The 72,089-nt window shown below is 43.1% G+C and overlaps 1 pseudogene; it reads right to left on the reverse strand.

Annotated features, from left to right (window-relative positions):
- Nucleotides 1-6,269: 6,269 nt before the first annotated feature.
- LOC142698198 (Fanconi anemia core complex-associated protein 100-like) lies at nt 6,270-18,016 on the reverse strand (annotated as a pseudogene).
- Between the last annotated feature and the right edge of the window lie 54,073 nt (nt 18,017-72,089).

The raw sequence follows: 72,089 nt of genomic DNA on the forward strand, positions 1-72,089 counted from the left end.
TCAAATCTGACATGTGTCACTTTATGTGGTAATAACTCCGGAATGCTTATACCTATCCAAGCGATTCTGAGTTTGTTTTCTCGTGACATGTTGTACTTTATGTTAGTGAAAAAATGTTGTCGATAATTTTGGTATTTATTTCTGAAAAACACCACAATTTAGAAAAAAATTGCAAAAATTAGCATTTTTCAAAATGTAAACGTATCTGCTTGTAAAACAGATAGTAATACCACACAAAATAGTTACTAGTTAACATTTCCTATATGTCTACTTTATGTTTGCATTGTTTTTTGAACGTCCTTTTATTTTTCTAGGACGTTACAAGGCTTAGAACTTTAGCAGCAATTTCTCATATTTTAAAGAAAATTTCAAAAGGCTATTTTTTTCAGGGACCAGTTCAGTTCTGAGGTGGCTTTGAGGGCCTTATATATTAGAAAATGCCCAGAAGTCACCCCATTTTGAAAACTGCACCCCTCAAGGTATTCGAATCAGCATTCACAAAGTGTTTTAACCCTTTAGGTGTTTCACAGGAATTAAAGCAAAGTAGAGGTGAAATTTACACATTTTATTTTTTTGGCCGAAATTCATTTCTAATGCATTTTTTTTTTTCTGTAACACAGAAGTTTTTACCAGAGAAATACAACTCAATATTTATTGCCCAGATTCCGCAGTTTTTAGAAATATCCCACATGTGGCCCTCGTATGATAATGGACTGAAGCACCGGCCTCAGAAGCAAAGGAGCAACTAGTGGATTTTGGGCCTCCTTTTTTTTAGAAAATATTTTAGGCACCTTGTCAGGTTTGAAGAGGTCTTGAGGTGCCAAAACAGTGGAAACCCCCCAAAAGTTACCCCATTTTGGAAACTACACCCCTCAAGGAATTTATCTAGGTGTATAGTTAGCATTTTGACCGCACAGGTTTTTCGCTAAATTTATTAGAATTAGTCTGTAAAAATGAAAATCGACTTTTTTCTGAAAAAACATAGAAATGTTAAATTTTTACAAGGAATAAAGTAAAAAAAGAGCCACAACACTTGTAAAGCATTTTCTCCTGATTACAGCAATACCCCATATGTGGTAATAAACTGCTGATTGGACCCATGGCAGCGCTCAGAAGGGAAGTAGCGCCATTTGGATTTTGGAGCACGGATTTTGCTGGATTGTTTTTCGGTGCCATGTCGCAATGCCCTGGAGGGACCAAAACAGTGGAAGCCCCCCAAGTTACCCCATTTTGGAAACACCCCTCAAGGAATTTTTCTAGGGGTATAGTGAGCATTTAGACTCCACGGGTCTTTTGCAGAATTTTTATAGAATTAGGCGGAGAAAATTAATATCCCAATTTTTTTCCACTAAAATGTTGAATTTTCTCATTTTCACAAGGGATAAAGGAGAAATAAACAACCAATTTATGTAAAGCAATTTCTCCCGGGTACGGAAATACCCCACATGTGGTCATACATTTTTTTTTTCATTAGAAATGAATTAACCCTTTCAGGACTGATCCATTTTTTGCTTTCTTATTTTCGTTTTTCACTACCCGCCTTCCAAGAGCCATGACTTTTTTCTTTTTCCGTCAGTAGAGCGGTGTCAGGGCTTATTTCTTGCGGGAGGAATTGTAGTTTCTATTGATACCATTTAAAGTGCCATAAAAAGTTCTGGGAAACTGAAAAAAAATAGGAAAATATAGGAATATAGGAAAAAAATCTGATTCCATTTTTTGGGGTTTTCGTTTTTCCAGCTTTCGCCGTGCGGTGGTAACGAAAACTACAGCGATTTTGGCAGTTTAAATTATTTACGTTTTTTACGGTGTTCACCGTGCGAGTTAAATGATGCTATATTGTAATAGTTCAGCCTTTTACGGACGTAGCGATATCAATTCTGTTTATTTTTTTACATTACTTTTGAAGAAAAATGGGAAAAGGTTTTTTTTTTTTAACTTGAAACTTTTTTCTTTCTCACTACTAATAACTTGAATTCTTCTACACATTTTATTAGTCCCCTTAGGGGACTTGTACCAGCGATCATTGGATCCGCGAGTACAATATGCTGCGATACTAATGTATTGCAGTATATTGTTATTTTTACAGACTCCTGTAACAGCGCGATCGCTGTACCTGTCCGTTAGTCCCGGGTGTCAGCTGTAATACACAGCTGACACCCGCAGCGTATGGAGTGGGCTCAGCACGTGACCCCCGCACCATACATCACCCCCGCACCATGACGTGCTATTAAGTCATAGTGCGCAAAGGGGTTGATGCACAGCGGATGGTGTGAATATTGCAATTTCCCACTGATATGCCATTTTAGTGCATAATATGTTGTGCCCAGTTTGTGCCACTGAAGACAAATACCTGATAAAGCCTTAAGCGCGTTCTCCCGGGTATGGCGATGCCATATATGTGGGCACAAACTGCTGTTTGGGCACGCTGCAGGGCTCAGAAGGGAGGGAGCGCCATTTTGCTTTTGGAGCGCAGATTTTGCTTGGTAGTTTTTCTGTTTTGGGTTTCGCTGGTATTTCAGTTTATACTGTGGGGGCGCATGTAATCTGTGCGGAGAACATCAGGGCATAATAATGCGGTAAATAAATAATACTTCATAGATGTGTGGCCGGTGTCGCACTGATAAATGGTGTCGGATGTTACCCGCTTTTAGAAAACACTGCACATTTTGCCAGAACGTCTTTATTTTTTCACCACCGGAGCTGCGTGAGGGCTTATTTGTTGCGGGACAATCTGTACTTTTCATTGGTACCATTTTGGGGTACATGCCATTTTTTTGATCACTTTTTATTAAATTTTTTTGCAAGCCGGGTGACCAAAAACAAGCAATTCTGACAATGTTTTTTAGTTTATTTTTTGCGGCGTTCACCGTGCACTATAAATGACCATGGGCAAACACTCAGAAGGGGTGAGAGCAGGGCACAATCTAGCAGCAACATATTGTGTGTCACGTACAAGACAAGAGAGATGCCAGACCAGTACCCATGTACCTGTATGAGGTACCAGTGCAGAGACCCCCAAACCAGACTGCATCCTGGACTACAATAGGTACATGGGAGGGGTGGACTTGTCAGATCAAGTCCTGAAGCCCTACAGCGCCATGCGGTGTGGTATAAGAAGCTGGCCGGGCACCTCATACAGATGGCATTATACAATGTGTACGTGCTACGTCGATGTGCAGGCCAGACGGGAACTTTCCTGGAATTTCAAGAGGTGGTTATCAAGAAACTAATTTTTAGGGACCAAGAAGGGGGGGCACCCAGTACTTCTGGAAGCGGGACCACACGCATCGTACCAGGGCGGCAACACTTTCCAGGAGAAGTTCCCCAAACTGTCAAGAAGGGAAAAAGTCAAAAGAGGTGCAAAGTCTGCTATAAGAGGGGGATAAGGGAGGACACAATATATCAATGTAACACGTGTCCCGAAAAACCAGAGCTCTGTATGAAAGTGTTTTAAAATTTATCATCCATCCCTTGGTTTTTAATCTACCCGTTTTACTTACCCTGACGCACTCCGCACAGCTTATCCCCCCTTGTCTTTCCCTTCTGAGCCCTGCTATGCCCAGGCAGCTGATAACAGCCACATTGAGGGTATTGCTGTACCCGGGAGAACCCACATTACAGTTTATGGGGTGTATGTCTTCGGTCAAAATGCTCACTACACCTCTAGATGAATGCCTTAAGGGGTGTCGTTTTTAAAACGGGGTCACTTCTTTGGGGTTTCAACTGTACTGGTACCTCAGGGGCTTCTGCATACATGACTTCGCACCATAAAATCCCCAAATGGTGGTCCTTTCCTTCTGAGCCCTCCCATGGGCCCGAACGGCAGTTTATAACCACAAATTGGGCATTGCCGCACTCAGGACAAATTGGGCAACAAAATGGGGTATTTTATTTCTTGTGAAAATAAGACATTTTCAGCCAAAATTTTGTTTGAATTCCCAGCCCAATTCAAATAAGTTATGTGAAAAAACTATGGGGTCAAAATGGTCACAACACAAATAAATTAATTCCTTGAGGGGTGTAGTTTCCAAAATGGGGTCACTTCTGGTGGGTTTCCATTGCTCTGATACCTCTGGGGCTCTGCAAATGCGACATGGCACCCGAAAACCAATCCAGCAAAATCTGCACTCTAAAGAACATGTAGCGTCCATGGCCGCGGGCCGTCGGGTTTACTCACCTCCCGATGCCCGCAGTCATGGATTCGTGAGCGCTGGCCCCTGTCTCCTTCCTAGGAGATGCCAGCGCTCACTTCCGCTCCGTCCTGCTGTGTCCCGTAGTGTCTTAAAGGGCCAGCGCGCGCACAAAAGGATCGTCATCATCATGAACTGCCATGACTTCCTGGTCTATAAGAAGGCCCCAGGCCTTCTGATCCTTGCCTGAGCGTTGTTAGTCTATCCCAGTCTGTCTCGCAAATGGTCCCTTAGTGTTTCCCCGTTCCAGTTGTTACCCGTGCCCTGTTACCCGTTCCTGTATTAAGTATTGTTCTAGTTCCTATGCCTACCAGCGTTGGAGTCGTGTCTACTGCACCTGCTGTCGTTTGCCACGTCCAGTGTCTTCTGCCACGTCCAGTGTCTTCTGCTACATCGGATACTGCCCGGCAACGTCTGGCGCCACTTGCCGCACCAGCCTCCATCCGTGCTGAAGCCACAGCCACCGTCTGGACTATTGCAGGTACCCAAGCATTACTGTCTGCCATTGACTTTCGCTTAGACTGTGACCTGGTCAGCTGCCCCCCACTACGGCGGAGCAGCCTAGTGGGTCCACATACCCTTTGCCCGTGACAGAACACACAGCGCTCCTTCCCTTCTGAGGCCTCCCATGGGCTCAAACGGCAGTTTATCGCCACAAATGGGGTATTGCTGCACTCAGGACAAATTGGGCAACAAAATGGGGTATTTTGTTCCCTGTGAAAATAAGACATTTTTATCAAAAATGACATCTTATTGGAAAAAATGTCATTTTTTAAATTTCACAGCCCAATTCAAATAGGTGCTGTGAAAAAACAGTGCGTTAAAAATGGTAATAACAACCATAAATGAATTTCTTGAGGGGTCTAGTTTCCAAAATGGGGTCATTTCTGGTGGATTTCCATTGCTTTGATACCTCTGGGGCTCTGCAAATACGACATGGCACCCGAAAACCAATTCAGCAAAATCTGCTCTCCAAAGAACACACAGCGCTCCTTCCCTTCTGAGGCCACCCATGGGCCCAAACGGCAGTTTATCACCACAAATGGGGTATTGCTGCACTCAGGACAAATTGGGCAACAAAATGGGGTATTTTGTTCCCTGTGAAAATACGACATTTTTATCAAAAATGACATCTTATTGGAATAAATGTCATTTTTTTTATTTCACAGCCCAATTCAAATACGTGTTGTGTAAAAACTGTGGGTCAAAATTGTAATAACAACCATAAATTAATAATACGTTTCGGAAATGGGGTCACTTTTGTGAAATTTCTACTGCTTTGGCACCTCAACACCTCTTCAAACCTGGCATGCTGCCTAAAATATATTCTAATAAAAAAGAGGCCTCAGAATGTACTAGGTGCTTCTTTACTTCTGGGGCTTGTGTTTTGGTCCACGAGAACACTAGAGCCACATGTGGGACATTTGTAAAAACTGCAGAATCTGGACAATACATATTTAGCAGTGATTCTCTGGTAAAACCTTCCGTGTTACAGAAAAAAAATAACCGTCTGTTTCACAAGCAGATGCATTTAAATTCTGAAAAATGCTATTTTTTATAAATTTTCTCTCAATTTTGCTCTGTCCTCTCTACCGCCTGACAGATACATAGTGATATATTCTGCAGATCATTACACCACGGACCTCTATAGAGATCTGCAGAACATTGCTCTGTCCTCTCTACCTCGTGACAGATACATAGTGATACATTCTGCAGATTATTACACCACTGACCTCTATAGAGATCTGCAGAACATTGCTCTGTCCTCTCTACCTCCTGACAGATACATAGTGATATATTCTGCAGATCATTACACCACTGACCTCTCTAGATCTGCAGATCATTGCTCTGTCCTCTCTACCTCCTGACAGATACACAGTGATATATTCTGCAGATTATTACACCACGGACCTCTATAGAGATCTGCAGAACATTGCTCTGTCCTCTCTAACTCCTGACAGATACAGTGATATATTCTGCAGATTATTACACCTATGACTTTTCTACACCCTTATGATCCCCGTAGAAGAAAGGTTCCCTGGATAAATTCTCCAATATAAAAATAAAAGCACAAAAATGTGTAAAACAAATATATTTATTGTAGAATGTGGTAGAGTTGCTGCGATGTCTTCTGTGGCTCCGGCCCCTTAACAAGCGGTGATTGGTGAGATGAAGAGGGGGAGGGTCCGTCTTCACATGTGGATATGGCCGTCAGTCCACCTTTACACAGCTCAGTCCTGGATCAGAAGAGACCGGGACGTTTTTCATGTTTCTCACATTTTTCATAGTCGAATCCTAGAAAAGAAAAATCCAATAAGCAAAAAACATTCACAAAACCTTCACCAGCAGAAGATGAAGACGGAGCAGAGGACGTCAGACTTACCGGATCTCGCTTCTGTTCTGCTCGTCACTGCTTCTCAGCACTGGAGGAGTCTTCATGGGAAATTCAGATGGTTTAGGTGGTAAAGGCCACGATGTTGGGGTGACAACTGCAAAATAAAAATCAGAAATTGAGTGCCCAGGCGGCTGTAGAAGAGATGTGAGGGGAGAAGATCATCAGTGGACGGCACTTACCTCACCTAAAGATGGTGAATGGGCCCTAAGTAAAGGATGGAATTAAGATGGCCGCTTTCTCTCCCGGGAGTTTCGGGGCCCTGATGGTAAATGGGCCCCAAGCGACAGATGGAATTAAGATGGCCGCTTTCTCTCCCGGGGGTTTGGGGCCCTGATGGTAAATGGGCCCCGAGTGGCAGATGGTACTAAAATGGCCGCTTTCTCTTCCGGGGGTTTGAGGCCCTGATGATAACCGTAGCCCCCGAAAGGTCCTCCATCTCCACATCATCAGGAAATTGGCGTCCGCCAACCTCCATTTTCTCTACAGTACTCATCTTGGGAAACGTCTTCACCAACATCCTCTTCTTACGCGACACCTCCATGATGAGAGCCAGCAAGAGAAACTGACACCGTGGTCAATGTGTGACCCCAATTTATAAACTTTCTGATGTCATAACTGGTTGGCCATTATGTGGAAACGGAACACGTCCAGATTACAGGCCACGCCCCTCATGACATCACGCTCAGGTTCTTCACAGTGCAGAGAAATAGAATCTGCCCACATTCTGGATGACATCACAAGATGCGTATCCCAGTGAACCGTTACACCCGAGCGGCCATATAAAATGTAATATGGTACAAGAATACAGGCAGGAGGGTCACACTACACCCTCTGGGGAGGTTTCTATCACCTCAAAGAATTCACAAATCAATGTGGTCAATTCCACAGACTTTCTAAAATGTAGAATCGCACCCATAAAACATACAACACAGGCATTTACATACGGGTTCATGGACTCTCACCCAAAATTGCGTTTATGCCAAGGCCAATGGTGTAATATATGACCCCAGAGAAGAATCGCTCAATGTTTTCACAGCTAATGTAATCGCCACATGGGAAACACCCTCCACCATGGGTTATGGGTGCCAAGTGGAGAGGTGTCACATGGTCGCAGCTATGTCATGAGACGTGTCATCATCAAATTTAACAGAATGGGGTCAGATATCAAAAACATGCCCTGGGAGTTGTAGTTTTGCAACAGCTGAAGACTACTGATGTGCTGAACCGTGTCTGAATCCTAGATGAGGACATCACTGGAAGTTTCAGTATCGGCAGGGGCCCAAAAGGACCCACCAGCAGAGTGTATCAGAGCGTCGCCCTGTCTGCGGCCTCTAAACAATAATATGGCGCAACATACAGCACACAATACTGCACAACATGGGGCACAATACAGCTTCATATCACACACTAATCGCGGATATTGATTGTATACACCACAAATGCTTGATTAGAGGAGCCTGACTGCAGGTATAACCACTAATCATGAAAATGGGGGTGTCTGATCCCCCACTGTACACATTAGAGCCGATAGTTAAAAACCAGATAGCTGGCTGCACTTCACTCTCTATTATAGTCTATGGGAAGTATGGAGTGAGCGTGCTCATGTATAGTCTATGGGAGGTATGGTGTGAGCGTGCTCCTATATAGTCTATGGGAGGTATGGTGTGAGCGTGCTTCTGTATAGTCTTTGGCAGGTATGGAGTGAGCATGCTCCTGTATAGTCTATGGGAGGTATGGTGTGAGCGTGCTCCTATATAGTCTATGGGAGGTATGGTGTGAGCGTGCTTCTGTATAGTCTATGGGAGGTATGTAGTGAGAATGCTCCTGTATAGTCTATGGGAGGTATGGATTGGGCGTGCTCCTGTATAGTCTATGGGAGGTATGGAGTGAGCGTGCTCCTGTATAGTCTTTGGGAGGTATGTAGTGTGCGTGTTCCTATATAGTCTATGGGAGGTATGGATTGGGTGTGCTCCTGTATAGTCTTTGAGAGGTATGTAGTGTGCGTGCTCCATGTACTTCATAGGATGTCCCAGAATGAGAGAACTCGGGTAAAAAGTAAGACCCCTAAATTATTCAGACCTCCCAAATTAATCAGACTCCAAACCAGACCCTAGAAAAAGTACAGACCCCAGCTTAGACCCATGCTATGACCACCGGAGGCCTAACAATGGCCCCCTGGTCTACTATGTACGGTAGCCTACAAGGCCCTGCCAGAGGCACAATGCAGTGTATTATACCAGCGATCAAAACGCTAGACAACACTGAGGACAAGGACGGGCGCGTTTCTTCAATAAGAAGCTGCTTGTCTTTTTATTACATTGTCATATTTAATAGAAACGTCTCCATACTGTCAGGCGGCGCTCATGTTTGTAGACTGGAATTCTCATCTAACCTCAGGACGGAACCTGATTTCGATCAGCCGTTTGAAGGGGCCGCAGCAGTACGGTGAGCGCCGCCTCCCCTTCATTGTTTACCAGGCACAGCGGCGTACTTTTATTAGCGGCTGTGCCTGGTATTACGGATCACTACAGCTCCATCACATTCAAGTAAACGGGACAGATGTAATCCCAGGCACAGTCGCCTCTAAAAATACAGAGCAGTGTAAACAATGAAGGGGGTGTAGCACTCACCGGAGCACTGCAGACCCTTCATACAGCTGATAGAGAATCCGACGCCTACCAATCTTATTATGATGGCTTATCCGAAGATGAGACCAATTTAACAAAAATTGAAAAAACCTTTAAAGGGTATGTTCACACTAATCAGATCGGCTGAGGAAAATTCTGCAGCAAATCCGATCCAGACTTAGCAGGGAATTCCGTAGGAAAGTCTGCACTAAATCGTGTTTCATTTGGTGCAAATTTTTGCCTGGAATTACCGCTGCGGAGAACAGCAGAGAGATGAAAAAGAAAACCATGATGACGACAAAACTCCCCCCTCTGGCGCTGCAGCCATTGACGACACCCTACTTCCCCGGCCGGTCTCCATGCAGCCATTGACGACACCCTACTCCCCCCTCTGGCGCTGCAGCCATTGACGACACCCTACTCCCCCGGCCGGTCTCCATGCAGCCATTGACGACACCCTACTCCCCCGGCCGGTCTCCATGCAGCCATTGACGACACCCTACTCCCCCGGCCGCTCTCCATGCAGCCATTGATGACACCCTACTCCCCCGGCCGGTCTCCATGCAGCCATTGACGACACCCTACTCCCCCGGCCGGTCTCCATGCAGCCATTGATGACACCCTACTCCTCCGGCCGGTCTCCATGCAGCCATTGATGACACCCTACTCCCCCGGCCGGTCTCCATGCAGCCATTGATGACACCCTCCTCCCCCGGCCGCTCTCCATGCAGCCATTGACGACACCCTACTCCCCCGGCCGCTCTCCATGCAGCCATTGATGACACCCTCCTCCCCCGGCCGCTCTCCATGCAGCCATGACACCCTACTCCCCCGGCCGCTCTCCATGCAGCCATTGATGACACCCTACTCCTCCGGCCGGTCTCCATGCAGCCATTGATGACACCCTACTCCCCCGGCCGGTCTCCATGCAGCCATTGATGACACCCTCCTCCCCCGGCCGCTCTCCATGCAGCCATTGAAGACACCCTACTCCCCCGGCCGCTCTCCATGCAGCCATTGATGACACCCTACACCCCCGGCCGGTCTCCATGCAGCCGGCCTCCTGGTATAATGTTTCGTCCCATGTGATCTGCAGCCCGGGGAGGTGGATTTTTTTAAGTGGAAATGGGGTTGTTGTTTTTTTTCTCTACTTTTTGTTGCCTGTACCCAACACTTGGTGTTTGTTGCAGATATTCATTTCTCCATTGAACTCAATCAGGAAAATCTGCAACAATCACGTAACCATTCTGCAGCATAAGTTGACATGTTGTGAATTTCAAAATCCGCACTGCAAGTCAATCACTGCAAATCCTGTAAAATCTGCAGCAAATCCGCTACGTGTGAACGTAGCCTAAAGCTGCCGCGGAATGTTACAGCGCTATGAAGGTAATGTCACTGAATCCTGGGATGTACATGAAGATCTGATCACCTACTTATCAGGTACTTGGGTAAAAAGCTGCATCTGACAAGTAATTGGGGACTCCTCTATGCCGAGCCCCCACCTATATAGACATTGTTTCTTACATGAAAAGAGGTGACCCCCCCCCCCACTATTATCTATGTTTATTTTACACGCATTGGGGTATACGCTGATTATTCCAGATACATTTCTTTACACTTTATTTTTACCCTCAATGATCTGCCTTATGTTATATGTTTCATTTAAATGTCATGAATTTGATATAAATTTACAGCCTTAAAACCGCAACAAAGAGCGAATGACTTACCTCATGAGCGCTGAACAGCGGCTGAATCTTCCCCAAACTCAAATCAGGGGAACGACTGTCGGTGTTCGGATTATTTTGTTGCAGTAAAATCTAGGAAACAAAATGAGATAAAATGAGGGTGGAAGAAGAATGAGACATTGTGCACAGAAACATTTTCCTTCTGGTAAGATGTAAGAACTGAGCATGTGCAGCGCTGCCGGTTACATCTATAGCATCTGTCATCATGATGTTCCTGACCATTCATCTCAGACACCACGTCTGCATAAAGTCACTGACTGAGTGTGAGCGCCCCCTGTAGGATTGATTAGTCAGGTCTGCTCTGATATAAACAGGATTCCCTGGATGTCTCCCATTCATTGGACAGGAGACTGGTAACTGGATCGTGCAGCGAGCACATGTAGACAAGTGATGGCTCCTCGCACCAGAGATCGCCATTTAGGAAGATACACTGAACAGCCACCGATCCTTACACCATTGGAGCTTCCCTGTATGGAAATTAGACACGTGACCCCGGAGTGAACGCTTTCTGTGGATCAGTTTCAGTGTGAATCCACATTCAAATGGGAAAATCAAGTGATCTGAGCGACTTCGAACAAAGAATGGTCATCGGTGTTAGACTAGCCTGGACCAGTGATTTAACAACGGACGACCTTGTGCGGTTTTCTCATGCAACGGTGTGGAGAGTTTACAGATAATGGTGTGATCTAGGAAAACATCCAGCGACAGTGGATCCGGTGAACGTCAACAAGTTGTCGACAAAAGGGGTCAGAGGAGGATGTCAGGAATCGTTCTGAAGAACAGAAAGACGTGTCCGAACACACAACTCATGGTTCCTCAGCACGGAGGAGTTATAACAGCAGACAACCAGTTCTGGTGCCATTGCTCTCTAAGGGAAACACAATGACAAGACTCTAGTGGGCAAAAGACGGCACAAATTGTACCACTGAGCAGTGGCAGAACATCGCCGGGTCAGATGATCCAGATTCTGGTTGCTCCGTGCAGAGGAGAGGTTCAGAATTTGGCTAAAGCAGCATGAATGGATGAACCCGTCCTGTCAGGTGTGAACAGGTCAGGCTGGTGGAGTAATATTGCCGTTTCTTTGGCACACCCCGAGTCCTCTGTGGCTTGAACAGTACGGCTTACATAAGCTTTGTGATGACCAAATCCATCCCTTCATGGCAGTGTTCACCCTATGGCAGGACACTTTAGCGATAACTGTGAGAAGCGATCCTGTCCGCATCGCCCAATATTCCTGCAGAACGATTCCAACACCAAGTGACATTTATTACACAAGGAATTGCTGCGGTTCTGAAGGCCAAAGGAGGTCCAACCCGCTACTAGACGGGTCTCTCTAATGACGTGGCCAGTCAGTGAATATTAGTGGCAATGCCATACACAATAACATTGTCTCCTATTGGAGTATAAATAATTATGTGTGGCGTTATTACAATGTTACCTTGTAACGGCTGATAACTGCGAGATGTAGAGAAGCCACAACATGTAAGTGGGAGCTCAGGATCTGCATCTCCACAGCTGGGATGGATCCATGGGAGGAACGTTCCTCCACAGACACCTAAAGGAAGAAGGAGCACATATATAAGAGGACCTATGTCTGGCCTGGATTTGGCTGTAGAAAATAAAGAATCCTCTGTCTTTAGATCTGATACTTGGGTGATAATAGGGGAGTAACCGGTAACACAAACATTTCTACACATCAGGTGATTTACATCACAAACGTCAGCGCAGTGAACACAATCCATGACGATTTCCAACATAAAAGTGATGGCTGAACATCCGTAAAATAGGAAGACGATCTCTCAATACTAAATCCAAGTTACACTGGATCTGGTCTTTGTTTTCATTCTAAAGGATGGACAATTAGTTATTCAATACTTTCTTACTACCGATGAGAATGTCACAAGGACAACACTTGTGGCGAGGATTTGTTGAATTGTCCGGCTCATAGAACGTTCAGCCATAACAATAAAACCACTAACAGTGGAAGTGAATGACATTGATGATCTGGTTACAATGGCGTCTGACAAGGGTGGGATATTTTAGGCTGGATTCACACGAGCATGTTCGGTCCGTAATGGACGGAACGTATTTCGGCCGCAAGTCCCGGACCGAACACACTGCAGGGAGCCGGGCTCCTAGCATCATAGTTATGTACGACGCTAGGAGTCCCTGCCTCGCTGCCGGACACTGTCCCGTACTGTAATCATGTTTTCAGTAGTTCCACGGCGAGGCAGGGACTCCTAGCATCATAGTTATGTAGGACGCTAGCAGTCCCTGCCTCGCTGCCGGACACTGTCCCGTACTGTAATCATGTTTTCAATATGGGACAGTAGTTCCACGGAGAGGCAGGGACTCCTAGCATCATAGTGATGTAGGACGCTAGGAGTCCCTGCCTCGCTGCCGGACACTGTCCCGTACTGTAATCATGTTTTCAATACGGGACAGTAGTTCCACGGCGAGGCAGGGACTCCTAGCATCATAGTTATGTACGACGCTAGGAGTCCCTGCCTCGCTGCCGGACACTGTCCCGTACTGTAATCATGTTTTCAGTAGTTCCACGGAGAGGCAGGGACTCCTAGCATCATAGTTATGTAGGACGCTAGGAGTCCCTGCCTCGCTGCCGGACACTGTCCCGTACTGTAATCATGTTTTCAATACGGGACAGTAGTTCCACGGCGAGGCAGGGACTCCTAGCATCATAGTTATGTACGACGCTAGGAGTCCCTGCCTCGCTGCCGGACACTGTCCCGTACTGTAATCATGTTTTCAGTAGTTCCACGGCGAGGCAGGGACTCCTAGCGTCGTACATAACTATGATGCTAGGAGCCCGGCTCCCTGCAGAGTGTTTGGTCCGGGACTTGCGGCCGAAATACGTTCCGTCCTTTACGGACCGAACATGCTCTTGTGAATCCAGCCTTAGGCAGTGAGTGATCAGTCAGGTCTTGAAGTTGATGTTGGAAGCAGGAAAAATGGACTAGAGTAAGGAGCTGAGCGAATTTGACAAGGGCCAAATTGGACCTCCTTTGGCCTTCAGAACCGCAGTAATTCGTTGTGTAATAAATGTCACTTGGTATTGGACTCGTTCTGCAGGAATATTGGCCGATGCGGACAGGATCGCTTCTCACAGTTATCACTAAAGTGTATACAGAATGACTGACCTCTAGAAGCCGAATACAAAGCTCCTTTCCATCTGGGGTCACACCTTGCACCTCCTGTACATCCTCCTGGTTTACCAGCACCTCTGGCAGCAGCCAGTGCAGCACAGCAGAGCAGAGGGAAAAAGACAGAAACATATCCTACATATTCATCATAAAACTAAGTCTTTTATACCCTGTTCACACGCTCAGGAAAAGATCTGCACCGAATAATGAACACGCTGCAGATTATAAAATCCACAGAATGTGCTCAAAATTGCTGCAATGGACTATTTTATAGGAAGCCATCAGTATGTGGGAGGAAAGCAGAATATCTGGAGCAAACCCACCCAAATACAGGGGGGACATACAAACACCTTGTCCTTGGTCGGATTTGAACCCAGGACCACGGAGCGGCAAGGTAAGTGCTGACCACTGAGCCACCCTGTGCACCAGAGGAAGACTAAGAGGGATATTTATGGGAAGATGTGCATTGGAAAAGTGGAGTCGTTGACCTTGACAACCAATCAGGCTGCTGCTTTCATTTTCCAAAGGGCCTCTGAAAAAGGAAAGTTGGATTCTGATTGGTTTGCGATGGGAAACTACTCCCCTTTACCTTTGCACTGGTTTTCATAAATCTCCCCCTGAATGTGCGTAATACAGATATAATACACAGCAGTCGCTCACCTGATTGTTTATTCTGTAAGGAACAATCCAACAGCACGGCCGACAATCGAACTGAAGCTTTAAAAGGCGTTGTAGAATGAAGTCTCTGGTTACAAACAGTCGCAGAGGATTTCCCCCATTGGTCACTTTCCGGAGATGTTTTCCAAATCGCTCTCACTGCGTCCTCAGGCAGAGTATGTGATGCTGCAGAGCAATAGGCAGCCCGGGGGATTGTACGCAGGCATTGCAATATGTCAATGATGTGCTCCTGTAGAGGTCGGCAGACCCCATGATTGTGTGAGGAAGACACGGAGGGCTCTGAAGAGTCACCACCGTCTGCAGAAAACCCATTTACACTGTCAAATAAGGAGCACCACATCTTATAGGGAAATCCAGGCTGTTACATCCAAGTCCAGGTAATGGGAATGCAAATTCCTTGGTCTCCCCAGGAAAAGAATAAGAGGTGATTGGGTCAGTACTTATGAGGAGACATAAGGTCCATCCATGTTCCAAGATGTAGTCGCTCTGGTTTTCCAAATTGCAGTATACGGTCATATAGGCTTCCTGAAGAATGTGGGTCCAGGACACCCTGATGGCACATCTGACGGGACAGATCGTCCCCTGCCCGGACAGCAGCTCCCGGCTCAATGACATCACTTGGTTGAGTCTTGTTAAGGACCTGCTCTTCTCATCCGCTACAGTCTTCAATGCAGAGAAGCTAAAAAATAGAGGGAAAAGTAACACGCATGGATATAGCGTTACACTATGTATGTATTGAGTAGCAAATCTACAATTCAAGGGGTTGTCCAGCTTAGAAAAACCCTATTCATGCACCCTATTATTAGAGGGGGGTCCTGTGTTCAGGAGCCTCATCTCTTGGCCAGAGTGGGGAGCGGTAATGAAGATCGTCTCTCGCATGACTCCCACCAATCAGCTGTTTTGAAGGGGCAGTGGCGCTTGTACTGTGAATCACCAACACACGTAGCGGTGGTTCACAGTAGTGCAGCCTTCTCCCATTCATTTGCGGCCCCTTCAAGATAGTTGATTGTCGGGGGTGCTGAGAGTTGGACCCCTAACTGATCTGGTATTGATGGGCTGTCCTGAGGATAGGCCAGCAATTTCTTAGGACTGGAAAACCACATTCTCTACGGGTCCCTCACAGATTACACAGGCGCTGCATCATCCCAGTCAGCCAATCACAAAGCCTCTATCATTGTGTGAGAGCCGATAATGCAGATTCTGTATACCGGAGCCGTCTACAGCCACAGATGGAGTAGAAAGAGGAGGGAATCTCACAGGGTTCAGTACACGGAGTTAACCCTTCACTACCCCTAGCCCACTAGGGAACTTCTCATCAACCCCATTCACTGCACCAGCCCACCAGGGATGTTACCCATCATTGTAGAGGAAATCAAGAGACGACCTGAACATCTTCCAGAGATTTATTTTCTTATACAATCGTTTATTTTAAAAATATAAGAAGATGCAGGTTTGATGGTGAAATGGGGCCCCCCCCCCCATGCTGCATTGCACAGGGCCCTCTGTCATCTGTGGACACTCTTTATACAAAACACATAACATTACAATGAAGTGCCCCCGTGCTAAACAAAGAAGAACTGTGTATCGTGGGCATGATTGCAGATGGCTGTGATATAAAACGCCATCCACGTCCATACTGTGAATTGTGTGCTCAGAAAATACTATTCTGAACTTCTTCAATGCAGCCACATTCATTGGTGTCTCTCAGCAGTACACATTACACACAGCAGGGGGCGGAATAGTCACGACTGACAACTTCCATCCAATTCCACACAAGGAGAATCTATAGGCATTTCTACGTTCCCCTCGGTTACAGCGGGTTCTCTCCATGCTCTGGTACTTTACTAGTTAAATGTCTTCCCAGAGAAGAGAGAATAAATGTGAGTGATTCTCTATGGATGATTCATGAGGATGAGAGGAGAGTGAATCGTCTGTGCTGTCTCCACTATATAGGACAGCACAGCGGGCAGTGGGGGTAGAGGAAATGTTCCCGCAGCCATTCCGAGTATTACAATTGGGAGACATGACTCTTCATAAACGTCCCATTTTCTTCTCTTGGCTTCGCAGCCGTCTAGTAGTTTTGCTTAGAGACAGAAATGACTAAAGAGGAGACTTGTTTTATCCACGGCAGCAATAGTGGCTGTAACTCCACGACAGGCAGAACTCGTGACCCTAGAAATCTGAATGGCACCTACTAATATTGTATCTGACATTAAAGTCAAACTCCACACCATAATATTACATGAAGTTAAATTCCCTAAACCCAGAGTCCTAGGCTGGCCATACTCTTACCATAGCGGACGGCCGACAGCTTTCCTATGGCGCGGCCGAGTGTCCACGTCTTGTCAATAGGGAGAAAGCTGCTGCGAGACTTCTCTGGAAGCGGCTGATCTGCTACCAGCACAAAGGTTCGGGGAGGTTGAAATTCAACGTGCCTGACCCTTCTCTCCCCCGACATCTGCCGTCAGGGGTGGTTCGGGACGCTGCCATGCACATTAGATGGTCGGCCGATCCTGCTGAAATCGGCGGGTTAAGCCGACGTACATCTAATGTGTATGACCTGCTTTCTACTTACCTGGGCTCGATAGACAGACAGACAGACGACGGCCACTCATTAGTGCCCCAAGCAACAAGGGAGAGGGAACCCAACAGCAGAACCAGGAGACACTTTACAGGGAATGTTTGTTTTTGGCCATCTCTATGGGCAGCGGAGGGGACGTATTTAGCAGTAAATTCAGAGTAAACAGTTAGGAGGGGAGAATGGGAAAGGAAAGAAGCCGGATTCTCCAATCTGATATATGACAAGATTATTATATTCACTTGTACTATCCATTTATACAATGTTTGGTGAAAAGTGAGTGACCACTGAAGCCTAAACTTGCAGCAAATATTATACAAATACACCGATCATTTAACACTTTTATTTTCCCATTAAAAGTCTTGATCTTTTTCCCACCTTTCTGACACGGAGCCAATTCCAGACAACATCTCTTTGATCCTCTGTCCGGCGATCACGCAGCTCAATCCATGCCGCTGATCTTTGCTTTCCTTCTGATGTAACTTGCAGAGCACAAGACGTCCCCTCTTAGACAAGGCAACGAGCCGAGTAGCTTTACAGAAAATACCAAAAATAAATAAATACCTGATCTTAAAAAGAGATTGACACTGTGGAAAGTGGACGTGCACCTTCATAGATGTCACCTGCACTGGTCACCGTCATCGTAGACCATGACGTCATATTATCTGGGAGTCTCCCACTACACACAACGCTGGATGACGTGAACATCACAGACACAAAAAGGGCAATTTATTAAGACTGCCGTAAACCTGTCCCCCCCTAGTATCGGGATTCTCTGGGACTTCAGTCTGATCCTGAAGAGCTGCTCTTGCTGCTTGCAGCTTCTCTATGTCAGGGCTGGATGAACTCGATGAATTAATGCCCCCACAAAACTACAACTGGCTGCCAAATGGTTTATTCTATTAAAGTCTATAAAATACAAGATATGCCATAAATGTCTGATGGATGGGCGTCCAGACTCTGGGACCCGCACCCATCTCACCCACAAGCACCAACACCACCCCAGTTATTCTCCACCTGAATGCCACAATCGGGGGACGCTGCTTCACCAGCTGGGACATGGAGGAATCTCTGTTTTTTTCATTTTCTAACCCACAAATATTTTTTTCCCGTTTCTTATTACATTATATGTCAAAATAAATAGTGATACGAAAAACGACAACTCGTCCCGAAAAAATCAAGCCCTCATAGGACTATATAGACGGAAACATAAAGGCGTTATGGCTTCTGGAATGTGGGGAGCAAAAAACGAAAATGAAAATCTGAAAGTTGTTTACGACGGGAAGGGGTTAATCTTTTCTGACATCTGACAGAGGCGTTTGCATTAGAAAGTGTTGCAGACCTCTCTGAAAGCGAATGGAAGAGGATAAAACCCCCATCATCCCTCTATATACCTGCCATCATCCCTGTTACTATATATACCAGCCATCATCCCTGTTACTATATATACCAGCCATCATCCCTGTTACTATATATACCAGTCATCATCCCTGTTACTATATATACCAGCCATCATCCCTGTTACTATATATACCAGCCATCATCCCTGTTACTATATATACCAGCCATCATCCCTGTTACTATATATACCTGCCATCATCCCTGTTACTATATATACCAGCCATCATCCCTGTTACTATATATACCAGCCATCATCGCTGTTACTATATATACCAGCCATCATCCCTGTTACTATATATACCAGCCATCATCCCTGTTACTATATATACCAGCCATCATCCCTGTTACTATATATACCAGCCATCATCCCTGTTACTATATATACCTGCCATCATCCCTGTTACTATATATACCAGCCATCATCCCTGTTACTATATATACCAGCCATCATCCCTGTTACTATATATACCAGACATCATCCCTGTTACTATATATACACCTGCCATCATCCCTGTTACTATATATACCTGCCATCATCCCTGTTACTATATATACCAGCCATCATCCCTGTTACTATATATATCAGCCATCATCCCTGTTACTATATATACCAGCCATCATCCCTGTTACTATATATACATGTCATCATCCCTGTTACTATATATACCTGCCATCATCCCCGTTACTATATATACCAGCCATCATCCCTGTTACTATATATACCTGCCATCATCCCTGTTACTATATATACCTGCCATCATCCGTTACTATATATACCAGCCATCATCCCTGTTACTATATATACCAGCCATCATCCCTGTTACTATATATACCTGCCATCATCCCTGTTACTATATATACCTGCCATCATCCGTTACTATATATACCAGCCATCATCCCTGTTACTATATATACCTGCCATCATCCCTGTTACTATATATACCTGCCATCATCCCTGTTACTATATATACCAGCCATCATCCCTGTTACTATATACACCAGTCATCATCCCTGTTACTATATATACCTGCCATCATCCCTGTTACTATATATACCAGCCATCATCCCTGTTACTATATACACCAGACATCATCCCCGTTACTATATATACATGCCATCATCCCTGTTACTATATATACCAGCCATCATCCCTGTTACTATATATACCAGCCATCATCCCTGTTACTATATATACACCTGCCATCATCCCTGTTACTATATATACCTGCCATCATCCCTGTTACTATATATACCAGCCATCATCCCTGTTACTATATATACCAGCCATCATCCCTGTTACTATATATACCAGCCATCATCCCTGTTACTATATATACCTGCCATCATCCCTGTTACTATATATACCTGCCATCATCCGTTACTATATATACCAGCCATCATCCCTGTTACTATATATACCTGCCATCATCCCTGTTACTATATATACCTGCCATCATCCCTGTTACTATATATACCAGCCATCATCCCTGTTACTATATATACCAGCCATCATCCCTGTTACTATATATACCAGCCATCATCCCTGTTACTATATATACCAGCCATCATCCCTGTTACTATATATACCTGCCATCATCCCTGTTACTATATATACCAGCCATCATCCCTGTTACTATATATACCAGCCATCATCCCTGTTACTATATATACCAGCCATCATCCCTGTTACTATATATACCTGCCATCATCCCTGTTACTATATATACCTGCCATCATCCCTGTTACTATATATACCAGCCATCATCCCTGTTACTATATATACCAGCCATCATCCCTGTTACTATATATACCAGCCATCATCCCTGTTACTATATATACCTGCCATCATCCCTGTTACTATATATACCTGCCATCATCCCTGTTACTATATATACCAGCCATCATCCCTGTTACTATATATACCAGCCATCATCCCTGTTACTATATATACCAGCCATCATCCCTGTTACTATATATACCTGCCATCATCCCTGTTACTATATATACCAGCCATCATCCCTGTTACTATATATACCAGCCATCATCCCTGTTACTATATATATACCTGCCATCATCCCTGTTACTATATATACCAGCCATCATCCCTGTTACTATATATACCAGCCATCATCCCTGTTACTATATATACCAGCCATCATCCCTGTTACTATATATACCTGCCATCATCCCTGTTACTATATATACCTGCCATCATCGCTGTTACTATATATACATGCCATCATCCCTGTTACTATATATACCAGCCATCATCCCTGTTACTATATATACCAGCCATCATCCCTGTTACTATATATACCTGCCATCATCCCTGTTACTATATATACACCTGCCATCATCCCTGTTACTATATATACCAGCCATCATCCCTGTTACTATATATACCAGCCATCATCCCTGTTACTATATATACCAGCCATCATCCCTGTTACTATATATACCTGCCATCATCCCTGTTACTATATATACACCTGCCATCATCCCTGTTACTATATATACCTGCCATCATCCCTGTTACTATATATACACCTGCCATCACCCCTGTTACTATATATACCTGCCATCATCCCTGTTACTATATATACCAGCCATCATCCCTGTTACTATATATACCTGCCATCATCCCTGTTACTATATATACCAGCCATCATCCCTGTTACTATATATACCAGCCATCATCCCTGTTACTATATATACCAGCCATCATCCCTGTTACTATATATACCAGCCATCATCCCTGTTACTATATATACCAGCCATCATCCCTGTTACTATATATACCTGCCATCATCCCTGTTACTATATATACCTGCCATCATCCCTGTTACTATATATACCAGGCATCGTCCCTGTTACTATATATACACCTGCCATCATCCCTGTTACTATATATACCAGCCATCATCCCTGTTACTATATATACCTGCCATCATCCCTGTTACTATATATACCTGCCATCATCCCTGTTACTATATATACCAGCCATCATCCCTGTTACTATATATACACCTGCCATCATCCCTGTTACTATATATACCAGCCATCATCCCTGTTACTATATATACACACCTGCCATCATCCCTGTTACTATATATACCAGCCATCATCCATGTTACTATATATACCAGCTCTCATCCCTGTTACTATATATACCAGCCATCATCCCTGTTACTATATATACCTGCCATCATCCCTGTTACTATATATACCAGCCATCATCCCTGTTACTATATATACCAGCCATCATCCCTGTTACTATATATACCAGCCATCATCCCTGTTACTATATATACCTGCCATCATCCCTGTTACTATATATACCAGCCATCATCCCTGTTACTATATATACCAGCCATCATCCCTGTTACTATATATACCAGCCATCATCCCTGTTACTATATATACCTGCCATCATCCCTGTTACTATATATACCAGCCATCATCCCTGTTACTATATATACCAGCCATCATCCCTGTTACTATATATACCAGCCATCATCCCTGTTACTATATACCAGCCATCATCCCTGTTACTATATATACCAGCCATCATCCCTGTTACTATATATACCTGCCATCATCCCTGTTACTATATATACCAGCCATCATCCCTGTTACTATATATACCAGCCATCATCCCTGTTACTATATATACCAGCCATCATCCCTGTTACTATATATACACCTGCCATCATCCCTGTTACTATATATACCAGCCATCATCCATGTTACTATATATACCAGCTCTCATCCCTGTTACTATATATACCAGCCATCATCCCTGTTACTATATATACACCTGCCATCATCCCTGTTACTATATATACCAGCCATCATCCCTGTTACTATATATACCAGCCATCATCCCTGTTACTATATATACCAGCCATCATCCCTGTTACTATATATACCTGCCATCATCCCTGTTACTATATATACCAGCCATCATCCATGTTACTATATATACCAGCCATCATCCCTGTTACTATATATACCAGCCATCATCCCTGTTACTATATATACCAGCCATCATCCCTGTTACTATATATACCAGCCATCATCCCTGTTACTATATATATACCTGCCATCATCCCTGTTACTATATATACCAGCCATCATCCCTGTTACTATATATACCAGCCATCATCCCTGTTACTATATATACCAGCCATCATCCCTGTTACTATATATACCAGCCATCATCCCTGTTACTATATATACCAGCCATCATCCCTGTTACTATATATACCTGCCATCATCCCTGTTACTATATATACCAGCCATCATCCCTGTTACTATATATACCTGCCATCATCCCTGTTACTATATATACCAGCCATCATCCCTGTTACTATATATACCAGCCATCATCCCTGTTACTATATATACCTGCCATCATCCCTGTTACTATATATACCAGCCATCATCCCTGTTACTATATATACCAGCCATCATCCCTGTTACTATATATACCAGGCATCGTCCCTGTTACTATATATACCAGCCATCACCCCTGTTACTATATATACCTGCCATCATCCCTGTTACTATATATACCTGCCATCATCCCTGTTACTATATATACCAGGCATCGTCCCTGTTACTATATATACACCTGCCATCATCCCTGTTACTATATATACCAGCCATCATCCCTGTTACTATATATACCAGCCATCAGCCCTGTTACTATATATACCAGCCATCATCCCTGTTACTATATACCAGCCATCATCCCTGTTACTATATATACCAGCCATCATCCCTGTTACTATATATACCAGCCATCATCCCTGTTACTATATATACCAGCCATCATCCCTGTTACTATATATACCAGCCATCATCCCTGTTACTATATATACACCTGCCATCATTCCTGTTACTATATATACCAGCCATCATCCATGTTACTATATATACCAGCTCTCATCCGTTACTATATATACCTGCCATCATCCCTGTTACTATATATACCAGCCATCATCCATGTTACTATATATACCAGCCATCATCCCTGTTACTATATATACCAGCCATCATCCCTGTTACTATATATACCTGCCATCATCCCTGTTACTATATATACCAGCCATCATCGCTGTTACTATATATACCAGCCATCATCCCTGTTACTATATATACCTGCCATCATCCCTGTTACTATATATACCAGCCATCATCCCTGTTACTATATATACCAGGCATCGTCCCTGTTACTATATATACCAGCCATCATCCCTGTTACTATATATACCAGCCATCATCCCTGTTACTATATATACCAGCCATCATCCCTGTTACTATATATACCTGCCATCATCCCTGTTACTATATATACCAGCCATCATCCCTGTTACTATATATACCAGCCATCATCCCTGTTACTATATATACCTGCCATCATCCCCATTACTATATATACCAGCCATCATCCCCGTTACTATATATACCTGCCATCATACCCGTTACTATATATACCTGCCATCATCCCTGTTACTATATATACCAGGCATCGTCCCTGTTACTATATATACCAGTCATCATCCCTGTTACTATATATACCAGCCATCATCCCTGTTACTATATATACCTGCCATCATCCCTGTTACTATATATACCAGCCATCATCCCTGTTACTATATATACCAGGCATCGTCCCTGTTACTATATATACCAGTCATCATCCCTGTTACTATATATACCAGCCATCATCCCTGTTACTATATATACCAGCCATCATCCCTGTTACTATATATACCTGCCATCATCCCTGTTACTATATATACCTGCCATCATCCCTGTTACTATATATACCAGCCATCATCCCTGTTACTATATATACCTGCCATCATCCCTGTTACTATATATACCAGCCATCATCCCTGTTACTATATATACCTGTCATCATCCCTGTTACTATATATACCTGCCATCATCCCTGTTACTATATATACCAGCCATCATCCCTGTTACTATATATACCAGCCATCATCCCTGTTACTATATATACCAGCCATCATCCCTGTTACTATATATACCAGCCATCATCCCTGTTACTATATATACCAGCCATCATCCCTGTTACTACATATACCTGCCATCATCCCTGTTACTACATATACCTGCTATCATCCCTGTTACTATATATACCAGCCATCATCCCTGTTACTATATATACCAGCCATCATCCCTGTTACTATATATACCAGCCATCATCCCTGTTACTATATATACCTGCCATCATCCCTGTTACTATATATACCAGCCATCATCCCTGTTACTATATATACCTGCCATCATCCCCATTACTATATATACCTGCCATCATCCCCGTTACTATATATACCAGCCATCATCCCCGTTACTATATATACCTGCCATCATCCCCGTTACTATATATACCTGCCATCATCCCCGTTACTATATATTCCTGTCATCATCCCCGTTACTATATATACCAGCCATCATCCCTGTTACTATATATACCTGCCATCATCCCTGTTACTATATATACCTGCCATCATCCCCGTTTCTATATATACCTGCCATCATACCCGTTACTATATATACCTGCCATCATACCCGTTACTATATATACCTGCCATCATCCCTGTTACTATATATACCAGCCATCATCCCTGTTACTATATATACCTGCCATCATCCCTGTTACTATATATACCAGCCATCATCCCTGTTACTATATATACCAGGCATCGTCCCTGTTAATATATATACCAGTCATCATCCCTGTTACTATATATACCAGCCATCATCCCTGTTACTATATATACCAGCCATCATCCCTGTTACTATATATACCTGCCATCATCCCTGTTACTATATATACCAGCCATCATCCCTGTTACTATATATACCTGCCATTATCCCTGTTACTATATATACCAGCCATCATCCCTGTTACTATATATACCTGGCATCATCCCTGTTACTATATATACCTGCCATCATCCCTGTTACTATATATACCAGCCATCATCCCTGTTACTATATATACCAGCCATCATCCCTGTTACTATATTTACCAGCCATCATCCATGTTACTATATATACCAGCCATCATCCCTGTTACTATATATACCAGCCATCATCCCTGTTACTATATATACCTGCCATCATCCCTGTTACTATATATACCTGTCATCATCCGTTACTATATATACCAGCCATCATCCCTGTTACTATATATACCAGCCATCATCCCTGTTACTATATATACCAGCCATCATCCCTGTTACTATATATACCTGCCATCATCCCTGTTACTATATATACCAGCCATCATCCCTGTTACTATATATACCAGCCATCATCCCTGTTACTATATATACCAGCCATCATCCCTGTTACTATATATACCTGCCATTATCCCCGTTACTATATATACCAGCCATCATCCCCGTTATTATATATACCAGCCATCATCCCCGTTACTATATATACCAGCCATCATCCCCGTTACTATATATACCAGCCATCATCCCTGTTACTGTATATACCAGCCATCATCCCTGTTACTATATATACCTGCCATCATCCCTGTTACTATATATACCAGCCATCATCCCTGTTACTGTATATACCAGCCATCATCCCTGTTACTATATATACCTGCCATCATCCATGTTACTATATATACCAGCCATCATCCGTTACTATATATATACCTGCCATCATCCCTGTTACTATATATACCAGCCATCATCCCTGTTACTATATATACCAGCCATCATCCCTGTTACTATATATACCGGCCATCATCCGTTACTATATATACCTGCCATCATCCCTGTTACTATATATACACCTGCCATCATCCCTGTTACTATATATACACCTGCCATCATCCCTGTTACTATATATACCAGCCATCATCCCTGTTACTATATATACCAGCCATCATCCCTGTTACTATATACACCAGCCATCATCCCTGTTACTATATATACCAGCCATCATCCCTGTTACTATATATACCAGCCATCATCCCTGTTACTATATATACCAGCCATCATCCCTGTTACTATATATGCCAGCCATCATCCCTGTTACTATATATACCAGCCATCATCCCTGTTACTATATATACCTGCCATCATCCCTGTTACTATATATACCAGCCATCATCCCTGTTACTATATATACCTGCCATCATCCCTGTTACTATATATACCAGCCATCATCCCTGTTACTATATATACCAGCCATCATCCCTGTTACTATATATACCTGCCATCATCCCTGTTACTATATATACCAGCCATCATCCCTGTTACTATATATACCAGCCATCATCCCTGTTACTATATATACCAGGCATCGTCCCTGTTACTATATATACCAGCCATCACCCCTGTTACTATATATACCTGCCATCATCCCTGTTACTATATATACCTGCCATCATCCCTGTTACTATATATACCAGGCATCGTCCCTGTTACTATATATACACCTGCCATCATCCCTGTTACTATATATACCAGCCATCATCCCTGTTACTATATATACCAGCCATCATCCCTGTTACTATATATACCAGCCATCATCCCTGTTACTATATACCAGCCATCATCCCTGTTACTATATATACCAGCCATCATCCCCGTTACTATATATACCAGCCATCATCCCCGTTACTATATATACCAGCCATCATCCCTGTTACTATATATACCAGCCATCATCCCTGTTACTATATATACCTGCCATCATCCCTGTTACTATATATACCAGCCATCATCCCTGTTACTGTATATACCAGCCATCATCCCTGTTACTATATATACCTGCCATCATCCCTGTTACTATATATACCAGCCATCATCCGTTACTATATATATACCTGCCATCATCCCTGTTACTATATATACCAGCCATCATCCCTGTTACTATATATACCGGCCATCATCCGTTACTATATATACCTGCCATCATCCCTGTTACTATATATACACCTGCCATCATCCCTGTTACTATATATACACCTGCCATCATCCCTGTTACTATATATACCAGCCATCATCCCTGTTACTATATATACCAGCCATCATCCCTGTTACTATATACACCAGCCATCATCCCTGTTACTATATATACCAGCCATCATCCCTGTTACTATATATACCTGCCATCATCCCTGTTACTATAAATACCTGCCATCATCCCTGTTACTATAAATACCAGCCATCATCCCTGTTACTATATATGTATATATAGGGATGATGGCTACTATATATACCTGCCATCATCCCTGTTACTATATATACCTGCCATCATCCCTGTTACTATATATGTATATATAGGGATGATGGCTACTATATATACACCTGCCATCATCCCTGTTACTATATATACCTGCCATCATCCCCGTTACTATATATACCAGCCATCATCCCCGTTACTATATATACCTGCCATCATCCCTGTTACTATATATACCAGCCATCATCCCTGTTACTATATATACCTGCCATCATCCCTGTTACTATATATACCTGCCATCATCCCTGTTACTATATATACCTGCCATCATCCCTGTTACTATATATACCTGCCATCATCCCTGTTACTATATATACCTGCCATCATCCCTGTTACTATATATAAATGCCATCATCCCTGTTACTATATATACCAGCCATCATCCCTGTTACTATATATACCTGCCATCATCCGTTACTATATATACCAGCCATCATCCCTGTTACTATATATACCAGCCATCATCCCTGTTACTATATACACCAGCCATCATCCCTGTTACTATATATACCAGCCATCATCCCTGTTACTATATATACCAGCCATCATCCATGTTACTATATACACCAGCCATCATCCCTGTTATTATATATACCAGCCATCATCCCTGTTACTATATATACCTGCCATCATCCCTGTTACTATATACACCAGCCATCATCCCTGTTACTATATATACCTGCAATCATCCCTGTTACTATATATACCTGCCATCATCCGTTACTATATATACCAGCCATCATCCCTGTTACTATATATACCAGCCATCATCCCTGTTACTATATATACCAGCCATCATCCCTGTTACTATATATACCTGCCATCATCCCTGTTACTATATATACCAGCCATCATCCCTGTTACTATATATACCAGCCATCATCCCTGTTACTATATATACACCTGCCATTATCCCCGTTCCTATATATACCTGCCATCATCCCCGTTACTATATATACCAGCCATCATCCCCGTTACTATATATACCAGCCATCATCCCCGTTACTATATATACCAGCCATCATCCCTGTTACTATATATACCTGCCATCATCCCTGTTTCTGTATATACCTGCCATCATCCCTGTTACTATATATACCAGCCATCATCCCTGTTACTGTATATACCAGCCATCATCCCTGTTACTATATATACCTGCCATCATCCCTGTTACTATATATACCTGTCATCATCCCTGTTACTATATATACCAGCCATCATCCGTTACTATATATACCAGCCATCATCCCTGTTACTATATACACCAGCCATCATCCCTGTTACTATATATACCAGCCATCATCCCTGTTACTATATATACCAGCCATCATCCCTGTTACTATATATACCTGCCATCATCCCTGTTACTATATATACACCTGCCATCATCCCTGTTACTATATATACACCTGCCATCATCCCTGTTACTATATATACCAGCCATCATCCCTGTTACTATATATACCAGCCATCATCCCTGTTACTATATACACCAGCCATCATCCATGTTACTATATACACCAGCCATCATCCCTGTTACTATATATACCAGCCATCATCCCTGTTACTATTTATACCAGCCATCATCCCTGTTACTATATATACCAGCCATCATCCCTGTTACTATATACACCAGCCATCATCCCTGTTACTATATATACCAGCAATCATCCCTGTTACTATATATACCAGCCATCATCCCTGTTACTATATATACCAGCCATCATCCCTGTTACTATATATACCTGCCATCATCCCTGTTACTATATATACCAGCCATCATCCCTGTTACTATATACACCAGCCATCATCCCTGTTACTATATATACCAGCCATCATCCCTGTTACTATATATACCAGCCATCATCCCTGTTACTATATATACCAGCCATCATCGATGTTACTATATATACCAGCCATCATCCCTGTTACTATATATACCAGCCATCATCCCTGTTACTATATATACCTGCCATCATCCCCATTACTATATATACCTGCCATCATCCCCGTTACTATATATATAAGCCATCATCCCCGTTACTATATATACCTGCCATCATCCCCGTTACTATATATACCTGCCATCATCCCTGTTAATATATATACCTGTCATCATCCCCGTTACTATATATACCAGCCATCATCCCTGTTACTATATATACCTGCCATCATCCCTGTTACTATATATACCTGCCATCATCCCCGTTACTATATATACCTGCCATCATACCCGTTACTATATATACCTGCCATCATACCCGTTACTATATATACCTGCCATCATCCCTGTTACTATATATACCAGCCATCATCCCTGTTACTATATATACCTGCCATCATCCCTGTTACTATATATACCAGCCATCATCCCTGTTACTATATATACCAGGCATCGTCCCTGTTACTATATATACCAGTCATCATCCCTGTTACTATATATACCAGCCATCATCCCTGTTACTATATATACCAGCCATCATCCCTGTTACTATATATACCTGCCATCATCCCTGTTACTATATATACCAGCCATCATCCCTGTTACTATATATACCTGCCATTATCCCTGTTACTATATATACCAGCCATCATCCCTGTTACTATATATACCTGGCATCATCCCTGTTACTATATATACCTGCCATCATCCCTGTTACTATATATACCAGCCATCATCCCTGTTACTATATATACCAGCCATCATCCCTGTTACTATATTTACCAGCCATCATCCCTGTTACTATATATACCAGCCATCATCCCTGTTACTATATATACCAGCCATCATCCCTGTTACTATATATACCTGCCATCATCCCTGTTACTATATATACCTGCCATCATCCCTGTTACTATATATACCTGCCATCATCCCCGTTACTATATATACCAGCCATCATCCCCGTTACTATATATACCAGCCATCATCCCCGTTACTATATATACCTGCCATCATCCCCGTTACTATATATACCAGGCATCATCCCTGTTACTGTATATACCAGCCATCATCCCTGTTACTACATATACCTGCCATCATCCCTGTTACTATATATACCTGCCATCATCCCTGTTACTAAATATACCAGCCATCATCCCTGTTACTATATATACCAGCCATCATCCCCGTTACTATATATACCAGCCATCATCCCCGTTACTATATATACCTGCCATCATCCCCGTTACTATATATACCAGCCATCATCCCTGTTACTATATATACCAGCCATCATCCCTGTTACTATATATACCTGCCATCATCCCTGTTACTATATATACCAGCCACCATCCCTGTTACTATATATACCAGCCATCATCCCTGTTATTATATATACCAGCCATCATCCCTGTTACTATATATACCTGCCATCATCCCTGTTACTATATACACCAGCCATCATCCCTGTTACTATATATACCAGCCATCATCCCTGTTACTATATATACCTGCCATCATCCCTGTTACTATATATACCTGTCATCATCCGTTACTATATATACCAGCCATCATCCCTGTTACTATATATACCAGCCATCATCCCTGTTACTATATATACCAGCCATCATCCCTGTTACTATATATACCTGCCATCATCCCTGTTACTATATATACCAGCCATCATCCCTGTTACTATATATACCAGCCATCATCCCCGTTACTATATATACCTGCCATTATCCCCGTTACTATATATACCTGCCATCATCCCCGTTATTATATATACCAGCCATCATCCCCGTTACTATATATACCAGCCATCATCCCCGTTACTATATATACCAGCCATCATCCCTGTTACTATATATACCAGCCATCATCCCTGTTACTATATATATACCTGCCATCATCCCTGTTACTATATATACCAGCCATCATCCCTGTTACTGTATATACCAGCCATCATCCCTGTTACTATATATACCTGCCATCATCCCTGTTACTATATATACCAGCCATCATCCGTTACTATATATATACCTGCCATCATCCCTGTTACTATATATACACCTGCCATCATCCCTGTTACTATATATACACCTGCCATCATCCCTGTTACTATATATACACCTGCCATCATCCCTGTTACTATATATACCAGCCATCATCCCTGTTACTATATATACACCTGCCATCATCCCTGTTACTATATATACACCTGCCATCATCCCTGTTACTATATATACCAGCCATCATCCCTGTTACTATATATACCGGCCATCATCCGTTACTATATATACCTGCCATCATCCCTGTTACTATATATACACCTGCCATCATCCCTGTTACTATATATACACCTGCCATCATCCCTGTTACTATATATACCAGCCATCATCCCTGTTACTATATATACCAGCCATCATCCCCGTTACTATATATACCTGCCATCATCCCTGTTACTATATATACCAGCCATCATCCCTGTTACTATATATACCTGCCATCATCCCTGTTACTATATATACCTGCCATCATCCGTTACTATATATACCAGCCATCATCCCTGTTACTATATATACCAGCCATCATCCCTGTTACTATATATACCAGCCATCATCCCTGTTACTATATATACCTGCCATCATCCCTGTTACTATATATACCAGCCATCATCCCTGTTACTATATATACCAGCCATCATCCCTGTTACTATATATACACCTGCCATTATCCCCGTTCCTATATATACCTGCCATCATCCCCGTTACTATATATACCAGCCATCATCCCCGTTACTATATATACCAGCCATCATCCCCGTTACTATATATACCAGCCATCATCCCTGTTACTATATATACCTGCCATCATCCCTGTTTCTGTATATACCTGCCATCATCCCTGTTACTATATATACCAGCCATCATCCCTGTTACTGTATATACCAGCCATCATCCCTGTTACTATATATACCTGCCATCATCCCTGTTACTATATATACCTGTCATCATCCCTGTTACTATATATACCAGCCATCATCCGTTACTATATATACCAGCCATCATCCCTGTTACTATATACACCAGCCATCATCCCTGTTACTATATATACCAGCCATCATCCCTGTTACTATATATACCAGCCATCATCCCTGTTACTATATATACCTGCCATCATCCCTGTTACTATATATACACCTGCCATCATCCCTGTTACTATATATACACCTGCCATCATCCCTGTTACTATATATACCAGCCATCATCCCTGTTACTATATATACCAGCCATCATCCCTGTTACTATATACACCAGCCATCATCCATGTTACTATATACACCAGCCATCATCCCTGTTACTATATATACCAGCCATCATCCCTGTTACTATTTATACCAGCCATCATCCCTGTTACTATATATACCAGCCATCATCCCTGTTACTATATACACCAGCCATCATCCCTGTTACTATATATACCAGCAATCATCCCTGTTACTATATATACCAGCCATCATCCCTGTTACTATATATACCAGCCATCATCCCTGTTACTATATATACCTGCCATCATCCCTGTTACTATATATACCAGCCATCATCCCTGTTACTATATACACCAGCCATCATCCCTGTTACTATATATACCAGCCATCATCCCTGTTACTGTATATACCAGCCATCATCCCTGTTACTATATATACCAGCCATCATCGATGTTACTATATATACCAGCCATCATCCCTGTTACTATATATACCTGCCATCATCCCTGTTACTATATATACCAGCCATCATCCCTGTTACTATATATACCAGCCATCATCCCTGTTATTATATATACCAGCCATCATCCCTGTTACTATATACACCAGCCATCATCCCTGTTACTATATACACCAGCCATCATCCCTGTTACTATATGTACCAGCCATCATCCCTGTTACTATATATACCAGCCATCATCCCTGTTACTATATATACCAGCCATCATCCCTATTACTATATATACCTGCCATCATCCCTGTTACTATATATACCAGCCATCATCCCTGTTACTATATACACCAGCCATCATCCCTGTTACTATATATACCAGCCATCATCCCTGTTACTATATATACCAGCCATCATCCCTGTTACTGTATATACCAGCCATCATCCCTGTTACTGTATATACCAGCCATCATCCCTGTTACTATATATACCAGCCATCATCCCTGTTACTATATATACCGGCCATCATCCCTGTTATTATATATACCAGCCATCATCCCTGTTACTATATATACCTGCCATCATCCCTGTTACTATATACACCAGCCATCATCCCTGTTACTATATATATACCAGCCATTATCCCTGTTACTATATATACCTGCCATCATCCCTGTTACTATATATACCTGCCATCATCCCTGTTACTATATGTACCAGCCATCATCCCTGTTACTATATATACCAGCCATCATCCGTTACTATATATACCAGCCATCATCCCTGTTACTATATATACCTGCCATCATTCCTGTTACTATATATACCAGCCATCATCCCTGTTACTATATATACCAGCCATCATCCCTGTTACTATATATACCTGCCATCATCCCTGTTACTATATATACCTGCCATCATCCCTGTTACTATATATACCAGCCATCATCCCTGTTACTATATATACCTGCCATCATCCCTGTTACTATATATACCTGCTATCATCCCCGTTACTATATATACACCAGCCATCATCCCCGTTACTATATATACCAGCCATCATCCCCGTTACTATATATACCAGCCATCATCCCTGTTACTATATATACCTGCCATCATCCCCGTTACTATATATACACCAGCCATCATCCCCGTTACTATATATACCTGCCATCATCCCCGTTACTATACATACCAGCCATCATCCCCGTTACTATATATACCAGCCATCATCCCCGTTACTATATATACCTGCCATTATCCCCGTTACTATATATACCTGCCATCATCCCCGTTACTATATATACCAGTCATCATCCCCGTTACTATATACGCCTGCCATCATCCCTGTTACTATATATACCAGCCATCATCCCTGTTACTATATGTACCTGCCATCATCCCTGTTACTATATATACACCAGCCATCATCCCTGTTACTATATATACACCTGCCATCATCCCTGTTACTATATGTACCTGCCATCATCCCTGTTACTATATATACCAGCCATCATCCCTGTTACTATATATACCTGCCATCATCCCTGTTACTATATATACCAGCCATCATCCCTGTTACTATATATACCTGCCATCATCCCCGTTACTATATATACCAGCCATCATCCCCGTTACTATATATATCAGCCATCATCCCCGTTACTATATATACCAGCCATCATCCCTGTTACTATATATACCTGCCATCATCCCTGTTACTATATATACCAGCCATCATCCCTGTTACTATATACGCCTGCCATCATCCCTGTTACTATATATACCAGCCATCATCCCTGTTACTATATGTACCTGCCATCATCCCTGTTACTATATACACCAGCCATCATCCCTGTTACTATATATATACCAGCCATTATCCCTGTTACTATATATACCTGCCATCATCCCTGTTACTATATATACCAGCCATCATCCCTGTTACTATATATACCAGCCATCATCCCCGTTACTATATATATCAGCCATCATCCCCGTTACTATATATACCAGCCATCATCCCTGTTACTATATATACCTGCCATCATCCCTGTTATTATATATACCAGCCATCATCCCTGTTACTATATACACCAGCCATCATCCCTGTTACTATATACACCAGCCATCATCCCTGTTACTATATGTACCAGCCATCATCCCTGTTACTATATATACCAGCCATCATCCCTGTTACTATATATACCAGCCATCATCCCTATTACTATATATACCTGCCATCATCCCTGTTACTATATATACCAGCCATCATCCCTGTTACTATATACACCAGCCATCATCCCTGTTACTATATATACCAGCCATCATCCCTGTTACTATATATACCAGCCATCATCCCTGTTACTGTATATACCAGCCATCATCCCTGTTACTGTATATACCAGCCATCATCCCTGTTACTATATATACCAGCCATCATCCCTGTTACTATATATACCGGCCATCATCCCTGTTATTATATATACCAGCCATCATCCCTGTTACTATATATACCTGCCATCATCCCTGTTACTATATACACCAGCCATCATCCCTGTTACTATATATATACCAGCCATTATCCCTGTTACTATATATACCTGCCATCATCCCTGTTACTATATATACCTGCCATCATCCCTGTTACTATATGTACCAGCCATCATCCCTGTTACTATATATACCAGCCATCATCCGTTACTATATATACCAGCCATCATCCCTGTTACTATATATACCTGCCATCATTCCTGTTACTATATATACCAGCCATCATCCCTGTTACTATATATACCAGCCATCATCCCTGTTACTATATATACCTGCCATCATCCCTGTTACTATATATACCTGCCATCATCCCTGTTACTATATATACCAGCCATCATCCCTGTTACTATATATACCTGCCATCATCCCTGTTACTATATATACCTGCTATCATCCCCGTTACTATATATACACCAGCCATCATCCCCGTTACTATATATACCAGCCATCATCCCCGTTACTATATATACCAGCCATCATCCCTGTTACTATATATACCTGCCATCATCCCCGTTACTATATATACACCAGCCATCATCCCCGTTACTATATATACCTGCCATCATCCCCGTTACTATACATACCAGCCATCATCCCCGTTACTATATATACCAGCCATCATCCCCGTTACTATATATACCTGCCATTATCCCCGTTACTATATATACCTGCCATCATCCCCGTTACTATATATACCAGTCATCATCCCCGTTACTATATACGCCTGCCATCATCCCTGTTACTATATATACCAGCCATCATCCCTGTTACTATATGTACCTGCCATCATCCCTGTTACTATATATACACCAGCCATCATCCCTGTTACTATATATACACCTGCCATCATCCCTGTTACTATATGTACCTGCCATCATCCCTGTTACTATATATACCAGCCATCATCCCTGTTACTATATATACCTGCCATCATCCCTGTTACTATATATACCAGCCATCATCCCTGTTACTATATATACCTGCCATCATCCCCGTTACTATATATACCAGCCATCATCCCCGTTACTATATATATCAGCCATCATCCCCGTTACTATATATACCAGCCATCATCCCTGTTACTATATATACCTGCCATCATCCCTGTTACTATATATACCAGCCATCATCCCTGTTACTATATACGCCTGCCATCATCCCTGTTACTATATATACCAGCCATCATCCCTGTTACTATATGTACCTGCCATCATCCCTGTTACTATATATACACCAGCCATCATCCCTGTTACTATATATACCTGCCATCATCCCTGTTACTATATGTACCTGCCATCATCCCTGTTACTATATATACCAGCCATCATCCCTGTTACTGTATATACCTGCCATCATCCCTGTTACTATATATACCTACCATCATCCCTGTTACTATATATACCAGCCATCATCCCTGTTACTATATATACCAGCCATCATCCCTGTTACTATATATACCAGCCATCATCGCTGTTACTATATATACCTGCCATCATCCGTTACTATATATACCAGCCATCATCCCTGTTACTATATATACCAGCCATCATCCCTGTTATTATATATACCAGCCATCATCCCTGTTACTATATATACCTGCCATCATCCCTGTTACTATATATACCAGCCATCATCCCTGTTACTATATATACCAGCCATCATCCCTGTTACTATATATACCAGCCATCATCCCTGTTACTATATATACCAGCCATCATCCCTGTTACTATATATACCTGCCATCATCCCTGTTACTATATATACCAGCCATCATCCCTGTTACTATATATACCAGCCATCATCCCTGTTACTATATATACCAGCCATCATCCCTGTTACTATATATACCAGCCATCATCCCTGTTACTATATATACCTGCCATCATCCCTGTTACTATATATACCTGCCATCATCCCTGTTACTATATATACCAGCCATCATCCCTGTTACTATATATACCAGCCATCATCCCTGTTACTATATATACCTGCCATCATCCCTGTTACTATATATACCAGCCATCATCCCTGTTACTATATATACCAGCCATCATCCCTGTTACTATATATACCAGCCAACATCCCTGTTACTATATATACCAGCCATCATCCCTGTTACTATATATACCAGCCATCATCCCTGTTACTATATATACCTGCCATCATCCCTGTTACTATATATACCTGCCATCATCCCTGTTACTATATATACCAGCCATCATCCCTGTTACTATATATACCAGCCATCATCCCTGTTACTATATATACCAGCCATCATCCCTGTTACTATATATACCTGCCATCATCCCTGTTACTATATATACCAGACATCATCCCTGTTACTATATATATACCAGCCATCATCCCTGTTACTATATATACCAGCCATCATCCCTGTTACTATATATACCTGCCATCATCCATGTTACTATATATACCAGCCATCATCCCTGTTACTATATATACCAGCCATCATCCATGGTACTATATATACCAGCCATCATCCCTGTTACTATATATACCTGCCATCATCCCTGTTACTATATATACCAGCCATCATCCCTGTTACTATATATACCAGCCATCATCCCTGTTATTATATATACCAGCCATCATCCCTGTTACTATATATACCTGCCATCATCCCTGTTACTATATATACCAGCCATCATCCCTGTTACTATATATACCAGCCATCATCCCTGTTACTATATATACCAGCCATCATCCCTGTTACTCCTGCCATCATCCCTGTTACTATATATACCAGCCATCATCCCTGTTACTATATATACCAGCCATCATCCCTGTTACTATATATACCAGCCATCATCCCTGTTACTATATATACCAGCCATCATCCCTGTTACTATATATACCTGCCATCATCCCTGTTACTATATATACCAGCCATCATCCCTGTTACTATATATACCTGCCATCATCCCTGTTACTATATATACCAGCCATCATCCCTGTTACTATATATACCAGCCATCATCCCTGTTACTATATATACCAGCCATCATCCCTGTTACTATATATACCAGCCATCATCCCTGTTACTATATATACCTGCCATCATCCCTGTTACTATATATACCTGCCATCATCCCTGTTACTATATATACCAGCCATCATCCCTGTTACTATATATACCAGCCATCATCCCTGTTACTATATATACCTGCCATCATCCCTGTTACTATATATACCAGCCATCATCCGTTACTATATATACCAGCCATCATCCCTGTTACTATATATACCAGCCAACATCCCTGTTACTATATATACCAGCCATCATCCCTGTTACTATATATACCAGCCATCATCCCTGTTACTATATATACCTGCCATCATCCCTGTTACTATATATACCTGCCATCATCCCTGTTACTATATATACCAGCCATCATCCCTGTTACTATATATACCAGCCATCATCCCTGTTACTATATATACCAGCCATCATCCCTGTTACTATATATACCTGCCATCATCCCTGTTACTATATATACCAGACATCATCCCTGTTACTATATATATACCAGCCATCATCCCTGTTACTATATATACCAGCCATCATCCCTGTTACTATATATACCTGCCATCATCCATGTTACTATATATACCAGCCATCATCCCTGTTACTATATATAGCAGCCATCATCCATGGTACTATATATACCAGCCATCATCCCTGTTACTATATATACCTGCCATCATCCCTGTTACTATATATACACCTGCCATCATCCCTGTTACTATATATACCAGCCATCATCCCTGTTACTATATATACCTGCCATCATCCCTGTTACTATATATACCTGCCATCATCCCTGTTACTATATATACCTGCCATTATCCCCGTTACTATATATACCTGCCATCATCCCTGTTACTATATATACCAGCCATCATCCGTTACTATATATACCTGCCATCATCCCTGTTACTATATATACCAGCCATCATCCCTGTTACTATATATACCTGCCATCATCCTTGTTACTATATATACCTGCCATCATCCCCGTTACTATATATACCAGCCATCATCCGTTACTATATATACCTGCCATCATCCCTGTTACTATATATACCAGCCATCATCCCTGTTACTATATATACCAGCCATCATCCCTGTTACTATATATACCAGAAATCATCCCTGTTACTATATATACCTGCCATCATCCCTGTTACTATATATACACCTGCCATCATCCCTGTTACTATATATACACCTGCCATCATCCCTGTTACTATATATACCAGCCATCATCCCTGTTACTATATACACCAGCCATCATCCCTGTTACTATATATACCAGCCATCATCCCTGTTACTATATATACCAGCCATCATCCCTGTTACTATATATACCAGCCATCATCCCTGTTACTATATATACCTGCCATCATCCCTGTTACTATATATACCAGCCATCATCCCTGTTACTATATATACCAGCCATCATCCCTGTTACTATATATGCCTGCCATCATCCCTGTTACTATATATACCAGCCATCATCCCTGTTACTATATATACCAGCCATCATCCCTGTTACTATATATACCAGCCATCATCCCTGTTACTATATATACCAGCCATCATCCCTGTTACTATATACACCAGCCATCATCCCTGTTACTATATATACCAGCCATCATCCCTGTTACTATATATACCAGCCATCATCCCTGTTACTATATATACCAGCCATCATCCCTGTTACTATATATACCTGCCATCATCCATGTTACTATATATACCAGCCATCATCCCTGTTACTATATATACCAGCCATCATCCCTGTTATTATATATACCAGCCATCATCCCTGTTACTATATATACCTGCCATCATCCCTGTTACTATATACACCAGCCATCATCCCTGTTACTATATATATCAGCCATCATCCCTGTTACTATATATACCTGCCATCATCCCTGTTACTATATATACCTGCCGTCATCCCTGTTACTATATATACCAGCCATCATCCGTTACTATATATACCAGCCATCATCCCTGTTACTATATATACCAGCCATCATCCCTGTAACTATATATACCTGCCATCATCCCTGTTACTATATATACCAGCCATCATCCCTGTTACTATATATATACCAGCCATCATCCCTGTTACTATATATACCTGCCATCATCCCTGTTACTATATATACCTGCCATCATCCCTGTTACTATATATACCAGCCATCATCCCTGTTACTGTATATACCTGCCATCATCCCTGTTACTATATATACCAGCCATCATCCCTGTTACTATATATACCAGCCATCATCCTTGTTACTATATATACCAGCCATCATCCCTGGTACTATATATACCTGCTATCATCCCCGTTACTATATATACCAGCCATCATCCCCGTTACTATATATACCTGCCATCATCTGTTACTATATATACCAGCCATCATCCCTGTTACTATATATACCAGCCATCATCCCTGTTACTATATATACCAGCCATCATCCCTGTTACTATATATACCTGCCATCATCCCTGTTACTATATATACCAGCCATCATCCCTGTTACTATATATACCAGCCATCATCCCCGTTACTATATATACCTGCAATTATCCCCGTTACTATATATACCTGCCATCATCCCCGTTACTATATATACCAGCCATCATCCGTTACTATATATACCTGCCATCATCCCTGTTACTATATATACCAGCCATCATCCCCGTTACTATATATACCAGCCATCATCCCTGTTACTATATATACCTGCCATCATCCCTGTTACTATATATACCTGCCATCATCCCTGTTACTATATATACCTGCCATCATCCCCGTTACTATATATACCTGCCATTATCCCCGTTACTATATATACCTGCCATCATCCCCGTTACTATATATACCAGCCATCATCCGTTACTATATATACCTGCCATCATCCCTGTTACTATATATACCAGCCATCATCCCTGTTACTATATACACCAGCCATCATCCCCGTTACTATATACACCAGCCATCATCCCCGTTACTATATATACCTGCCATCATCCCCGTTACTATATATACCAGCCATCATCCCCGTTACTATATATACCTGCCATCATCCCCGTTACTATATATACACCAGCCATCATCCCCGTTACTATATATACCTGCCATCATCCCCGTTACTATATATACCAGCCATCATCCCCGTTACTATATATACCAGCCATCATCCCCGTCACTATATATACCAGCCATTATCCCCGTTACTATATATACCTGCCATCATCCCCGTTACTATATATACCAGCCATCATCCCCGTTACTATATATACCAGCCATTATCCCCGTTACTATATATACCTGCCATCATCCCTGTTACTATATATATTAGTCATCATCCTCGTTACTATATATACCAGCCATCATCCCCGTTACTATATATACCAGCCATCATCCCCGTTACTATATATACCAGCCATCATCCCTGTTACTGTATATACCTGCCATCATCCCTGTTACTGTATATACCAGCCATCATCCCTGTTACTGTATATACCAGCCATCATCCCTGTTACTGTATATACCAGCCATCATCCCTGTTACTATATATACCTGCCATCATCCCTGTTACTATATATACCTGCCATCATCCCTGTTACTATATATACCAGCCATCATCCCTGTTACTATATATACCTGCCATCATCCATGTTACTATATATACCAGCCATCATCCCTGTTACTATATATACCAGCCATCATCCATGGTACTATATATACCAGCCATCATCCCTGTTACTATATATACCTGCCATTGTCAGGGATCATTACTATGTATATTGTCTGAAAAATATTATCCTCACACATATGTATATACATTTCAGTTCTTTGTGTAATATACTGATATATATAACAAGTTCTTTGTTCATGTCGGACACACCTATGGAAGACACCGCCCCCTGGAATGCAAAGAGGAGTGTGCAGAAGAATGTATAGCAAAAGTTACAGCAGAAGAGCCAATGGAATTCAAGCAAGTCACACATCTATAGGGAGGGGCATGTGTCTTCTCTGTGTGTGTTTCTTTGTTCTGAATAAAAGTTCAGTCCCTCCTGGCTGACATTGAAGCTGTACCTCAGACATTTGTGTGGTGTACTTCTCTCCAGGCATGCCTTCAGCTTTCAATTTACAGAGGTGGTTATTCGGTGTGAAATGCGGACCTGACACCATCATCCCTGTTACTATATATACACCTGCCATCATCCCTGTTACTATATATACCAGCCATCATCCCTGTTACTATATATACCTGCCATCATCCCTGTTACTATATATACCTGCCATCATCCCTGTTACTATATATACCTGCCATCATCCCCGTTACTATATATACCTGCCATTATCCCCGTTACTATATATACCTGCCATCATCCCCGTTACTATATATACCAGCCATCATCCGTTACTATATATACCTGCCATCATCCCTGTTACTATATATACCAGCCATCATCCCTGTTACTATATATACCTGCCATCATCATTGTTACTATATATACCTGCCATCATCCCCGTTACTATATATACCAGCCATCATCCGTTACTATATATACCTGCCATCATCCCTGTTACTATATATACCTGCCATCATCCCTGTTACTATATATACACCTGCCATCATCCCTGTTACTATATATACCAGCCATCATCCCTGTTACTATATATACCTGCCATCATCCCTGTTACTATATATACCAGCCATCATCCCTGTTACTATATATACACCTGCCATCATCCGTTACTATATATCAGCCATCATCCCTGTTACTATATATACCAGCCATCATCCCTGTTACTATATATACCAGCCATCATCCCTGTTACTATATATACCTGCCATCATCCCTGTTACTATATATACCTGCCATCATCCTCGTTACTATATATACCAGCCATCATCCCTGTTACTATATATACCAGCCATCATCCCTGTTACTATATATACCTGCCATCATCCCTGTTACTATATATACCTGCCATCATCCTCGTTACTATATATACCAGCCATCATCCCTGTTACTATATATACCAGCCATCATCCATGTTACTATATATACCAGCCATCATCCCTGTTACTATATATACCTGCCATCATCCCTGTTACTATATATACCAGCCATCATCCCTGTTACTATATATACCTGTCATCATCCGTTACTATATATACCTGCCATCATCCCTGTTATTATATATACCAGCCATCATCCCTGTTATTATATATACCAGCCATCATCCCTGTTACTATATATAACTGCCATCATCCCTGTTACTATATATACCAGCCATCATCCCTGTTACTATATATACACCAGCCATCATCCCTGTTACTATATATACCTGCCATCATCCGTTACTATATATACCAGCCATCATCCCTGTTACTATATATACCAGCCATCATCCCTGTTACTATATATACCTGCCATCATCCCTGTTACTATATATACCAGCCATCATCCCTGTTACTATATATACCAGCCATCATCCCCGTTACTATATATACCTGCAATTATCCCCGTTACTATATATACCTGCCATCATCCCCGTTACTATATATACCAGCCATCATCCGTTACTATATATACCTGCCATCATCCCTGTTACTATATATATCTGCCATCATCCCCGTTACTATATATACCAGCCATCATCCGTTACTATATATACCAGCCATCATCCCTGTTACTATATATACCTGCCATCATCCCTGTTACTATATATACCTGCCATCATCCCCGTTACTATATATACCAGCCATCATCCCTGTTACTATATATACCAGCCATCATCCCTGTTACTATATACACCAGCCATCATCCCTGTTACTATATATACCAGCCATCATCCCTGTTACTATATATACCTGCCATCATCCCTGTTACTATATATACCTGCCATCATCCCTGTTACTATATATACCAGCCATCATCCCTGTTACTATATATACCTGCCATCATCCCTGTTACTATATATACCAGCCATCATACCTGTTACTATATATATACACCTGCCATCATCCCTGTTACTATATATACCTGCCATCATCCCTGTTACTATATATACCTGCCATCATCCCTGTTACTATATAAACCTGCCATCATCCCTGTTACTATATATACCTGCCATCATCCCTGTTACTATATATACCTGCCATCATCCGTGTTACTATTTATACCAGCCATCATCCGTGTTACTATATATACCTGCCATCATCCCTGTTACTATATATACCAGCCATCATCCCTGTTACTATATATACCTGCCATCATCCCTGTTACTATATATACCAGCCATCATCCCTGTTACTATATATACCAGCCATCATCCCTGTTATTATATATACCAGCCATCATCCCTGTTACTATATATACCTGCCATCATCCCTGTTACTATATATACCTGCCATCATCCCTGTTACTATACATACCAGCCATCATCCCTGTTACTATATATACCAGCCATCATCCCTGTTATTATATATACCAGCCATCATCCCTGTTATTATATATACCAGCCATCATCCCTGTTACTATATATAACTGCCATCATCCCTGTTACTATATATACCAGCCATCATCCCTGTTACTATATATACACCAGCCATCATCCCTGTTACTATATATACCTGCCATCATCCGTTACTATATATACCAGCCATCATCCCTGTTACTATATATACCAGCCATCATCCCTGTTACTATATATACCTGCCATCATCCCTGTTACTATATATACCAGCCATCATCCCTGTTACTATATATACCAGCCATCATCCCCGTTACTATATATACCTGCCATCATCCCCGTTACTATATATACCAGCCATCATCCGTTACTATATATACCTGCCATCATCCCTGTTACTATATATATCTGCCATCATCCCCGTTACTATATATACCAGCCATCATCCGTTACTATATATACCAGCCATCATCCCTGTTACTATATATACCTGCCATCATCCCTGTTACTATATATACCTGCCATCATCCCCGTTACTATATATACCAGCCATCATCCCTGTTACTATATATACCAGCCATCATCCCTGTTACTATATACACCAGCCATCATCCCTGTTACTATATATACCAGCCATCATCCCTGTTACTATATATACCTGCCATCATCCCTGTTACTATATATACCTGCCATCATCCCTGTTACTATATATACCAGCCATCATCCCTGTTACTATATATACCTGCCATCATCCCTGTTACTATATATACCAGCCATCATACCTGTTACTATATATATACACCTGCCATCATCCCTGTTACTATATATACCTGCCATCATCCCTGTTACTATATATACCTGCCATCATCCCTGTTACTATATAAACCTGCCATCATCCCTGTTACTATATATACCTGCCATCATCCCTGTTACTATATATACCTGCCATCATCCGTGTTACTATTTATACCAGCCATCATCCGTGTTACTATATATACCTGCCATCATCCCTGTTACTATATATACCTGCCATCATCCCTGTTACTATATATATACCAGCCATCATCCCTGTTACTATATATACCTGCCATCATCCCTGTTACTATATATACCAGCCATCATCCCTGTTACTGTATATACCTGCCATCATCCCTGTTACTATATATACCAGCCATCATCCCTGTTACTATATATACCAGCCATCATCCCTGTTACTATATACACCTGCCATCATCCCTGTTACTATATATACCAGCCATCATCCCTGTTACTATATATACCAGCCATCATCCCTGTTACTATATATACCAGCCATCATCCCTGTTGCTATATATACCAGCCATCATCCCTGTTGCTATATATACCTGCCATCATCCATGTTACTATATATACCAGCCATCATCCCTGTTACTATATATATATACCAGCCATCATCCCTGTTACTATATATACCTGCCATCATCCCTGTTACTACATATACCTGCCATCATCCCTGTTACTATATATACCAGCCATCATCCCTGTTACTGTATATACCTGCCATCATCCCTGTTACTATATATACCAGCCATCATCCCTGTTACTATATATACCAGCCATCATCCTTGTTACTATATATACCAGCCATCATCCCTGTCACTGTATATACCAGCCATCATCCCTGTTACTATATATACCAGCCATCATCCCTGTTACTATATATACCTGCCATCATCCCTGTTACTATATATACACCTGCCATCATCCCTGTTACTATATATATACCTGCCATCATCCCTGTTACTATATATACCAGCCATCATCCCTGTTACTATATATACCAGCCATCATCCCTGTTACTATATATACCAGCCATCATCCCTGTTACTATATATACCTGCCATCATCCCTGTTACTATATATACCAGCCATCATCCCTGTTACTATATATACCAGCCATCATCCCTGTTACTATATATACCTGCCATCATCCCTGTTACTATATATACCAGCCATCATCCCTGTTACTATATATACCAGCCATCATCCCTGTTACTATATATACCTGCCATCATCCCTGTTACTACATATACCTGCCATCATCCCTGTTACTATATATACCAGCCATCATCCATGTTACTGTATATACCAGCCATCATCCCTGTTACTGTATATACCAGCCATCATCCCTGTTACTATATATACCTGCTATCATCCCTGTTACTATATATACCTGCCATCATCCCTGTTACTATATATACCAGCCATCATACTTGTTACTATATATACCAGCCATCATCCCTGTTACTGTATATACCTGCCATCATCCCCGTTACTATATATACCTGCTATCATCCCCGTTACTATATATACCAGCCATCATCCCCGTTACTATATATACCAGCCATCATCCCCGTTACTATATATACCAGCCATCATCCCCGTTACTATATATACCTGCCATCATCCCCGTTACTATATATACACCAGCCATCATCCACGTTACTATATATACCTGCCATCATCCCCGTTACTATATATACCAGCCATCATCCCCGTTATTATATATACCAGACATCATCCCTGCTACTATATATACCTGCCATCATCCCTGTTACTATATATACCAGCCATCATCCCTGTTACTATATATACCAGCCATCATCCCTGTTACTATATATACCAGCCATCATCCCTGTTACTATATATACCTGCCATCATCCCTGTTACTATATATACCAGCCATCATCCCTGTTACTATATATACCAGCCATCATCCCTGTTACTATATATACCTGCCATCATCCCTGTTACTATATATACCAGCCATCACCCCTGTTACTATATATACCAGCCATCATCCCTGTTACTATATATACCTGCCATCATCCCTGTTACTACATATACCTGCCATCATCCCTGTTACTATATATACCAGCCATCATCCATGTTACTGTATATACCAGCCATCATCCCTGTTACTGTATATACCAGCCATCATCCCTGTTACTATATATACCTGCTATCATCCCTGTTACTATATATACCTGCCATCATCCCTGTTACTATATATACCAGCCATCATACTTGTTACTATATATACCAGCCATCATCCCTGTTACTGTATATACCTGCCATCATCCCCGTTACTATATATACCTGCTATCATCCCCGTTACTATATATACCAGCCATCATCCCCGTTACTATATATACCAGCCATCATCCCCGTTACTATATATACCAGCCATCATCCCCGTTACTATATATACCTGCCATCATCCCCGTTACTATATATACACCAGCCATCATCCACGTTACTATATATACCTGCCATCATCCCCGTTACTATATATACCAGCCATCATCCCCGTTATTATATATACCAGACATCATCCCTGTTACTATATATACCAGCCATCATCCCTGTTACTATATATACCTGCCATCATCCCTGTTACTATATATACCAGCCATCATCCCTGTTACTATATACGCCTGCCATCATCCCTGTTACTATATATACCAGCCATCATCCCTGTTACTATATGTACCTGCCATCATCCCTGTTACTATATATACACCAGCCATCATCCCTGTTACTATATATACCAGCCATCATCCCTGTTACTATATATACCTGCCATCATCCCTGTTACTATATATACCTGCCATCATCCCTGTTACTATATATACCAGCCATCATCCCTGTTACTATATATACCTGCCATCATCCCTGTTACTATATATACCAGCCATCATCCCTGTTACTATATATACCTGCCATCATCCCTGTTACTATATATACCAGCCATCATCCCTGTTACTATATATACCTGCCATCATCCCTGTTACTATATATACCAGCCATCATCCCTGTTACTATATATACCTGCCATCATCCATGTTACTATATATACCAGCCATCATCCCTGTTACTATATATACCAGCCATCATCCCTGTTATTATATATACCAGCCATCATCCCTGTTACTATATATACCTGCCATCATCCCTGTTACTATATATACCTGCCATCATCCCTGTTACTATATATACCAGCCATCATCCCTGTTACTATATATACCTGCCATCATCCATGTTACTATATATACCAGCCATCATCCCTGTTACTATATATACCAGCCATCATCCATGGTACTATATATACCAGCCATCATCCCTGTTACTATATATACCTGCCATCATCCCTGTTACTATATATACCAGCCATCATCCCTGTTACTATATATACCAGCCATCATCCCTGTTACTATATATACCTGCCATCATCCCTGTTACTATATATACCAGCCATCATCCCTGTTACTATATATACCAGCCATCATCCCTGTTACTATATATACACCTGCCATCATCCCTGTTACTATATATACCAGCCATCATCCCTGTTACTATATATACCAGCCATCATCCCTGTTACTATATATACCTGCCATCATCCCTGTTACTATATATACCAGCCATCATCCCTGTTACTATATATACCTGCCATCATCCCTGTTACTATATATACCAGCCATCATCCCTGTTACTATATATACCAGCCATCATCCCTGTTACTATATATACCAGCCATCATCCCTGTTATTATATATACCAGCCATCATCCCTGTTACTATATATACCTGCCATCATCCCTGTTACTATATATACCTGCCATCATCCCTGTTACTATATATACCAGCCATCATCCCTGTTACTATATATACCTGCCATCATCCCTGTTACTATATATACCAGCCATCATCCCTGTTACTATATATACCAGCCATCATCCCTGTTATTATATATACCAGCCATCATCCCTGTTACTATATATACCAGCCATCATCCCTGTTACTATATATACCTGCCATCATCCCTGTTACTATATATACCAGCCATCATCCCTGTTACTATATATAACAGCCATCATCCCTGTTATTATATATACCAGCCATCATCCCTGTTACTATATATACCTGCCATCATCCCTGTTACTATATATACCAGCCATCATCCCTGTTACTATATATACCAGCCATCATCCCTGTTATTATATATACCAGCCATCATCCCTGTTATTATATATACCAGCCATCATCCCTGTTACTATATATAACTGCCATCATCCCTGTTACTATATATACCAGCCATCATCCCTGTTACTATATATACACCAGCCATCATCCCTGTTACTATATATACCTGCCATCATCCGTTACTATATATACCAGCCATCATCCCTGTTACTATATATACCAGCCATCATCCCTGTTACTATATATACCAGCCATCATCCCTGTTACTATATATACCTGCCATCATCCCTGTTACTATATATACCAGCCATCATCCCTGTTACTATATATACCTGCCATCATCCGTTACTATATATCAGCCATCATCCCTGTTACTATATATACCAGCCATCATCCCTGTTACTATATATACCAGCCATCATCCCTGTTACTATATATACCTGCCATCATCCGTTACTATATATACCAGCCATCATCCCTGTTACTATATATACCAGCCATCATCCCTGTTACTATATATACAAGCCATCATCCCTGTTACTATATATACCTGCCATCATCCCTGTTACTATATATACCAGCCATCATCCCTGTTACTATATATACCTGCCATCATCCGTTACTATATATCAGCCATCATCCCTGTTACTATATATACCAGCCATCATCCCTGTTACTATATATACCAGCCATCATCCCTGTTACTATATATACCTGCCGTCATCCCTGTTACTATATATACCTGCCATCATCCTCGTTACTATATATACCAGCCATCATCCCTGTTACTATATATACCTGCCATCATCCCTGTTACTATATATACCAGCCATCATCCCTGTTACTATATATACCAGCCATCATCCCTGTTACTATATATACCTGCCATCATCCCTGTTACTATATATACCAGCCATCATCCCTGTTACTATATATACCAGCCATCATCCCTGTTACTATATATACCTGTCATCATCCCTGTTACTATATATACACCTGCCATCATCCCTGTTACTATATATACCAGCCATCATCCCTGTTACTATATATACCAGCCATCATCCCTGTTACTATATATACCTGCCATCATCCCTGTTACTATATATACCTGCCATCATCCGTAACTATATATCAGCCATCATCCCTGTTACTATATATACCAGCCATCATCCATGTTACTATATATACCAGCCATCATCCCTGTTACTATATATACCTGCCATCATCCCTGTTACTATATATACCTGCCATCATCCTCGTTACTATATATACCAGCCATCATCCCTGTTACTATATATACCTGCCATCATCCCTGTTACTATATATACCATCCATCATCCCTGTTACTATATATACCAGCCATCATCCCTGTTACTATATATACCTGCCATCATCCCTGTTACTATATATACCAGCCATCATCCCTGTTACTATATATACCAGCCATCATCCCTGTTATTATATATACCAGCCATCATCCCTGTTATTATATATACCAGCCGTCATCCCTGTTACTATATATAACTGCCATCATCCCTGTTACTATATATACCAGCCATCATCCCTGTTACTATATATACACCAGCCATCATCCCTGTTACTATATATACCTGCCATCATCCGTTACTATATATACCAGCCATCATCCCTGTTACTATATATACCAGCCATCATCCCTGTTACTATATATACCAGCCATCATCCCTGTTACTATATATACCTGCCATCACCCCTGTTACTATATATACCTGCCATCATCCCTGTTACTATATATACCAGCCATCATCCCTGTTACTATATATACCAGCCATCATCCCTGTTACTATATATACCAGCCATCATCCCTGTTATTATATATACCAGCCATCATCCCTGTTACTATATATACCTGCCATCATCCCTGTTACTATATATACCAGCCATCATCCCTGTTACTATATATACCAGCCATCATCCCTGTTATTATATATACCAGCCATCATCCCTGTTATTATATATACCAGCCGTCATCCCTGTTACTATATATAACTGCCATCATCCCTGTTACTATATATACCAGCCATCATCCCTGTTACTATATATACACCAGCCATCATCCCTGTTACTATATATACCTGCCATCATCCGTTACTATATATACCAGCCATCATCCCTGTTACTATATATACCAGCCATCATCCCTGTTACTATATATACCAGCCATCATCCCTGTTACTATATATACCTGCCATCACCCCTGTTACTATATATACCTGCCATCATCCCTGTTACTATATATACCAGCCATCATCCCCGTTACTATATATACCTGCAATTATCCCCGTTACTATATATACCTGCCATCATCCCCGTTACTATATATACCAGCCATCATCCGTTACTATATATACCTGCCATCATCCCTGTTACTATATATACCAGCCATCATCCCCGTTACTATATATACCAGCCATCATCCGTTACTATATATACCAGCCATCATCTGTTACTATATATACCTGCCATCATCCCTGTTACTATATATACACCTGCCATCATCCCTGTTACTATATATACACCTGCCATCATCCCTGTTACTATATATACCAGCCATCATCCCCGTTACTATATATACCAGCCATCATCCCCGTTACTATATATACCTGCCATCATCCCCGTTACTATATATACCTGCCATCATCCGTTACTATATATACACCTGCCATCATCCCTGTTACTATATATAACTGTCATCATCCCTGTTACTATATATACACCTGCCATCATCCCCGTTACTATATATACCTGCCATCATCCCCGTTACTATATATACCAGCCATCATCCGTTACTATATATACACCTGCCATCATCCGTTACTATATATACACCTGCCATCATCCCTGTTACTATATATACCTGCCATCATCCCTGTTACTATATAGACCAGCCATCATCCCTGTTACTATATATACCAGCCATCAACCGTTACTATATATACCTGCCATCATCCCTGTTACTATATATCTGCCATCATCCCTGTTACTATATATACCAGCCATCATCCCTGTTACTATATATACCTGCCATCATCCTTGTTACTGTATATACCAGCCATCATCCCTGTTACTGTATATACCAGCCATCATCCCTGTTACTGTATATACCAGCCATCATCCCTGTTACTATATATACCAGCCATCATCCCTGTTACTATATATACCAGCCATCATCCCTGTTACTATATATACCTGCCATCATCCCTGTTACTATATATATCAGCCATCATCCATGTTACTATATATACCTGCCATCATCCCTGTTACTATATATACCTGCCATCATCCCTGTTACTATATATACCAGCCATCATCCCTGTTACTATATATACCTGCCATCATCCCTGTTACTATATATACCTGCCATCATCCCTGTTACTATATATACCTGCCATCATCCCTGTTACTATATATACCAGCCATCATCCCCGTTACTATATATACCAGCCATCATCCCCGTTACTATATATACCTGCCATCATCCCTGTTACTATATATACCAGCCATCATCCCTGTTACTATATATACCAGCCATCATCCCTGTTACTATATATACCAGCCGTCATCCCTGTTACTATATATACACCTGCCATCATCCCTGTTACTATATATACCAGCCATCATCCCTGTTACTATATATACCTGCCATCATCCCTGTTACTATATATACCTGTCATCATCCCTGTTACTATATATACCTGCCATCATCCCTGTTACTATTATACTGTTTGGGGCAGCTATGGGGTATTATACTGTATGGGGCAGCTATGGGGGCATTATACGGTTTGGGGCAGCTATGGGGTATTATACTGTATGGAGCAGCTATGGGGGTATTATACGGTTTGGGGCAGCTATGGGGGTATTATACTGTATGTAGCAGCTATGGGGGTATTATATTGTATGGGGCAGCTATGGGGGTATTATACTGTATGGGGCAGCTATGGGGTATTATACTGTATGGAGCAGCTATGGGGTATTATACGGTTTGGGGCAGCTTTGGGGGTATTATACTGTATGTAGCAGCTATGGGGGTATTATATTGTATGGAGCAGCTATGGGGGTATTATACTGTATGGGCAGCTATGGGGCATTATACTGTATGGGGCAGATATGGGGTATTATACTGTATGGGGCAGATATGGGGGTATTATACTGCATGGAGCAGATATGGGGGCATTATACTGTATGGGGCAGCTATGGGGCATTATACTGTATGGGCAGATATGGGGTATTATACTGTATGGGGCAGCTATGGGGGTATTATACTGTATGGAGCAGCTATGGGGGTATTATACGGTTTGGGGCAGCTATGGGGGTATTATACTGTATGGGGCAGCTATGGGGGCATTATACTGTATGGGGCAGATATGGGGGTATTATACTGTATGGGCAGCTATGGGGTATTATACTGTATGGGGCAGCTATGGGGGCATTATACTGTATGGGCAGATATGGGGTATTATACTGTATGGGGCAGCTATGGGGGTATTATACTGTATGGGGCAGCTATGGGGGTATTATACTGTATGGGCAGCTATGGGGGCATTATACTGTATGGGGCAGCTATGGGGTATTATACTGTATGGGGCAGCTATGGGGGTATTATACTGTATGGGGCAGCTATGGGGGCATTATACTGTATGGGCAGATATGGGGTATCATACTGTATGGGGCAGCTATGGGGGTATCATACTGTATGGGGCAGCTATGGGGGTATCATACTGTATGGGGCAGCTATGGGGGTATTATACTGTATGGGCAGCTATGGGGGCATTATACTGTATGGGGCAGCTATGGGGTATTATACTGTATGGGGCAGCTATGGGGGTATTATACTGTATGGGGCAGCTATGGGGGTATTATACTGTATGGGCAGCTATGGGGGTATTATACGGTTTGGGGCAGCTATGGGGGTATTATACTGTATGGAGCAGCTATGGGGTATTATACTGTATGGGGCAGCTATGGGGGTATTATACTGTATGGGCAGCTATGGGGGTATTATACTGTTTGGGGCAGCTATGGGGGAATTATACTGTATGGAGCAGCTATGGGGTATTATACTGTATAGGGCAGCTATGGGGTATTATACTGTATGGGGCAGCTATGGGGCATTATACTGTATGGGGCAGCTATGGGGGCATTATACGGTATGGGTAAGCTATGGGAGCATTATACTGTATGGGCAGCTATGGGGGTATTATACTGTATGGGCAGATATGGGGTATTATATTGTATGGAGCAGATATGGGGGTATTATATTGTATGGGCAGATATGGGGGCATTGTACTGTATGGGGCAGATATGGGGGTATTATACTGTATGGGGCAGATATGGGGGCATTATACTGTATGGGCAGATATTAGGGTATTATACTGTATGGGGCAGATATGGGGGTATTATACTGTATGGGGCAGCTATGGAGTATTATACTGTATGGGGCAGATATGGGGGTATTATACTGTATGGGGCAGATATGGGGGCATTATACTGTATGGGGCAGATATGGGGGCATTATACTGTATGGGGCAGATATGGGGTATTATACTGTATGGAGCAGCTATGGGGGCATTATACTGTATGGGGCAGCTATGGGGGCATTATACTGTATGGGGCAGCTATGGGGGTATTATACGGTTTGGGGCAGCTATGGGGGCATTATACTGTATGGGGCAGCTATGGGGGCATTATACTGTATGGGGCAGATATGGGGGCATTATACTGTATGGGGCAGATATGGGGGTATTATACTGTATGGGCAGCTATGGGGTATTATACTGTATGGGGCAGCTATGGGGCATTATACTGTATGGAGCAGCTATGGGGACATTATACTGTATGGAGCAGCTATGGGGTATTATACTGTATGGGGCAGCTATGGGGGCATTATACTGTATGGGGCAGCTATGGGGGTATTATACTGTATGGGGCAGATATGGGGGTATTATACTGTATGGAGCAGCTATGGGGGTATTATACTGTTTGGGGCAGCTATGGGGTATTATACTGTATGGGGCAGCTATGGGGGCATTATACGGTTTGGGGCAGCTATGGGGTATTATACTGTATGGAGCAGCTATGGGGGTATTATACGGTTTGGGGCAGCTATGTGGGTATTATACTGTATGTAGTAGCTATGGGGGTATTATATTGTATGGGGCAGCTATGGGGGTATTATACTGTATGGGGCAGCTATGGGGTATTATACTGTATGGAGCAGCTATGGGGTATTATACGGTTTGGAGCAGCTATGGGGGTATTATACTGTATGGGCAGCTATGGGGCATTATACTGTATGGGGCAGATATGGGGTATTATACTGTATGGGGCAGATATGGGGGTATTATACTGTTTGGAGCAGATATGGGGGCATTATACTGTATGGGGCAGCTATGGGGCATTATACTGTATGGGCAGATATGGGGTATTATACTGTATGGGGCAGCTATGGGGGTATTATACTGTATGGGGAAGATATGGGGGTATTATACTGTATGGGGCAGCTATGAGGGTATTATACTGTATGGAGCAGCTATGGGGGTATTATACGGTTTGGGGCAGCTATGGGGGTATTATACTGTATGGGGCAGCTATGGGGGCATTATACTGTATGGGGCAGATATGGGGGTATTATACTGTATGGGCAGCTATGGGGTATTATACTGTATGGGGCAGCTATGGGGGTATTATACGGTTTGGGGCAGCTATGGGGGTATTATACTGTATGGGGCAGCTATGGGGGCATTATACTGTATGGGGCAGATATGGGGGTATTATACTGTATGGGCAGCTATGGGGTATTATACTGTATGGGGCAGCTATGGGGGCATTATACTGTATGGGCAGATATGGGGTATTATACTGTATGGGGCAGCTATGGGGGTATTATACTGTATGGGGCAGCTATGGGGGTATTATACTGTATGGGCAGCTATGGGGGCATTATACTGTATGGGGCAGCTATGGGGTATTATACTGTATGGGGCAGCTATGGGGTATTATACTGTATGGGGCAGCTATGGGGGTATTATACTGTATGGGCAGCTATGGGGGTATTATACTGTTTGGGGCAGCTATGGGGGCATTATACTGTATGGAGCAGCTATGGGGCATTATACTGTATGGAGCAGCTATGGGGGCATTATACTGTATGGGGCAGCTATGGGGGCATTATACTGTATGGGGCAGCTATGGAGTATTATACTGTATGGAGCAGATATGGGGGTATTATACTGTATGGGGCAGCTATGGGGCATTATACGGTTTGGGGCAGCTATGGGGTATTATACTGTATGGGGCAGCTATGGGGGCATTATACTGTATGGGGCAGCTATGGGGGCATTATACGGTATGGGGCAGCTATGGGGGTATTATACGGTTTGGGGCAGCTATGGGGCCATTATACTGTATGGGGCAGCTATGGGGGTATTATACTGTATGGGGCAGCTATGGGGGTATAATACTGTATGGGGCAGATATGGGGTATTATATTGTATGGGGCAGATGTGGGGGTATTATATTGTATGGGCAGATATGGGGGCATTATACTGTATGGGGCAGATATGGGGGCATTATACTGTATGGGCAGATATGAGGGTATTATACTGTATGGGGCAGATATGGGGGTATTATACTGTATGGGGCAGCTATGGAGTATTATACTGTATGGGGCAGATATGGGGGTATTATACTGTATGGGACAGATATGGGGGTATTATACTGTATGGGGCAGATATGGGGACATTATACTGTATGGGGCAGCTATGGGGGTATTATACTGTATGGGGCAGCTATGGGGGTATTATACTGTATGGGGCAGCTATGGGGTATTATACTGTATGGAGCAGCTATGGGGGTATTATACTGTATGGGAAGCTATGGGGGCATTAAACTGTATGGGGCAGCTATGGGGGTATTATACTGTATGGGGCAGCTATGGGGGCATTATACTGTATGGGGCAGCTATGGGGGCATTATACTGCCCCATACAGTATAATACCCCCATAGCTGCCCCATACAGTATAATGTCCCCATATCTGCCCCATACAGTATAATACCCCCATATCTGTCCCATACAGTATAATACCCCCATATCTGCCCCATACAGTATAATACTCCATAGCTGCCCCATACAGTATAATACCCCCATAGCTGCCCCATACAGTATAATGCCCCCATAGCTATGGGGGTATTATACTGTATGGGCAGCTATGGGGGCATTATACTGTATGGGGCAGCTATGGGGTATTATACTGTATTGGGCAGCTATGGGGTATTATACTGTATGGGGCAGCTATGGGGGTATTATACTGTATGGGCAGCTATGGGGGTATTATACTGTTTGGGGCAGCTATGGGGGCATTATACTGTATGGAGCAGCTATGGGGCATTATACTGTATGGAGCAGCTATGGGGGCATTATACTGTATGGGGCAGCTATGGGGGCATTATACTGTATGGGGCAGCTATGGAGTATTATACTGTATGGAGCAGATATGGGGGTATTATACTGTATGGGGCAGCTATGGGGCATTATACGGTTTGGGGCAGCTATGGGGTATTATACTGTATGGGGCAGCTATGGGGGCATTATACTGTATGGGGCAGCTATGGGGGCACTATACGGTATGGGGCAGCTATGGGGGTATTATACGGTTTGGGGCAGCTATGGGGCCATTATACTGTATGGGGCAGCTATGGGGGTATTATACTGTATGGGGCAGCTATGGGGGTATAATACTGTATGGGGCAGATATGGGGTATTATATTGTATGGGGCAGATATGGGGGTATTATATTGTATGGGCAGATATGGGGGCATTATACTGTATGGGGCAGATATGGGGGTATTATACTGTATGGGGCAGATATGGGGGCATTATACAGTATGGGCAGATATGAGGGTATTATACTGTATGGGGCAGATATGGGGGTATTATACTGTATGGGGCAGATATGGGGGTATTATACTGTATGGGGCAGATATGGGGGTATTATACTGTATGGGACAGATATGGGGGTATTATACTGTATGGGGCAGATATGGGGACATTATACTGTATGGGGCAGCTATGGGGGTATTATACTGTATGGGGCAGCTATGGGGGTATTATACTGTATGGGGCAGCTATGGGGTATTATACTGTATGGAGCAGCTATGGGGGTATTATACTGTATGGGCAGCTATGGGGGCATTATACTGTATGGGGCAGCTATGGGGGTATTATACTGTATGGGGCAGCTATGGGGGCATTATACTGCCCCATACAGTATAATACCCCCATAGATGACCCATACAGTATAATGTCCCCATATCTGCCCCATACTGTATAATACCCCCATATCTGTCCCATACAGTATAATACCCCCATATCTGCCCCATACAGTATAATACTCCATAGCTGCCCCATACAGTATAATACCCCCATAGCTGCCCCATACAGTATAATGCCCCCATAGCTATGGGGGTATTATACTGTATGGGCAGCTATGGGGGCATTATACTGTATGGGGCAGCTATGGGGTATTATACTGTATGGGGCAGCTATGGGGTATTATACTGTATGGGGCAGCTATGGGGGTATTATACTGTATGGGCAGCTATGGGGGTATTATACTGTTTGGGGCAGCTATGGGGGCATTATACTGTATGGAGCAGCTATGGGGCATTATACTGTATGGAGCAGCTATGGGGCATTATACTGTATGGGGCAGCTATGGGGGCATTATAATGTATGGGGCAGCTATGGAGTATTATACTGTATGGAGCAGATATGGGGGTATTATACTGTATGGGGCAGCTATGGGGCATTATACGGTTTGGGGCAGCTATGGGGTATTATACTGTATGGGGCAGCTATGGGGGCATTATACTGTATGGGGCAGCTATGGGGGCATTATACGGTATGGGGCAGCTATGGGGGTATTATACGGTTTGGGGCAGCTATGGGGCCATTATACTGTATGGGACAGCTATGGGGGTATTATACTGTATGGGGCAGCTATGGGGGTATAATACTGTATGGGGCAGATATGGGGTATTATATTGTATGGGGTATTATACTGTATGGGGCAGCTATGGGGGTATACTACTGTATGGGGCAGATATGGGGGTCATATATTGTATGGGCAGATATGGGGGCATTATACTGTATGGGGCAGATATGGGGGTATTATACTGTATGGGGCAGATATGGGGGCATTATACTGTATGGGCAGATATGAGGGTATTATACTGTATGGGGCAGATATGGGGGTATTATACTGTATGGGGCAGATATGGGGGCATTATACTGTATGGGGCAGCTATGGGGGCATTATACTGTATGGGGCAGCTATGGGGGTATTATACTGTATGGGGCAGCTATGGAGTATTATACTGTATGGGGCAGATATGGGGGTATTATACTGTATGGGACAGATATGGGGGTATTATACTGTATGGGGCAGATATGGGGACATTATACTGTATGGGGCAGCTATGGGGGTATTATACTGTATGGGGCAGCTATGGGGGTATTATACTGTATGGGGCAGCTATGGGGTATTATACTGTATGGAGCAGCTATGGGGGCATTATACTGTATGGGGCAGCTATGGGGGTATTATACTGTATGGGGCAGCTATGGGGGCATTATACTGTATGGGGCAGCTATGGGGGCATTATACTGTATGGGGCAGCTATGGGGGTATTATACTGTATGGTGCAGCTATGGGGTATTATACTGTATGGGGCAGCTATGGGGTATTATACTGTATGGGGCAGCTATGGGGGTATTATACGGTTTGGGGCAGCTATGGGGGCATTATACTGTATGGGGCAGCTATGGGGGTATTATACTGTATGGGGCAGCTATGGCGGTATTATACTGTATGGGGCAGCTATGGGGGTATTATACGGTTTGGGGCAGCTATGGGGGCATAATACTGTATGGAGCAGCTATGGGGGTATTATACTGTATGGGGCAGCTATGGGGGTATTATACTGTATGGGGCAGCTATGGGGGCATTATACTGTATGGAGCAGATATGGGGGTATTATACTGTATGGGCAGCTATGGGGGTATTATACTGTATGGGGCAGCTATGGGGGCATTATACTGTATGGGGCAGCTATGGGGGTATTATACTGTATGGGGCAGCTATGGGGGCATTATACTGTATGGGGCAGCTATGGGGGCATTATACTGTATGGGGCAGCTATGGGGGCATTATACTGTATGGGGCAGCTATGGGGGCATTATACTGTATGGGGCAGCTATGGGGGCATTATACTGTATGGGGCAGCTATGGGGGCATTATACTGTATGGAGCAGCTATGGGGGCATTATACGGTTTGGGGCAGCTATGGGGGTATTATACTGTATGGGCAGATATGGGGTATTATACTGTATGGGGCAGATATGGGGGTATTATATTGTATGGGCAGATATGGGGGCATTATACTGTATGGGGCAGATATGGGGGTATTATACTGTATGGGGCAGATATGGGGGCATTATACTGTATGGGCAGATATGAGGGTATTATACTGTATGGGGCAGATATGGGGGTATTATACTGTATGGGGCAGCTATGGAGTATTATACTGTATGGGGCAGATATGGGGGTATTATACTGTATGGGGCAGATATGGGGACATTATACTGTATGGGGCAGATATGGGGACATTATACTGTATGGGGCAGCTATGGGGGTATTATACTGTATGGGGCAGCTATGGGGGTATTATACTGTATGGGCAGCTATGGGGGCATTATACTGTATGGGGCAGCTATGGGGGTATTATACTGTATGGGGCAGCTATGGGGGCATTATACTGTCCCATACAGTATAATACCCCCATAGATGCCCCATACAGTATAATGTCCCCATATCTGCCCCATACAGTATAATACCCCCATATCTGTCCCATACAGTATAATACCCCCATATCTGCACCATACAGTATAATACTCCATAGCTGCCCCATACAGTATAATACCCCCATAGCTGCCCCATACAGTATAATGCCCCCATAGCTATGGGGGTATTATGCTGTATGGGCAGCTATGGGGGCATTATACTGTATGGGGCAGCTATGGGGTATTATACTGTATGGGGCAGCTATGGGGCATTATACTGTATGGGCAGATATGAGGGTATTATACTGTATGGGGCAGATATGGGGGTATTATACTGTATGGGGCAGCTATGGAGTATTATACTGTATGGGGCAGATATGGGGGTATTATACTGTATGGGGCAGATATGGGGACATTATACTGTATGGGGCAGATATGGGGACATTATACTGTATGGGGCAGCTATGGGGGTATTATACTGTATGGGGCAGCTATGGGGGTATTATACTGTATGGGCAGCTATGGGGGCATTATACTGTATGGGGCAGCTATGGGGGTATTATACTGTATGGGGCAGCTACGGGGGCATTATACTGCCCCATACAGTATAATACCCCCATAGATGCCCCATACAGTATAATGTCCCCATATCTGCCCCATACAGTATAATACCCCCATATCTGTCCCATACAGTATAATACCCCCATATCTGCACCATACAGTATAATACTCCATAGCTGCCCCATACAGTATAATACCCCCATAGCTATGGGGGTATTATGCTGTATGGGCAGCTATGGGGGCATTATACTGTATGGGGCAGCTATGGGGTATTATACTGTATGGGGCAGCTATGGGGTATTATACTGTATGGGGCAGCTATGGGGGTATTATACTGTATGGGCAGCTATGGGGGTATTATACTGTTTGGGGCAGCTATGGGGGCATTATACTGTATGGAGCAGCTATGGGGCATTATACTGTATGGAGCAGCTATGGGGGCATTATACTGTATGGGGCAGCTATGGGGGCATTATACTGTATGGGGCAGCTATGGAGTATTATACTGTATGGAGCAGATATGGGGGTATTATACTGTATGGGGCAGCTATGGGGCATTATACGGTTTGGGGCAGCTATGGGGTATTATACTGTATGGGGCAGCTATGGGGGCATTATACTGTATGGGGCAGCTATGGGGGCATTATACGGTATGGGGCAGCTATGGGGGTATTATACGGTTTGGGGCAGCTATGGGGCCATTATACTGTATGGGACAGCTATGGGGGTATTATACTCTATGGGGCAGCTATGGGGGTATAATACTGTATGGGGCAGATATGGGGTATTATATTGTATGGGGTATTATACTGTATGGGGCAGCTATGGGGGTATAATACTGTATGGGGCAGATATGGGGTATTATATTGTATGGGGTATTATACTGTATGGGGCAGCTATGGGGGTATAATACTGTATGTGGCAGATATGGGGGTATTATATTGTATGGGCAGATATGGGGGCATTATACTGTATGAGGCAGATATGGGGGTATTATACTGTATGGGGCAGATATGGGGGCATTATACTGTATGGGCAGATATGAGGGTATTATACTGTATGGGGCAGATATGGGGGTATTATACTGTATGGGGCAGCTATGGGGGCATTATACTGTATGGGGCAGCTATGGGGTATTATACTGTATGGGGCAGCTATGGGGTATTATACTGTATGGGCAGCTATGGGGGTATTATACTGTTTGGGGCAGCTATGGGGGCATTATACTGTATGGAGCAGCTATGGGGCATTATACTGTATGGAGCAGCTATGGGGGCATTATACTGTATGGGGCAGCTATGGGGGCATTATACTGTATGGGGCAGCTATGGAGTATTATACTGTATGGAGCAGATATGGGGGTATTATACTGTATGGGGCAGCTATGGGGAATTATACGGTTTGGGGCAGCTATGGGGTATTATACTGTATGGGGCAGCTATGGGGGCATTATACTGTATGGGGCAGCTATGGGGGCATTATACGGTATGGGGCAGCTATGGGGGTATTATACGGTTTGGGGCAGCTATGGGGCCATTATACTGTATGGGACAGCTATGGGGGTATTATACTGTATGGGGCAGCTATGGGGGTATAATACTGTATGGGGCAGATATGGGGTATTATATTGTATGGGGTATTATACTGTATGGGGTAGCTATGGGGGTATAATACTGTATGGGGCAGATATGGGGGTATTATATTGTATGGGCAGATATGGGGGCATTATACTGTATGAGGCAGATATGGGGGTATTATACTGTATGGGGCAGATATGGGGGCATTATACTGTATGGGCAGATATGAGGGTATTATACTGTATGGGGCAGATATGGGGGCATTATACTGTATGGGGCAGCTATGGGGGCATTATACTGTATGGGGCAGCTATGGGGGTATTATACTGTATGGGGCAGCTATGGAGTATTATACTGTATGGGGCAGATATGGGGGTATTATACTGTATGGGACAGATATGGGGGTATTATACTGTATGGGGCAGATATGGGGACATTATACTGTATGGGGCAGCTATGGGGGTATTATACTGTATGGGGCAGCTATGGTGGTATTATACTGTATGGGGCAGCTATGGGGTATTATACTGTATGGAGCAGCTATGGGGGCATTATACTGTATGGGGCAGCTATGGGGGTATTATACTGTATGGGGCAGCTATGGGGGCATTATACTGTATGGGGCAGCTATGGGGGCATTATACTGTATGGGGCAGCTATGGGGGTATTATACTGTATGGGGCAGCTATGGGGGTATTATACTGTATGGAGAAGCTATGGGGGTATTATACTGTATGGGCAGCTATGGGGGTATTATACTGTATGGGCAGCTATGGGGGTATTATACTGTATGGAGAAGCTATGGGGGTATTATACTGTATGGGGCAGCTATGGGGGCATTATACTGTATGGGGCAGCTATGGGGGTATTATACTGTATGGGGCAGCTATGGAGTATTATACTGTATGGGGCAGATATGGGGGTATTATACTGTATGGGACAGATATGGGGGTATTATACTGTATGGGGCAGATATGGGGACATTATACTGTATGGGGCAGCTATGGGGGTATTATACTGTATGGGGCAGCTATGGGGGTATTATACTGTATGGGGCAGCTATGGGGTATTATACTGTATGGAGCAGCTATGGGGGCATTATACTGTATGGGGCAGCTATGGGGGTATTATACTGTATGGGGCAGCTATGGGGGCATTATACTGTATGGGGCAGCTATGGGGGCATTATACTGTATGGGGCAGCTATGGGGGTATTATACTGTATGGGGCAGCTATGGGGGTATTATACTGTATGGGGCAGCTATGGGGGTATTATACTGTATGGAGAAGCTATGGGGGTATTATACTGTATGGGCAGCTATGGGGGTATTATACTGTATGGAGAAGCTATGGGGGTATTATACTGTATGGGGCAGCTATGGGGGTATTATACTGTATGGGCAGCTATGGGGTATTATACTGTATGGGGCAGCTATGGGGGTATTATACTGTATGGAGCAGCTATGGGGGCATTATACTGTATGGAGCAGCTATGGGGGCATTATACTGTATGGGGCAGCTATGGGGGTATTATACTGTATGGGGCAGCTATGGGGGCATTATACTGTATGGGGCAGCTATGGGGGCATTATACTGTATGGGGCAGCTATGGGGGCATTATACTGTATGGGGCAGCTATGGGGGCATTATACTGTATGGGGCAGCTATGGGGGCATTATACTGTATGGGGCAGCTATGGGGGTATTATACTGTATGGGGCAGCTATGGGGTATTATACTGTATGGGGCAGCTATGGGGGCATTATACTGTATGGGGCAGCTATGGGGGCATTATACTGTATGGGGCAGCTATGGGGGCATTATACTGTATGGGGCAGCTATGGGGGCATTATACTGTATGGGCAGCTATGCGGGCATTATACTGTATGGAGCAGCTATGGGGGTATTATACTGTATGGAGCAGCTATGGGGGTATTATACTGTATGGGGCAGCTATGGGGGTATTATACTGTATGGGGCAGCTATGGGGGTATTATACTGTATGGAGCAGCTATGGGGGTATTATACTGTATGGGGCAGCTATGGGGGTATTATACTGTATGGGGCAGCTATGGGGGCATTATACTGTATGGGGCAGCTATGGGGGCATTATACTGTATGGGGCAGCTATGGGGGCATTATACTGTATGGAGCAGCTATGGGGGCATTATACTGTATGGAGCAGATATGGGGGTATTATACTGTATGGGCAGCTATGGGGGTATTATACTGTATGGGGCAGCTATGGGGGCATTATACTGTATGGGGCAGCTATGGGGGCATTATACTGTATGGGGCAGCTATGGGGGCATTATACTGTATGGGGCAGCTATGGGGGCATTATACTGTATGGGGCAGCTATGGGGGCATTATACTGTATGGGGCAGCTATGGGGGCATTATACTGTATGGGGCAGCTATGGGGGCATTATACTGTATGGGCAGCTATGGGGGCATTATACTGTATGGAGCAGCTATGGGGGTATTATACTGTATGGGGCAGCTACGGGGGTATTATACTGTATGGGGCAGCTATGGGGGCATTATACTGTATGGAGCAGATATGGGGGTATTATACTGTATGGGGCAGCTATGGGGGTATTATACTGTATGGGGCAGCTATGGGGGTATTATACTGTATGGGGCAGCTATGGGGGTATTATACTGTATGGAGCAGATATGGGGGTATTATACTGTATGGAGCAGCTATGGGGGCATTATACGGTTTGGGGCAGCTATGGGGGTATTATACTGTATGGGCAGATATGGGGTATTATACTGTATGGGGCAGCTATGGGGGTATTATACTGTATGGGGCAGCTATGGGGGTATTATACTGTATGGGGCAGCTATGGGGGTATTATACTGTATGGGGCAGCTATGGGGGTATTATACTGTATGGAGCAGCTATGGGGGTATTATACTGTATGGAGCAGCTATGGGGGTATTATACTGTATGGGGCAGCTATGGGGGCATTATACTATATGGGGCAGCTATGGGGGTATTATACTGTATGGGGCAGCTATGGGGGTATTATACTGTATGGGGCAGCTATGGGGGCATTATACTATATGGGGCAGCTATGGGGGTATTATACTGTATGGGGCAGCTATGGGGGTATTATACTGTATGGAGCAGCTATGGGGGTATTATACTGTATGGGGCAGCTATGGGGGTATTATACTGTATGGGGCAGCTATGGGGGTATTATACTGTATGGAGCAGCTATGGGGGCATTATACTGTATGGAGCAGCTATGGGGGCATTATACTGTATGGGGCAGCTATGGGGTATTATACTGTAAGGGGCAGCTATGGGGGTATTATACTGTATGGAGCAGCTATGGGGGCATTATACTGTATGGGGCAGCTATGGGGGCATTATACTGTATGGGGCAGCTATGGGGGCATTATACTGTATGGGGCAGCTATGGGGGCATTATACTGTATGGGGCAGCTATGGGGGCATTATACTGTATGGGCAGCTATGGGGGCATTATACTGTATGGAGCAGCTATGGGGGTATTATACTGTATGGGGCAGCTATGGGGGTATTATACTGTATGGGGCAGCTATGGGGGCATTATACTGTATGGAGCAGATATGGGGGTATTATACTGTATGGGGCAGCTATGGGGGTATTATACTGTATGGGGCAGCTATGGGGGTATTATACTGTATGGGGCAGATATGGGGACATTATACTGTATGGGGCAGATATGGGGACATTATACTGTATGGGGCAGCTATGGGGGTATTATACTGTATGGGGCAGCTATGGGGGTATTATACTGTATGGGCAGCTATGGGGGCATTATACTGTATGGGGCAGCTATGGGGGTATTATACTGTATGGGGCAGCTATGGGGGCATTATACTGCCCCATACAGTATAATACCCCCATAGATGCCCCATACAGTATAATGTCCCCATATCTGCCCCATACAGTATAATACCCCCATATCTGTCCCATACAGTATAATACCCCCATATCTGCACCATACAGTATAATACTCCATAGCTGCCCCATACAGTATAATACCCCCATAGCTGCCCCATACAGTATAATGCCCCCATAGCTATGGGGGTATTATGCTGTATGGGCAGCTATGGGGGCATTATACTGTATGGGGCAGCTATGGGGTATTATACTGTATGGGGCAGCTATGGGGTATTATACTGTATGGGGCAGCTATGGGGGTATTATACTGTATGGGCAGCTATGGGGGTATTATACTGTTTGGGGCAGCTATGGGGGCATTATACTGTATGGAGCAGCTATGGGGCATTATACTGTATGGAGCAGCTATGGGGGCATTATACTGTATGGGGCAGCTATGGGGGCATTATACTGTATGGGGCAGCTATGGAGTATTATACTGTATGGAGCAGATATGGGGGTATTATACTGTATGGGGCAGCTATGGGGAATTATACGGTTTGGGGCAGCTATGGGGTATTATACTGTATGGGGCAGCTATGGGGGCATTATACTGTATGGGGCAGCTATGGGGGCATTATACGGTATGGGGCAGCTATGGGGGTATTATACGGTTTGGGGCAGCTATGGGGCCATTATACTGTATGGGACAGCTATGGGGGTATTATACTGTATGGGGCAGCTATGGGGGTATAATACTGTATGGGGCAGATATGGGGTATTATATTGTATGGGGTATTATACTGTATGGGGTAGCTATGGGGGTATAATACTGTATGGGGCAGATATGGGGGTATTATATTGTATGGGCAGATATGGGGGCATTATACTGTATGAGGCAGATATGGGGGTATTATACTGTATGGGGCAGATATGGGGGCATTATACTGTATGGGCAGATATGAGGGTATTATACTGTATGGGGCAGATATGGGGGCATTATACTGTATGGGGCAGCTATGGGGGCATTATACTGTATGGGGCAGCTATGGGGGTATTATACTGTATGGGGCAGCTATGGAGTATTATACTGTATGGGGCAGATATGGGGGTATTATACTGTATGGGACAGATATGGGGGTATTATACTGTATGGGGCAGATATGGGGACATTATACTGTATGGGGCAGCTATGGGGGTATTATACTGTATGGGGCAGCTATGGTGGTATTATACTGTATGGGGCAGCTATGGGGTATTATACTGTATGGAGCAGCTATGGGGGCATTATACTGTATGGGGCAGCTATGGGGGTATTATACTGTATGGGGCAGCTATGGGGGCATTATACTGTATGGGGCAGCTATGGGGGCATTATACTGTATGGGGCAGCTATGGGGGTATTATACTGTATGGGGCAGCTATGGGGGTATTATACTGTATGGAGAAGCCATGGGGGTATTATACTGTATGGGCAGCTATGGGGGTATTATACTGTATGGGCAGCTATGGGGGTATTATACTGTATGGAGAAGCTATGGGGGTATTATACTGTATGGGGCAGCTATGGGGGTATTATACTGTATGGGCAGCTATGGGGTATTATACTGTATGGGGCAGCTATGGGGGTATTATACTGTATGGAGCAGCTATGGGGGCATTATACTGTATGGAGCAGCTATGGGGGCATTATACTGTATGGGGCAGCTATGGGGGTATTATACTGTATGGGGCAGCTATGGGGGCATTATACTGTATGGGGCAGCTATGGGGGCATTATACTGTATGGGGCAGCTAAGGGGGTATTATACTGTATGGGGCAGCTATGGGGGCATTATACTGTATGGGGCAGCTATGGGGGTATTATACTGTATGGGGCAGCTATGGGGGCATTATACTGTATGGGGCAGCTATGGGGGCATTATACTGTATGGGGCAGCTATGGGGGCATTATACTGTATGGGGCAGCTATGGGGGCATTATACTGTATGGGCAGCTATGGGGGCATTATACTGTATGGAGCAGCTATGGGGGCATTATACTGTATGGAGCAGCTATGGGGGTATTATACTGTATGGAGCAGCTATGGGGGTATTATACTGTATGGGGCAGCTATGGGGGTATTATACTGTATGGAGCAGCTATGGGGGTATTATACTGTATGGGGCAGCTATGGGGGTATTATACTGTATGGGGCAGCTAAGGGGGTATTATACTGTATGGGGCAGCTATGGGGGCATTATACTGTATGGAGCAGCTATGGGGGCATTATACTGTATGGAGCAGATATGGGGGTATTATACTGTATGGGCAGCTATGGGGGTATTATACTGTATGGGGCAGCTATGGGGGCATTATACTGTATGGGGCAGCTATGGGGGCATTATACTGTATGGGGCAGCTATGGGGGCATTATACTGTATGGGGCAGCTATGGGGGCATTATACTGTATGGGGCAGCTATGGGGGCATTATACTGTATGGGGCAGCTATGGGGGCATTATACTGTATGGGGCAGCTATGGGGGCATTATACTGTATGGGCAGCTATGGGGGCATTATACTGTATGGAGCAGCTATGGGGGTATTATACTGTATGGGGCAGCTATGGGGGTATTATACAGTATGGGGCAGCTATGGGGGCATTATACTGTATGGAGCAGATATGGGGTATTATACTGTATGGGGCAGCTATGGGGGTATTATACTGTATGGGGCAGCTATGGGGGTATTATACGGTTTGGGGCAGCTATGGGGGTATTATACTGTATGGGCAGATATGGGGCATTATACTGTATGGGGCAGCTATGGGGGTATTATACTGTATGGGGCAGCTATGGGGGTATTATACTGTATGGGGCAGATATGGGGGCATTATACTGTATGTAGCAGCTATGGGGGTATTATACTGTATGGGGCAGCTATGGGGGCATTATACTGTATGGGGCAGCTATGGGGTATTATACTGTATGGGGCAGCTATGGGGGCATTATACTGTATGGGGCAGCTATGGGGGCATTATACTGTATGGGGCAGCTATGGGGGCATTATACTGTATGGGGCAGCTATGGGGGCATTATACTGTATGGGCAGCTATGGGGGCATTATACTGTATGGAGCAGCTATGGGGGTATTATACTGTATGGAGCAGCTATGGGGGTATTATACTGTATGGGGCAGCTATGGGGGTATTATACTGTATGGAGCAGCTATGGGGGTATTATACTGTATGGGGCAGCTATGGGGGCATTATACTGTATGGGGCAGCTATGGGGGCATTATACTGTATGGGGCAGCTATGGGGGCATTATACTGTATGGAGCAGCTATGGGGGCA

Source organism: Rhinoderma darwinii (assembly GCF_050947455.1).
Source record: "Rhinoderma darwinii isolate aRhiDar2 chromosome 12 unlocalized genomic scaffold, aRhiDar2.hap1 SUPER_12_unloc_6, whole genome shotgun sequence".
NCBI classification, from domain to species: domain Eukaryota; kingdom Metazoa; phylum Chordata; class Amphibia; order Anura; family Rhinodermatidae; genus Rhinoderma; species Rhinoderma darwinii.